Genomic DNA, 72,089 nt, shown 5'->3' with positions numbered 1-72,089 from the left:
ACACAAGTTATTGATCTGACATAAGCTTTGGGACTTGGAATAGAAGTCTTTTAACATCCTTAAGAAGTGAGAAAAGATTACTTGGCAAGGCAGAGAAAGTATCTCACTGTCGATCAGGAGGATCTGCCTTTTCTTCGTAGGCCTACTCTTGGTAGCTTTGTGTAATGCCGCGATACTGGCATTGGCATGATACTGTTACTATGGATTACTTGGGGAGTTAGGAATCCAGATTTACAACTCAAGTGAATGGCAGATGCCTATAGGTAGCTCAAAATGAATCTTGAAGTGTGGCATTCTCCAAAATGCCAACGTCTTAGGAACAGTAACAATTGCACACTCAGTTAGTCTTCGTGAATTATACAGAAACATTGAATTGATGCAATATCAAGATCACGATTGGATCATATGTGTCAACTTTGAAATATTATGTTTTCTTAGTGGTCAGACAACAAGGATGCACATGTAACCCTGATACACATGTGGCACGCCATATGTTTATGTCGGACAGGAGACATTTAAAAAAGGCTAAAATATCTACATAATTTACCTGAAAACCATGACATAGTCAGCGATAGGCAAAGAGAAAATGTCCCCCAGCATCTGAAGATGATGGGAGTGAGGTATCAGAGTAGATTGGAGCTTACATATGTTATCTGACTATTGCTCGAGTATCAAACTAGACAACCTATAGAATTATTGGTTATTAGCATAAATTTGGACCCTGAAACTCGCACTTTATTTGTCCTGTAGAATCAATATCATATATTTAAATCAACCATATGTAGTGCGAATGCTTATTTGAAGTCTATTGATTTACTTACGGCTGCTCGTGGTTTTTGAAACGTTTTATACAATAAACACAAAATATTAAAAGTAGCGTTATTATGTGGGTCATGAGTCAATGTGTTGGGTGCCTAACTCAAGAACTTGACGCGATGAAGAAAAACTGAAGTCATCTTTGAATGCAGCGTCCAAAAATTAGTCAAAATCAATTGTCGGATCAAAGTCAGCAAAAATTGTGTTGACCAGTGTAATATAACAGGACTTGAACAAAAGCATAATCCATAATTAACATGATTGCACCAATATCGAAACTCTACAAACCCGCCGGATATAGGTTTTGCGATTATTTGCACAATGATTACGGTCGTAAATTGCCGATCAGAACTAAAATAAAATGGTTATTCCGCTCACAACATCACACCGATATAGGTCGATATATCTTGTTGTGAGATGACATCAAATATTAATAATATCTAGACACCGCTTTAGTATGGCACCAGGTACTGCATTTCAGAACATCGCCCGGTGTATAAAGAACTATGATTCGCAGATGTAGTCAGTAACGAACTACTCGTCTGCTTTTCTGGAGTACTCTTGTAATTACTACTTATTTGACTCACTGACTCAAGTAGTTATACTTTAGACTACTTCTACTAAACAGTTTTTAAGGTAAAACTACTGACTTCCTATATACTTACAGTTTTTAAAGTGCAAACATGTTTTGGGGTTTATCAGCATACCATTTATGAGTGAAATCGCAATAGTAATTGGCGGAAATAGCCTCCGTATCACGATAACTGATTTTTTCGGAAATTGACATATTTGTATTGCCATCAGTCACTTTGTGTTATTCTCGAAGAACCATATCGCAATTTACAACGTGGCCAACTCCGATATGTGCTAAAAGTAAGAGACACCTCGACCAAATTTACTTTTTGAAACTACGTATCCTTGAGTAGTTCTCATACCTTCATTTTGCTAGTTCCACTAGACCAGTGGTCCTTAACTGGTGTTCCACTGCATACTAGGGGTGTCATGAGCCAGTCTCCGGGGTTCCGTGAAGGTCAAGACTATGGATGGCGTGAACGTGAGGTTGGCGTTCGCGTTATGTGTGTGAACCTCATACATTTAGAGGTTCACGTTGACAAACAAACCTTGGAAGATTCTGCAGTGTGAACCTTTTTTTAGGTATTGCAATTATCAACGTCTGCACTAGGCGTTGTTTTGACATGGCATGGCCATTATTATATTTCCGCTCGTGCTCGAACAGAAATCCATGATGTTACCACCAATTGAATACTGCGCCAATGCTGATTACTTTAACCATCTCTGATTGATTACCACTTCCAATATAATATTCCGAGCCGATATCTCTCACTTTAACCTACCCGCCGTGGAGATTGTTTGCGACAAAGTCGGTAGAGCGGCGGACGTGCCTCGAGTCGCGAGCCCCGTGGTATTCAAAAACGTCGTCTCAAGTACGTCGTTCCCGCATATCGTAGTCATATTTGCCATGTTTATTAATCTCGATAATGTGATAATATCTGTTGGAAAAGAATATCGAGTTCCATTGATGTCCTATAGTTTTATCGGCCCTATGTCAGGCTGTTTCTAACCCTTTTAGACCGCCGATTCGGCTCAGCCGTGGATGTATGGAAGTCAATATAACAGATATAGCCCATACGTATCATACATATGTACTGTACTGCCTGTGGTAACCTCGCTGCAGACTAGATCACCAGCTAATCGATACCTAACTTAATGAAATATTTCCACAACACGAAAGTATATTCTGCAATACTGTCACGGCGCGACAAGGGCTAACAGCAGCGACTGGCGTTTTCATGCAACAGAAACATGAATGAATACAGTGCATTGCAAAGTCGATTCACAAGCATCCCGTATGCAAGTTTTGAGTCTCTCAATCCATTGACTAAAATACGCGGCAGTCGGAATCACGAAGGAAATGTCCGTCGAAGTTCAGAAACAGGTCAATAAGAAGTATTTACAACAAGGATATCTAGTTCTACATATTTCCTTGAGCTTGACTAATAAATGTACAATTTGTACATCAGTTGACGGAGCCTGATAATTCCACGAGCATAAACATAATATGATAGGCTTACCATACGTCCTCTTTTAAGAGGATTTGTCCTCTTTTTTGACTTATTTGAAAGTGTCCTCGCAGGACGCCCTTTTGTCCTCCTTTTTGAAAATTTAGGTCAGATTTAGAGGAAATCCCAAGTGATATGCCGTAAATTAGCGCAGAAGTGAAGCTCCGGCGGGTATTTCGGAGGGAAAAGTGGTGATTTAAGCCCTGAACGAAAAGAAGACATTTTTTTTTTTTTTTTTTTTTTTTTTTTAGTCAACCGATCACGAAGTGGGAAAAATTTACCGGTTTTTGAGAATTCTTCTCCAGTTTTGCATGTCTGAAATTTCTGAAAAAGTGTCCTCTTTTTACATTTCCAAAATATGGTAAGCCTATAATATGAATCGTGAATAATAAGTCCATTAGTTTGATCCGAATATTCGTAGTTAACAGGGCTATTCTTATAGTAATTAGTAGGGCAAGTTTTTGCAACTTTTGCAACTTTTTTTACAGCTTCCGGCAGCTTCCAAAATACTCGTAAGATATGTAGAATGTTGTTTTAAGCTGTTTGAAGGAATTTTATAGTGCAACTTTTTGCAACTTTTGTCCATTTTTTTCATGCAACTTTTTGCAACATTTTGCGACTTTCTCGATTTTCCATGAAAGTATTTTCGATTTTGGTGAAATACACGGCCAAATTCGACTAAAACACCGCAATTCAGCACCGAAGTAATGCTTTTACGGGTATTTCGGGAGCTGACCCGGAAAATTGACCTTTTCTTTTTTTTTAGTCAATCTCGGAAATTGACCTTTTTTTTAGTCAACCGAGCAAAATGTGGTCAAAATGCAACTTCTGCAACTTTTTTCAAAAATAAATGCAACTTTCCACGGATTTAACTGCTACAAAAACTTGCCCTAGTAATTAGCAGTTGGTATGAGCACTACTTGCTGCTGAATTGCCGTTACTCAGCGCAATCCACTAATGAAATCACGACGCCCTAATTCTCACTTAACTTGAATCACGGCTTCCGCTATCTCAGCATGGATGGATCGCTGGTAGGCGTCTCACGCCAGTCGTAATATACGACCGGAACATTTGCATCATTAGTCCAGCGGTAACTGCGGAGCAATTAAGGCGAGTGCGCTTAACAGACTACCTAATCATGCTTGAGAGAGCTGCTACAGTCCAGCGCGCCAATGCCTGTGACATGATACTTATTGTATTTACGTGGTTCCGGATTATGACATCGTGAACGATATAAAGACTACATTACCTAGCATAGTTTCATAAACCCGTCGAGAATTATCTACTTCAGGTTTATACGCGAGCGCGAGACCGATCAAGTGTCGGTATCGACTTGGTATTAGTGGCCATGGCGATGCTACTCCATTGAGAACTCCAATCAACCCCACCTTTCACACCTGGTGCGTGGAAACACATACATTGCGATCATCCGGTGTATTTGAAGCGTAGACTGTCAACATCGCCTGCTTACTAGAGATGTACAGAGTTACAACTTGGGATCCTAACCGGACAGGTATCCGGCATGATTTTCTCACGCGAGATCGGATCCGGATTATCCAAGTTGTCCTATTGCCGTATCCGGATGGAGCAGGATTCTAAATTTCTAGTGCATGAAAGTTACTTTCTGTTTATGAACTTGGACTCATCTGGTATCAGCATTGCACCACAATTTAGAAAAATCTAAATAGAGTTCGCGAAGTGATGACATCGAATGTCAGCTACCGAGTTGTTTATACAGCTCAGTGTTGGAACCGGGTTCGATTCCGCCTTGGGTGTTAATCTGGGTTCCCCTTCCCTATCAGCAAATAGGCCAGAAAACGACCCGATGAAGAATGTACTCAAAAAAATCGAATAGAAAGAGCAAGAAAAAGCGTCTACAAAAGGACCGCCGAATAAAGATTAAAATTGAATATACTGTGACATCGGGCACTAGGCAAAAAGGGAATGCCACATTAAGTGACCGCAACTGGTTTGTTTCGGCATCCGTCTATCTGTTCATTGCATTGCATTATATCTTTAGATTATGTGTGTCTCGATCAGATCACAGTATATTCCGAGGATTATTGATTATAATCAATGCAATGGCGACGTGTAATTAAAAAAATATCGACGACAACAGATGCTCAATCTAGTTCAGGATATTTTGGATCCGATTTTAACATTTACAACGTAAGCAGGATTCGGACCGTATCAGGATTCCACATAATTCAGTGGTTCTTAACCTTTTTTCCTCCAGCGCCCCCTTTCAAAAATTATCGTGCTCCAGCGCCCCCCAGCCTCATATTGTCAGGAATGTAATAAAGATAATGAGTAAAGGGGAGGGCCGTAACAGCACTTCGTCAACCCCTCTAAAAACGATTGCCTTGCGCACCCATAGCGTGATAAACCAAACTTCTGAGGGCTTCGCCCCCAAGAACCCCGTAGCGTGATTTCGATGGTCAGTAAAGTTTGTGTGGCCTGGTCGCCCTAGGTGCCAAAATTTTCTATAATGCATGAATGAAGAGGTGGTAATTACATAAATAAGTCGCTATAAACTTTTTATCCTCTCAGCCCACGTAATCAGATTTACCAGTAGCGCTGAGTGAGCTGTTGTATAGGAAAATAAAGGGCACGTAATTACTAATGAAACATATTCGGGCGTGCCCGTAGGTACAATTAATTCGTTACCAGGGCCGTATCAGCACTTCGTCAGCCCCCCCCCCCCCCCAAAAAAAAAAACGTTGGTCTTGGGCCCTCCATCGGGTGATAAACCAAACTTCCGGGGGGCTTCGCCCCCAGACCCCCCTTCGGCTATCTTCTATTTGCTGATACTACTCATCTACATTGGGTGTCCATTTACTGAGCCAGTTATTCTCGCCTAGACGCGCGAAGCGCGAAAATTTTTAGTAATTAATGATTGAATTGGTCAATATGATCGGGTATTGCATGTATATTGATATCAATTTTTATCCCCCCTCTGCTCACGTAAATTTACCGGTAGAACTGAGTGATGTGTGATTGAAAAAGTAGGACCCCGCAATAATAATTATACATCTTCGGGCGTATACCCGTTGGCAGGTAAGAAACGGCACTTCATCAGGCCCCCCGAAAAAAACTTGGGTCTTGGGCTCGCATAGGGAGATAAACCGACCGCCCCCATCGCATTGTTCGCTTTTTCCACGAAATCAGCTGTACTGTTTAGCTAACCAGTGCGAAGCGCGAAAACTTTCGATAATTCATGATAAAATCGGTCAGTAGGATCGGGAATTGCATATATATTGCTATCAATTTCTTGTCCTCTCTGCTCACGTTACCAGATTTACCGGTAGAGCTGAATGAGGTGCAATGTTCCCTCTAAGCTGCGCACGTGCTCAGTGCTGACACGGTCTCTGCGCACAGAAAATCTACGTTGCCCACAACGAATCCGAAGTCATGACCTTTTTTTAGTCGATACGGACTGTTGTCCAAGGGTCTGCGCAGTGAGTTGTTGAGTGTGCGCAGACTCGTCAAAACGTAGAGCGAACATTGTGAGGTGTCTTGGAAACTGTAGGGCCCGTAACTACTAATATTTAAACATATTCCGGCGGGCGAACCCGTTTGTATGACTTCATTGCATGCTGTTATTTCGTGACCTCCTGTCTGCTATATCAAAAAATATAGAATCGCCCAACAAGGATATCGCCCAACAGGAATATCTAGTTTTAGATATCCCTGTCGCCCAATCTTACTAAACTAAAAGACGCATACGATTTCAAATTGGTATTTCTTCACTGGCATGTAATTTTTCCCTGCCAGATGGAATTCGTCTTCTCAGGTTCAGATTGCCAAGACAGGAACATTCGGGGCCAATCATTTAGGCGCCCATGGACAATTAAACCTATGTCTTTTGTAGGCTATATATAACGAAGTTTTCGGTGTTAGTTTGCTCTAAATACTCATTAAGGATATGTCCTACCGGCACATCATCTACTGCGAAGCCATTTTTCTCCAGCGCCCCCTACCGCCCCCTTGAGCCCCCTAAGCGTTCCCGCCCCCTTCAAAATCGCCAGCGCCCCTTGGGGGGCGCTGGAGGCAAGGTTAAGAACCACGGACCTAATTGAACAGAATCGCATCCAGATCCCGAAAAACCATCCTTAACCCGCACTATACGTTTCAAATTCACTTCAATGAGGGTTACTGAATCTTATCTAAATTAGTCCCAATGTAGTTTTCTTCGATATGTAAAATATGTTGAGTGAGTTCCTTTCCGAACTCCTTTTTTCCCGACATAGTCTTGATTGTTAGTGTTAGAGTTTAGTCAGTTCACTGACGAAGCCCGAATCTGTTTACATCAGTGGTGTCGAACTCAACGTGGGTCGAGGGCCCGGATTCGAACATTTTGATCGCTCGCGGACCGCACCAGTCAAATGATCCCAAAATGTTACCTTCAAATCCATACCCTTATAATTCATTGGAATGCTCTAGTATCAAAGCAATGCATAGTAGTACTATAGCTAGAATCTGAAAAGAGGACACATTTTCAACACTTTCAGACTTACAATACCGGAGTAAAATCAATTCCAAAAATTTAAAAAAAAGAGAGGAAAAATCCTCTTAAAAGAGGACTTATGGTAACCCTAACTATAGTATAACTTATATTACAGATCATAAATAAGGCTCGTGCTATCAATGACGTTATTCACAAACAGCGGAGTGGATAAAAACACTGTTATTGGCCGATTGAATACGGCTATAAACCACTATAACAGTATAGCTCTTAACCATGATACAAGTTGGCATGTTTCTGCTCCTCCCTTTGTTTTAGTCGTGATACGGCGTTGACCGTGTATTTTCGTTGTGAGGAATCCAATAAATTTTACTGTAAATGCGGGCGTTGGAATTTATTTAATTGTTTTAAATACACGATTAGGATTTCTCTGGATAACGGGGCTTGGGCATTTTGGGTCAGAATACGTTATACAGCGTTGCGACCAAATAGAATATATTTGAAATGTATTCTTCGAATAACTATTGCATGTTCCGTGTACCTTACATACAACGGCTTCGTATTGGCGCTTTCGCCTCTGTGATTAATGTTTATCGACTTGTTCATGGTGCCTCGAGTGAAACCACAACACCGCTGTCGGATGGTTAGGGCCCTATAATGTGGCATACGAACAATGAACATGTTCGACAATTGCTGTATTGGGGGATTATTTCCTGGTAGTGTTTGTTATTTAAAATCTCGACTTTTGTTAGAAATGTGCTGCGGATGCAAGTTTCTTTTGCATTTGCTCAAAATTGTTTCGCGGGCCGGATAAAATCGTCAGTCGGGTAGTATGTTTGAGACCCCTGGTTTACATAGAAGTTACTCCAGCATAAGTATAACATACACAAACCAACTTGAAAACTTCAAAGAAGTAAAAGTATAGACATGGCCACCAACATGACGAGACACTCCAGGGCCTGGGGTCATATTCTGTCTGGCCTGGTTATAACCCAATATGACGGAGAGAAAGGATGCTATCAGGAGCTCGTCATGAGTTCTCTAAATCATACCCTAATATCACCAACCGCGGTATGTATTGAGTGAGCGTTGATGTCGGTTTATAAACGTAATGAAATACTATTCCAGTACTAATTGAAGAAAACTGAACTCACTAAGATTGGCGTACTTTCATAACGTAAAATAACATCAGCAGCTCACGTATAGAACTTGTCACCCACATCCATCGGGTTGCAATCAGCGTCAGCAGCGCCGGATTCCATACCGCGTCGGAGGTTTATCTGGACTCCTCTACCCCCACGTGGTCGTTCTTACAGCAACATAAAAAGCCCAGAAAAAGACCATATGACGAACGTACTGAAAAAAGAAGCGAACGAAAAAAACACTGTGACATCGGGCACTAGGCAAAAGGTGGATGCCGGATTAAGAGACCGCAACTGGTCGTTTTCGTTTAGGCATCCTCCTATCTGTTCATTACATCGCATTGTGTCTTGCGTATCGCATAGTGCATTCTTCGTCTTGATCGAATAAAAAATATAATCCGACAATTATGTGCCAGTTGGCAGTACTGGTCGATTACTAGCTGTTATATCAGCACTTCTACACGGAGATTTCATCACGTCATGAATTTATTCCGATGTAGCGAACACATAATTACAGATAAACAAATTCTGGAATGAGGGAACAATTTTCGCGACCCTCATACTGAAATCGAAGATGTAATTCATGACATTTGAGTAGCGAGTTGTATAAACAAGAGCCAACCGTCTGTGTTTTAAATGTATTTTCATTTTAAATGCAACGCTGGTGATCGCGGACTTACTTTCACTGCAAATTTGTGGCCCCGCTATTAACGAGGCCTTGGTCACTTGTGACACCTTGTGGCGTGAATTGAAATCCATAAACCAGCGGTTCAGTCATGCCTTTTGAATCGTAAGTTTCCACCCCCGAACCACAACCACCATTGTAGTGACGACTTCGCAGTTTCGAATTTGAGGATAACGTCTTGGCCCAGAATAATGTTCATTTCATGTCTAGGACGTGATTGGAAATGCATTCAACTTTACTTCTATTCTGCTGCTTGTGAAATGTAGATCTGCCCCACTAATTCCTGTTTGAATTGGGCACGTTGCCAGGTAATCGTTGAACATGAACAATACAGCAGATGCAAGTCGATAAAGTACAATGCAGTGTTACTGCACAATACTCAATTCGTACTGAAGTAGGGCTACTATATTTTGGAATCGAGAAAGGAGAACATGCAGTTATTACAAATCATGAAAGTCATGTTACCGGACTAGAATACTACTGATTATAAAATTTGTACTGGAAATCTTGTTGCATTGACTGAAAAATAGAAAAAGAGTCATATTTTCAGCTCGACTACCGCATTACCCACGTTTTAACGACACTGCTCTAGTGTTGACTGAAAAAGGGTAATTTTCACGTCGTAATTAGAAATTTCGTGTCATTTGTGGCGTTTTGTAGTTCAACCTGTCCATTACCCTGGCTGTCAAAAGCTATAAAGGAGGATAAATATCTCAAAAGGAGGACATTTGGGCGTCCTCGGAGGACATTTTCGATTCGTTTTCAACCTGGTGACCGACACCTCAGCCGCGGCCATTTGTCTTTTCCAGGGGTTGTGAAGGAGCTGACCCACTATTATTTTAGTAATCAACTTGGAAAATGGGCCGTGAGTAGGCGTTACAGGATTGCAGAACATTTCCAGATCAGAAACTGGGTCGCGACCATAAAAAGTTGCAAACCACTGGGTAAGCTGATGACTAAAATACCATCATAATGAGGTCGTGATATTAAGGGTGCGCATAAGGTGACGACCTTTTTAGTCACCACGATCAGCATCTATGGCTGGACACTGAACGGTCGTATGACTTATAGCTATAAATAAGTATTGGTTGATGACCTTTGCTTGAAGTGTGTCGAAGTGCTAGGGTGAATCTAACTATTTTTCAATTTCAGAGGGTGCCAGAGTGTCCAGAGGCCAAAAATGTTGATGACCACTGCTTTAGCCCTTTTAATGGGGGGGTCACTGGTGACCCAAGTTCAAGTTCATCCCGCAATTTCTCCAGAGATATATGTCGTAGCGGACTGCTTTTGGTTTCTATGAAAAGCCTGCTATCTTCTGATTAATATGATACCTAATTTGAAGGTACAGGGCATGAAAATTTTCGAATACCGACGATCTTACATGAAGAGTTCGGCTGAAAATACCCATACCTAAAATTTCCAGATATTTTCCGAGTGGAAAATATAGTCAGAAATTCTGCCAGAACATAGGAAGTCGACTTGTACGGTATTCTGTGTGATTTATCACCGTTTGGAACATCAAACCTTGTTCTGGGGCGTTTTCTGAGGGGGTTTGGTAATTGTGGTCACGCTTCGGTGATTTTCAAGAACATAGCCAAGTTCAAGACGGAAAATGAGTCATAAACTGGTTTACTATGCCTGCAAATAGTGGGATATGACAAGAGAAAGTATACCACGTTGTTTTATGCCATTAACCGGGTGGTAGGGGTCCGATTCGGTATTGATCTTGAACTTGACCATTATGACCACTCACTGACCACGCCCATATGTAAATTTTTCATGTAATATTGATTTTTCGATGTCTGGCGAGCCGCGCGGTTTACGGTCATGGTTGACGGCTTGTTTGAAACCAGGCAACGGTGGCTACGCACTGAGGCATCATTTTTGACTCTCTGACGCCATCCTGGGGGCCAGAGGGGAGAAATGAGAGAGAGAAAGAGATTTTTCAGAGAAAAAGTTTGTATATTTAGTCGTATAAAGAACCCTAGACATGGCATGGGGTGTCGATCGAGGGTGGAAACGGTAGACGGCTATACTCCGGCCACTTTTAAACTGGAATAACTCAGATTAAGGTCTTGGTGAGGTCACGGTATGAATTTGAAAAGTGATGGTCAGTTCTGCAAAATCGGACCCCCCATTAAAAGGGTTAGGGTATTGCTTCCAGTAACTTTACATATCAGACCGTTCGAGCATATTGCTAGGATATTGAGGTGTGAAATACATTGTGCTGTATTATCACAATTTACAACGGTTTACGCAAAAATCCAGACAATTCTTTGTCGTCTGTCAATGTTGGATATCAGTATGTGTCAGCAGAATTTTGCTAGATCACGTCATATTTCTTTTCCCACACAGCTTCGTTGCCTTTAGAGAAAGCGCAACCGTTCGGTCCTATGGGCTTCGCCACTCTGAAGAACTGTAGTGAGAAACTGCCTCCGAAAATCAAATATTGGCTTCAACCTAAATGATATTCAAAACAATCGTACATATGTTTTTCAACCACTGACGACATAGTTTTGCCTTATGTCAAAGATTTCATTAATTCAATCAACGGAAACGCGTGGAAACGTCGGGGCATTGTTTCGTTGTGCGTTGAGTACAGGATTGAAAATAATACACATGCATAAACAATACGCATGTATAGCGACACGGGAATAGTTGGTATGCATCGTATAGGTAAGTACTAAGTACTGTGCGGAGTGCAATTGATTTTATAACCTTTTAGGCTGTTTTTCGTCTTATGGCAGATTACCAATTAAAAAAATTAATACTTCACTCCTTACGTTGTCGAAAAAGATCGCCACATCAGCGCTGTTGCTTAAAACGCAGTGCATCCTGGCGTTGCGTTAGTCCGTAGACCACGCACGATGTAGTAGGGTGGCTTGTAATCGGTATAGTTACGATGCAATCACAAATTCTGGTTTAGTGCGGTGAGCAGATTGGATATTAGGAGTATAGAGCATAGCGAATTCAAGTACCTGAGTGTGAAGCTGCGAGTCGAGTAATACTATGATTTGGAAACTTCAAAAAATATATCCTAATTATGTGACCACAAAGAAGATAATGCCTTTTATGCACTACAATTAAATGTAATTTGCTGTATCTTCCAACATACCTATTTAATTTTGCTTTTTGGCGATGCTGCGGGTTGATGACTACTTCAAAAATGTCGTTTTCACCAACATGCATACTGCATAGCTTTCAGCTACATGTTTTGGATACTCTGATCTGATACGATCAGTAGATGCTTAATAATGACCTCTGAAAATTCTAGTTGATTATATTACCATTAGTGGAAAAGGGGCATATAGTTTCAGTATTCCAAACGAACCGCATCTCAAAACTCGACTCGAATCATAAAAAAATACATCGAATCGAATTCGAATCACCGTGCCCACCCCTGGTCAATTGTGATTTTTCCGAGAAACATATGCCGTGGTACCACAAAGGTTGAGATCAAGTTGTATTAGCTGTTCCCGCTTTTTCGCAAGTGCGCGTGCCATGAAAAGAGGCGAATGTTGATTGGCAGATAAACTATATATCCCTTGGTACTGAACTGATGTTGGAAAAACAAGGAAATGCTGTCGAGACGGGACATCAACCGGAATGAGTGAGCAAATGAACGACAGAGTCGAGTTGAAGAGACGCTTTAATTATAAAAATGCCAGTAAATCCTGTGAAATGTCCGCCGTAAGGATATGAATTTAGATTATGTCACAAAAATGATCGTATTCGTCCAAACTATTCAGGGAAGTGAATTCCCAGGAACTTTGACGCAAAACGAAACCTTTTCATTCTTCCAGATGTCCTGGTTAGCTGGTGATATTCGATAAATCTTTCTGCGGTTAACGATGCGACACCCTCCTTATGATGCTTACCTTTCATTTTTTTTTAATTATTCGGCGACTTTTTCATTTTGAACCAGTGACTATTTACTTATAAGTGAGCGATACTGCAGAGAATCCCGATTGACGACACATGTAGTTAGGGCAATGGCTTGTACCCAAATCGATTAGGACTTCCAAGGCACTTCCATGTTTCCTATGTGAAAATGATTCCTTACTCCATTAGTATATTATAAGGTGAATGTAGGGAATTTCTTGTCACGACTTCGGGAAGTTACTGCATCAACCAGTTGAGCGATATATTTGCAGTTTCAGTTAGTGTACATATAAACAGGAAGTCGAGTGTCGATCGTGTGGAATAATTATTCGCAGCTCAAGTTTGCAGACATTGTTTAGGACATTACCGAATTACTACGTTATGACAATTTAATAGCTTATTTACATTCTCGTTAGATTTATTGTTCGGGGTGGGTTTATATCTAATGAACAAAACAGATTTGCGTGTCTTCGCCACTTTGGAAGCCGTACCGACTGGGAGTTTACGTCATCGTTTTTCGAAGTACGAATTCCCAAGCTTGACAGTTTCGGTTGACATCAATAAGACATTATAATGTTTTGGATTGAGACGTCATAATTGTTCTTGTCGTTATGGAATCGCAGAGCCATGATTCACGCGAAATACGGCTTTGAAATGGTGATTTACAATCGTCCATTTAGCCTGGAGTACTTAAATTCGGATTAATACGACAATTTGCGGCGAATACTGAAGTGTAATCTTACTGTGCCTTCACAGGGACAGTGGATTAGGCGAAAGTAGGAAAATACAATGGTCTTTGATTCAGATGCTGATATCTAGCTAGATGCTTTCGTAGTACGGAAAGCGTTCTGGCGGGAATAGTGAGAAAAGTTTTTGAAAGCCTTGGGAATTACTGTCTGCATTGCAATTAGGAATTTCGGTGCGAAATATGCGACTCCAGACAGAACATGAACTGAACGAGCTTCGCGCCGCAATCGAGTTACCGAGTTTCCACTGGCGTGCGCTATACTTGGCTTACCGGTAAAGGATTCTTACCCCTTTTCACTGCTCTCTCATCACGACTGTAGCGTGCTGTACGCGTCATTGCAATATGAATCATTTCCGAAGTATCAGTAACGCGTTTGGGCGAACGCCGTCGTAGCTTCAGCGAAATATTAAGATTTGTTGTAGTAAGCCGGTAACTCTCCTGGAGTACCCGATTCAACCATAAGCATGAAGGATGGCCAGCTAATGATGAGTCTAAGTTGGATGTATGACGAAAGTTGGGACACGCAGTTTCGATACCAAGAATCAATTTGTATTTCTCATGTCACACCTCAACAGCCCTACCTAGTCATTTCGAGATGATTTCTATTCCAAATTACATGGCGATTGAGCGCCAGTTCCAATTCATATATTTACTGCCAGTTGACGTAAGCGGTGTTGTTTTTAAATTCAATCGGCAAGACTTCCAAAGGAGTCAGTTGACAAGCCTTGGTGAATGTATTTTGCACAAGAGCACTGTAAGCATAGGCGATTGACATAAGCAGTACTCGGGATTTACCCAGAATTATTAGTATATTAGTCTGCGTTCGGATACAATTCTTCGGCCACCCGACGGCGAAAGATGGTAAAATGTAAAGTAAACAATAGATTGATCGCGCTTCTATTAAGTATGCGTGTGAGCAGCCAATTGGAAGCTTTTAATTTTGTGACGTCGTGTATTCTGTGATGTCACAAACAAGCAGCAACTAAAGAACTGTTCACCAATCTCTGGCCAATGGTGCCACTCCTAGAGTTTTTACACCAGATTTAGTGTATTTTGGCTTGACCTATTGTGTTCTAGAATATTTTTTCACAATTCTGAAAATCTAGTGTTTTTCTTGAAAAAAATATTTTTAAACGAGGATGCTATTTTGATGTGCATCGCATAACTTATACTTGAAGAGGTAGCAATCAATATTCGTATATACTTGCTCATTTAGCACAAGAAGCAACCCAATAGGACACTGTATTGCTTGCCGCACATTTCTGTCAGTCGCAGACTCTTCAATATCCTGAGATTCCTGAGCCCTTGACAGTGGAAAAATTCAGAGATTTTGAGTGTACGATGTTCCACCGACTTTCATATCCCACGCGCATTTTTACTTTTGAGCTGAAGTAAAATTTCGTTATGGAGAAATAAAATACCCGGCAAAATTGTCAGATTGCTGAAAACGTAATGATTTTGTCACTTACTGAGCATTCTCGTCACGTTATTGTTGTTAATAAGTTCATTTCCCTTATATTTCATGATTTACTAGAGAGTTTTGGCCTAAATTTCGAAACTTGTATGTTGTTTGTCGATCTAGTGTTATTTAGTTGGCAAATCTAGTGTTTTTCACGAACCTCTCCTTGCAACACTGTCCCTGACAATGACTGGGACTTCTTCGTGCAAGTCACACCTTGTCAGCGTGAAAATCCGGATCCAGCCCCGTCCTCATATTCAGTCATAGCAAGGCATATGCAATCCGCCCGGGTTGCGACTAACATGACAAACCACCATAGTGGATCCGTGCTTTACATATATCAAACTGGGGAGTTCGGCAGTCTGTTGAAACTTCCGTGACAATCGACTTCGCTTGATCAATATCGTCTCGACCTACCTATAGTATTCTGTCTTTTCTTTCGACATGGGATAATTGATCATCATTTAGCAGAGGCCCGTCATCGACCGAAATTTCTCAGTTCCGCGACCGCGCGAGCATCCGTGAAAATATGTCAGTCACGACAACGTCATAAACGTGAGCAAGCATAATAATGAGAAGTCTGTGACGTTAAAAATACTGTGAAGTTCCCATGGTCGCAGACACAGTACGGCACTTACCACTTATGTCATGCATCAGGGCAGTCCTAATCGAGTGGCCATTACTCATTGGCCCTAACCGTGTTGTCTCAATATCAAATGAAATTCCATACAGGCTATATAGGAAACTGAATCAGCACTAATAATGGAATATCCAGCAAGGCAACAGTGACTACGTAGGCTATTTCAACGTCAGGGTATCTATTCCTTGAGAGATTTTTTTGGTCGTCTCGTGACTTCGTGTTGTATTGAGGTATGATCTCAAAATATTTTGGATATTGAAAACTGTGTTGTTGAAAGAAATCTTTTCGGAATTGTTCCTATCCTAGATGTAGCACTGGGCAGACGGAAGCTTTTGGCGCTATATCTTAAGGAACATTGCTCGCGCACAGTTTATATTTCTATTACTTGGATTGTAGAAATTACGTGAAAAGCGAAAATATGTTTAAGCTCTTTGTGGGATCTCACGCTGAGTATAGAGAGAGTGCGGACAATAGTCTCTGACGAGGTCAAACTATCTTGCCTCGCGAGAGCTTGAAGTAGCCGTGGTAAATGGCCTGCTACTGACGTAGTGATTTTCGCTACTCCGACATATTGTGAAATATTGGCCTGCCATCAGAAATCCGGCACTGAAATATATAGAATTTCAGACATAGGCGCAGTTGATGTCAACCCTAGATCACATGATCGATCTTCTAATGACATGATTGCCGCACGCGTCCAGTCAGCAACGCACATTGTTCTGCCACAGTTATAGCAGGCAGACGATGTGAATTCCGATGGCGAAACGAAGGAAAAGTGTCACTGGTTGAGGCGGACGTGTCATTGCCAACTCGCAACAATATGAAGGGTGGGCTGATACGTAAAAGTGCATTTTTAGTTTTCCTCCCGGCTTAATTGGACTTATGTTCATTGTTCACCCACAACGTATAGGTGAGGCTGAGGTAAACAAGCTTGTAAATCATACGTTGTGTAAGGAACTTTGCAGTTGGACATGGACAGGACATACCTGTGTCAGGTAAGACTTTTAGAAGTGATATTGATAAAAGTGCAGCGCCAACTTGGAAGTTTTATTTTACAGCATACAAAATGAGCAGGGTTAATGTAGCCTTCTTAAAAGTTATGCTCAATTCAAATCAATTATTCCCTACATAAACAACACTACAAAGACAGGAAGCTTGGTATTTTGTGAATCGTATATTTCGGCGCGTAGGTGCACCGTGTCGTGCGGGCGATACATCAGTAAATACAAAGATTGCTGATTGTGCGCATCTTACACAGAGAAAACATGTGTGTGACTATATTAATTGGCCCTAGACACCGGATTTGCCGCGGGTGGCGAGTTAATTACTGCAGTGTGGTGTGAAATACGAGTGGGCTATTAGCAGGCATTTATGAAATTAAGCCATACCTAACCACACCTAATTACACACCTCAAGAGTGAATTAGATCCATGGTCATTGGTCATGGTCATATTGGTCATTCACGAGCTCTACAGCCGCCACAGGAGTCTGCATAAAATACGCTACCGATATATATTCTGGTTTTCGTTTTCATGTGAACTTTATTTGGTGTCATTGACTGCAATTGAAGTGAGGGCGTCTGTTTATTGGTTGCTAAATATAGCACCAGTCGTTTCTATTGCTTGTAGTAATTCTGTATTGGACGGTGATTTCCGATAGTCCAGACGGAGCGTGCTACATCTAGAATGTTTTGCACTACATGTATCGTGACTTTTCAGCAACAGTTCCTAGTATATTATAACTGCGATGTCAGACCGACGGGAAGCGAAGGCGTCATCAAATGTTTCATCAACAACTATCTCGAGTGTGGATATACAAAGTAGTTTGCTGCAGGCTAACGCAGATCGAATCTACCAAGCTTGGCTTGTCTGCGAAGTAGTCACCATAATCATGACTGTGATACTGGGATACACGATCGTGTGCCTGTGTATTTTTCAATTTCGTCACGGCAAGCAAAAGGAGCGTTCGCGCAGCGACAGAAACATATGCGGCAGGAGGCACAGCAACGAAAGAGTGCTGTACGCGTTAACAATGTGCGCTGCCGTCTTTGCGTTTCTGCGGTGCTTCGCGGACATCGACCTCATCTTCGGAAGGTACTCCGAGTTGAGTTGCAGATACTGGAAAAAGCCGAAGATTTTCATAGCGTTCGTGTCGCTATTATTTGGGATACTCAGCTACTGGATGCGACAGCGAATAATCTACGCCAACAAGCAATTGAAACACATCGTCAATAAATTCACGAGATTCGTGAGCATTTGGATCATAGGCGGGCTTGGAATCTTGTACTTAGCAGGGTTATTGTACTTCATGATCCAGGACATAGGTTATAGGCCTTTGCCGCCTTACGGGTGCTCGGAATCGAACGCTGTAGCCCCGTTTGCGATAGTAGGCTCCACTATTTTCCTATCCCAGATAACATTAGCTCTGTTGTTGGTGTATCCCATATTTAAAAAGAACGAATTGTCTTCCAGCATTCGGGCGCGATCCAGCGTAAAAACGAGGCACGGCAGCACTTCGCAGGCCACGCGCCACAAGAAATTGATACAAATAGTGCGAAAGACTTTCGCCACGGCTTTGGTGGCTGTCGTGTCCAACGCGATAGGCTTGGTGTTGGAAGTTGTGATAGTCACGCACGTGGACAACATCGGGATGGCGATAGTCGACGTGAATTTAACTGTTCTTGTACTGTGCGCCGTGGTTTCCAGCGTAGACGCAAAGCGAAGACTATTTCCGTTTTACCGCCATCACACAACTAAGCCAGAGTTCACCACCAGTATACCCCAGACGTCGACCTCACACTCAAAATCGTTTCACGCCAGTCCCGGATTGACGCGTAGCGCCGACAATCTCCATAAGGATGGGCGGGTTTCGCATGATAAGTCAGATAAAGTTAGTGAGTGATAATATGCGTTTATCGCCGGGTTATTCACATCCTGCTAACGAGGTCGTGATGCGAGAATGCGCTTATTGAGTGGCGTGGGAAAAGGCATGATTGCCGCCAGACTGTGAAGGTACGATCTAATCAACCCAAACAAGCGGAGAGTACCACAGTCTTTTGTAAGGTTACGATTTGCATGGTACAGTCACATCGTCGATTCTTGTCGTACATAATTGACGGAGCCTACAAAGCCAAATCACTGATTCCTCATCTTCACGTTTATCCCCTTTCTATACGTTATATGGTTTCAAAACTACATGATTTTAAGTTAGATTTAATCCCTCAACAACCTGAAAATCAGGGCGAATTGTCGCTTGTAATGCTGCTGCACGGGAGGTTTTAGTATTGCGACCGCTAGATGTCAATATGAGATAACATTGGCGCGTCTGAGTAGTCTCTCAGTGTGGGTACCTGTACGGTACGGGTCGTAAAATGCCTGATCGTTTAATGTTCCGTTGGCCATCATCAACATTGATAGCAGAAACGATGCACTACAATATGCGAAAAATATTTCAAGCAGCCCATGACTATACCATTTTTCAAATTTTGCAACAACGCGCTGTTTTATGTGGGTCATTTATGATCGAATATATACAAAAGTTTTGTCGAACGCCTGGTGCGTTCGGGATCTAGTAACCTTGACGGTGTTAGACGCGATCGTTATACTGCAAGCTTTTTTCCGCTTATATATGGTGAACATTGGGTCCTTGTTTGTATGTTTGTTGACTTACTCTGCTGTGTCGAATTCCGAATTTTTTCTGACAATTTTATACTCGTGCATTTTGGAAGAACCCAGTCTTTGTTCTTGTAATAGAGTATTTCAAAATGGCTGAAATCATTATTTTTGTTGGTACTGCGGTTTCAACTTAGGTACAGCCTAACGCGCTTAAACCACAGGTGAACTCCGTAGTGTGTAGCAGGTACTTTGTATTATGCTTCAGTAACCCGTGGAAAGACCCAACAAGTAGTTGAGGGGTATGTAGTGATGATATGATATTCCCATATATCAGAGGAAAGTGCAATGCGCGCAAAGGTCAGTTCATAAGTTGCACAAAAATATCCATATTTAACACAATATCCCCACAAGCCATCTGATCCAAACGATAACGCATCCCCACATCGTTATGTAGTGTATTAATGACAGTAAACTAGAGACTAACTGACAACAGCAGGAAGGGCAGGTGATTAACGAAAGGGCCTGGTTATGCGTCAATGGGTGGTCATACAATGCATGTATGCAAACGCGGTATACACGGTGCGATGCTTTTGTACGCGTAATCCCAGAGTAAATAAATGGATGGTAGAGGCGACGGGAGTCATTCTCGATGACAGCATAATTTTAATTTAGTCGCGGACGAATGAAGCGCAAGCAGGACCATCTGTTTTGATTGAGAAAACGCGAATTCACGAATCGGTGGTGGTTTCGCACAGCGTACATACAGCATACCGAGATTACGTAGTGGCAACGCAGACAGGTATGGTGTCGTGCTACGTAAAATATCACAGGCATTTGCATATTTTTTTTGCGGTACATCCACTTTCCATCGCATCTAAGCATAATACGTAAGCGTAACATCATACCCTGCGACTTATACTACAGGTTGAATTTGTAGCCATCGAAAATGTCTATAGGCCCGTGATCGAGATCAAGCCAACGGCTAATTACAGCGGTACGTCTTTTTCAATTGTCGGGTGGGCTGGATTAGCAGCGCAGTGATATTATTGTGTAAAGATGCAAGGTAAACGGATGATTACAGCGATGCCTCAATTAAAGTACTGAAATTCCCAACACGCAAATAAGCCATCACCGTTATTTTAATTTCCTGGTATATGAGAAGCTAAACTCAACCTGGTCTGATAAATTACCCGGAATGTCAAAGCTGTGCACAACTGCACTTGCACATGTATTGTTACCACCACATCGCCACAAATCAATGCTTCGCAGCGAGCGAGATAGTGTAATGGTTGTGCGTCCGGCTTCTCGATCGGTACGTCGTGGGTTCGATCCCCGGCCGGGTCAGACCAAAGACTCGAAAACTGGTATACGCGGCTATCCTGCTAGGCGCTCAGCAATCACGGATAGCATAGAGGAGAAAAAAACCGGGGGTGCAGACAAGATGACCTTACTATAAAGGCCGTATCGCATCTCCGTCGTCAAAGCATCTCGATGGTGCAGGCGAAAAAGAATACCATCTCTCTCTCTCTCTCTCTCTCGCACCCAGAATCCCACATTCGAGCTCTCTGAAACTGTACACACAATACATTCATTTTGGGGTATACACTAATGATCTATCACGGTTATTGCGTTGCGTATACAATATTAAATGTAACATCACTTCGTGAGAGGGCAGGTGCTTTATTAAATCATTGCTCAATCACGGAAATGACGTAACCGATTGGTGTGGTATAAACGAATCGGTATCAAGATTAATTAATTCGGTAAATCACCGCCTGAAAGCAGATTGCAGGGTAGCTTGTATCAGACCGCAAAGGTATAATGGGGTGACTATATTGCCTTGATGGGGTGTGTGTCCTTATCAATGCCTACTAGTGTTTGTTAAAGGGTGGATGCTGTCGTTGATATGGTCAGTATAGCAAATAACGTGGAAATACAGATCACTTCAAATTATCTCTGAGGCAGCCAATTAGTGCAATTTAGATGTTGGTATTTGGTACTGGTTAAATGGAAACAACCAAAAACGTGCTGTCATGTGTTCCAGAAATGATGGTATACTGAAAACTTTCTTGAGGCGATTCACTCAATAGTATAGCAGAAATAGTGACGGAACACTGATATTTATTGCCGAAATTTGAGTAGGTCAGCATAGGGAAAGGCGTTTTTACGTAGTGTGTTCTCAGTGTTTTCAGCTGGATAATGATAAAGCTATAGGCTACTGATCAACCTGCGAATATTCTAATGATATTTCGGACAAATCCTCAGTCGCCACGCAGACCAGCCTCGCATAAGCCTGGAGCAGAATTCTGGCAGACTTGTATAGTTTATAGTTACAGGCAAATGGCAAAAATTTGCTGGCATAAACTCTGACGAGATATATGCTGTTTCGCCCTTAGTCCAGCCATATCCCTGAAATATTCACAGAATTTTACGTACGGCGCTCCGTTCGCACAAAGGGCTGCGAATATGTGCGGTTGAGTCACGCAGAAAGTTCAAGAACGCGTTTACGAACTAAACATCCTTCAACACAGATGACGACATCACCTACAACAGAAGACCTGCAGATGGTCATAATGGAATTGGACGTTTTGTACGACGAGCTGTCCCAAAACGAGAAGTAAATAACCGCTTGACCCGAAGTAAGCTCTGCAGACTACAACAACTATTCAATTTTCAGTGACGTTACAAACACAAAACCGGAGAAAATAGTTTTCCACTCGCCAAGCGGGCAGCCTTCGGGTGAAAGAAATTTTAGCTTTGAACCAGACGAGGAAGATTATGATATTCCGAGACCCGCACAAGGCGTCTTCAATTCTGTGAGATATCCTACTGAACTAATTATTCTGCTCATTATGATATGCAATTCGGGTCAAAACGTATTATTTAAAGAGGCTATATTATAATCTATTAAGACGACAAAAAGAATAATGCTGCACAGACATTATCTCAGAATATACCAGGTTAGAGGCTACAACTGTCCTCGTCGCAACTAACCGCTCGAAATAGCAAAATAAAGGCACCAAACTGATAGCTACCTTTCCTAGACATACCTTAATTCGAATTACAAGGTAGCAAAGCTGGCCGATGTACCAAGGCATGTCCTCACTGCTCCATCCAATTACGTTATTTGCATTCAATTGCAGGAGGACATGATACCGGTGAGGGACACGCTGCTACAGCATATCGAACCTCAAAAAGACCCAACAAAGCTACCTACCCCGAACGCGAGGTAAAGACCGGCATACTAAACTAACACACGAGCAAAACCTGTGGTATTAATGCATATGTGTGCATCGTCAGGAGCAACACAAATTATGACGATGACAACGGCGATTACTCTGTATTGCCATCTCCGAAAGCGTGCTCTCCGGCTTCGTCTCCTAAAAGCAAACGTTCATTTACTGGGGACATCTATGCACTGCCAGTTCGACGGTAAATTGTAAAATAATGATACCCCATCTTACTTGAAGCTTTGAAGGCGGGTTTTGGTCAGTCAACAGGGAATTAAAGTCGATCATTATGAGACCTTTTCATCACTGGGATACCGTTGTATGACCCGCGCCATCGGTTTACCATAGGCTGCACCCCCAAACATGCAACGACATCGCTTATTCCGGCAAAAAATCCCAAACATTACATATTTCTGGTATCGCGTGCTGGTATAGATTTGTGGATCTTAATTTGTATATTTGTGTTGTAGGCTTGTAGAGCGGCATGACAGTTGTGTGATGATTGCGGTATTCATAGTGTCTTTAGAATACAATGGTCACTAACACCAGGCCGATATCCTTTATTTTGATTCATTTTCTGCCGACTTGTACTGTACTCCCACTTCTAGGCTTTTTATAAGACACCGCTTGCGTGGATCCGATGGCGAAGAGGAGCCTAGATCCATGCAAGTTCTAGCTTATAGGGTTCAATAGCCTCTCTTTCGGGTAAATAATTGGGTAGGATTTGGGTATTTGTTCATGGTACACCCAACCCTCACTTATCCCCTACAACGCAGTGTCCTATACTGACTATAGGTATATTCTCTCAATTGCAGAACAGACAACAGAAACTCACTGCCTCCACCACCACCTCCGCCTCAACCAAGGAAGCCTTCATCCTCATCAGACGCCGATTACGACGAGGTGGCTTCGAATCACAGCGGCGACGAGCAAGTCCCCGATTATCCCCACCCGCAGGCAAGGAGTGATCCAAAAGTCGTATTTGCCGTTGCTTGTTCGCGAAATGAAATCCATCTCCGCAAATGATTTATTACGATTACCAATCGTAGCCTATCTAGCCTGTGTGTGACTGCGCCATTTAGGTCAATGATCGCGTGTGTCTACTGTGGCTTGGTGTAGATCTGTATCAGAGGCAGACTTGGACACTGGACAGCTAGATAATTCTACTTGCCTAATTGGACCAATTAGAGCGAAATGTCTGTAGTCTAATTCTAATAGCATTTGGGATTCATTGCTCTTATTCTAACTCAAATCCGATTTGCGAAATATGTTGTTGCTCTAATTTTAATTCTAATCTAATCTCAGGTTTTCCTTAAAACGCTACAGGAGAACTGTATCGTGCGTAACGAGCCAAACACGCTGTAGAGACATCAGCAGTTCTCATGCTTATGAGGATGAGCTCTGATTTGATACGAGCAGAGGTGGCCAAAGTAGTCAATAAAGCTACTCAAGTAGAAGTAGAAATAGCGACGAAAAAATCTACTCAAGTACAAGTAGAAGTACTTCTTGAATAAGCAACCTAAAACTACTTGAAGTAGAAGTAGAATTTGCTGACTTCAAATCTACTCAAGTAAATAAGTAGTTTTGAAAACGGCCCTAATACGTTTGCATGGACTTTCAAAAACTGCAAATTGAGCTATGCGGAAGGTGCAGAGAGCTTCATGCACAATGCATATTCATGCATCCCAGAAGGTATAAATTTCCGACAGCGCGAGCATTCGACTGCATCATGAGATTCAAAAGATAGTTTTTCTTTGGAAATGACGAGATACTAATTTTTTGTTTACTCGAACATCCCATTTTAGAAAATGTCATGACATGTTCCCTAGGGCTCTTCAAAAATGACTTTTTTTCTCAAATCGTACTGGCTACTTGATAAAATTGTTAGGTTACCTAATTTAAGCCTACACACAAAATTTGGTTCAATTCCAGCCAGTAACCGCTTTGCTACAGAAGAATAAAGTTTCTATTTATTATATAAAACTAAATAATAATTTTTTAAAAAATTTCCTGATCACCCCATGAAAGTGTTAGGCTGTCTATAGAAACGATCCTCACCAAAGTTGGTTCAATTCCAACCAGTGGAAGCGGAGTTATTGCCGTCGAAAAATTTTGATTTGAATAAAATAGTATTTACGGTGAGCACAACTATAATAAATAAACAAAGAATCGGTCACCGTAAATACTATTTTATTCAAATCCAAATTTTTCGACGGCAATAACTCCGCTTCCACTGGTTGGAATTGAACCAAATTTGGTGAGCATCGTTTCTATAGACAGCCTAACACTTTCATGGGGTGAACAGAAAATTTTCAAATTTTTTAATATTTAGTTTTATATATTAAATAGAAACTTTATTCTCCTGTAGCAAAGCGGTTACTGGCTGGAAGTGAACCAAATTTTGTGTGTAGGCTTAAATTAGGTAACCTAACAATTTTATCAAGTAGCCAGTACGATTTGAGAAAAAAAGTCATTTTTGAAAAGCCCTAATGTTCCCTCACGCAGGCCTTTAGTTCAGTCGAAGAGCAATGCGGAGAAGTTGTATGGATACAATGTTAGCACTTTGCGCGATTCGTATACGATAATAAAAAATATGGCGTAACGTAAAAACGCCATATAGTGTAATTGTATTTTAGGAAAATAGACGGCGATGCTATACACTTGCTTTTAAACTTAAACATGTATCTTCGCCAGACAAAAGAACTGAAACTAATTAGAACTCTAAGCAATGATACTGCGAATTGAACGAGAAATACCAATACTACACCAGAAAGACGGAAAATGTATTTTATTTCTTTTGTCGAGACATTTTTAATGGTGGTCTGCTAAAACAGATCTAACGCTCAAAAAGTCAGAGCCCTCTCCTGCAGATTAGAACGCGCCATGGGCTTCTATAGATCACGATATAATGGGTGAATGCTAGATTGCAAAACGGTGGTTTCAAACGTTATGATGGGCCATATTTACTGTGATGAAATATGTTATATGGGTGGCAATGCGGTGCAATGGAACCTAAATAATATTCACTTTCGTGAAAACATATTTGTAACTCTATATCTACTTGATGTGAAGCGCGACGGAAATTCTGGGTTTGACTTGAATTTTCTTAAAATGGAAAGTTAGAACTCCGTGAAAACAGCCCGAGAATTCCCCAATTTCTTTTTCTAACTGGGGGTGACACTACTTCTACTTGACAAACTGAAAATAGCGAAAAGTAAGTAAGTAGATCAAAAAATATAATGAAGTAGAAATAGAAGTAGCGAAGATTTTATCTACTTGAGTAAGCACCAGAAGTAGAGGAAAACTACTTGAGTACTTCGAAAAAGTAGAAGTACTTCGTTACTGACCACCTCCGGATATGAATTGAGCTTGAATTCAATTTCAAGGTTTTCAGCGAATTCAGTAGGCCTACTAATTCTAATCTAATTTGAACAATCTCAAATTTTTCTAGTTTCTCAACTCTGATCTGAGGTGATCAGTAACGAAGTACTTTTCGGGTTGCTCTGCCAAGTTGCACCACTTACTCAAGTGAATATGTTTTTGGCCTATAAATACCCTTCTACTTAATTGTTTTGAAGCAAAACTACTTACTTTGTAAAGTTACGTAAAGTAGTTTGGTTTAAGTTGCATCACTTTTACGTGTGGAATTTTCATCGCAATGAGCGGAATAGCCCCTATGTGTCACGAGACTGAATATTTATTCAAAACGCACACCTTTTGCGTTGTCGTGTGTCATTTTGCGTTATCTGCGGTGATGCATCGTTCAATTTCGGAAGTATACTACGCTACTATGACTATATATAGCAGTCGTTCTCAACCTTTTCGACCTCGCGGCACCCTCTCAAAGGGATAAAATAGTTCGCGACACACTTTTGTGCACGGATCAGCCCTTGGTTTTGAAGGGCTGACCAGAAAACAGGCCAACACCATCGGGTAAACCTCAACATGGAATTGTCCGAGTGGTGACCTTCTATTATGCGTGGGCGAGTTGGCATTCCACTTCTATTGTCGGGGTTGCCCTTCCCTGCGTCGCTGCGTCGTTGAAAAAAACACAGAAAAATACGCGATCACGGAAGAATTCAAAGAAAAGAATGAAGGAGAGCGAGAAATTCGAAAGAAATAGATACAAAGATCGAGCAGCATGCTACATTGGACAATAGGCTGAGGGGCATGTCTGATTGAGAGACCGCACTTGGTCGTTTCGAAATTCTCCTGTATTTTCATTACATTTCAATTTAATGTTAACAATTTCGCAATTTCAATACACCACAAGACTGCGATACAATGAAAAGATAGGAAGGTGTCGGAACGACTTGGACCTCTCGAAACGACTCGCATCGCACATTGTGTGTCCTAAGCGGGAAAACAATAAGACCACCAATTGTGCCACAGTACTAATTTGGATTCCCTAATGTTTTTTTCTACGTTGACCTCATTTACCTCATTTTCAAGCGGTACCCCTAAGCAGTCCAATTGGCACATACTAGTTTGCCGCGGCACCACGGCTGAGAACCACTGATATCGAATACCACAGATCGAATACTAAAAGTATATGCAACGTCTCGGACTAAATTTACGTTTTGAAATCACTTGGAGTACTTTTGACACCATTATCTGTACTCTCACTCGAATCAGTTTTGGCATATCTTCGAAATCGCTACAGTTCTACAGGTAATTGAATAGAGCTATGCGATATTACTTCTACTCCAGTATAGCATCGATGACTGTACTTTGACTAACTATACTATATGCATTGCATACCTACTTCGCATTTCAATTTATCCAAATCGAATCGTACTTGTATACAATATTGTCAATATTCTGTCGAACATTATTGTCAATTTAGAGTTCCAGAAGCACCGCATCTTCTATCCCAACTGTGCAGCAGGTTCGGCGATACGCACGGAGCACTCACGAAGATCCGGATTATGACGAAGTGTGCTCGAATAAAAGCCTGACCATAAACACTGATGTCCGCGTCATAAGTAAGCCAAGGAGTCCGGCGAAGAAACAGCCCATCGCAGTACATGGTTAGTATATAAAAATTATTCCTCCATGCTACAACGTACGTAAAGAGCCTCAAATGCAAATCTACAGATGCGACTGTGAAACCGCCGGAGTCGCCGGTAACGAAAAAGACACCGCGTGTACCATCTACTCGCCACGCCAGAGGAGGTGACCGCGCGCGCTGGTTTTTCAGAAGAACATACTGGTTTTGATGTATTTTTGCATGCTTTATCCGGTTTTCACTCAAGTGACATTTTACTGTCGACATCGACAGTGAGCTAAAGAAATCACGATCGCCGCTTTGTCTCGATTTGCATGGTGTTCCTTGAACGAAGAAGATAAAGGATTGTATATTTCGTTTTTCTATGACGAAATCGACAACACGAAATCAATTGCTGCGATATTTACGATAAATTTGCATGCCTTAACGGGTTTCTGTGGTGTGGTTGTGAATTTCATTTTGATATATACGTATTCGCAAATCGCATTTTTTTATATAACCACGGATAGTGCTGCTATATAATACATTAGCATGATTTAACAAATTTACTAAACAACTTGCTGTCAATCGTGCAATATGATTTGAAGGGTTGCTTGGTGTCAGTATTATTTTTATGTTGCCAGGAATGGTTTCGATAAAGCTTTGTGATCACAGCATATATGCTGCCTTCATTGGAGTTAGACCGAATTATTTTCGAGACTAATCAGAACATTTTAGAACAGATGAGAACGTGGACTTCACTTCCTCATTATATTTAAACAATGACCAAAGTAGGTATGAAACTATCCATAATACTTCCGTAATACGTTAACAGTCATATTAATTATTATTTTCCTCCCTCTATTGGTCAATTCCCCGACCCAGTTCGACAGGAATTGAGTCACCATTGCCCCGCCATCGAATAAACAGGCGCGAGGTCGAGTCGGTTGCAGGTATCAGTATAACCAACAAGCTTCCACGCCATCGCCGTATATCGTTATTTGAAAAACGCATCCAATACGAAGTAGTGAGGTGCATATTTCGGAATACGGACTCTCAAGTCTCCATTGTCTGTATTATGAGGTTAACAGATGCACCAACTCAACAAGGCAATATCGTCTATGCATCACAAATATTTAGCCACAATCAAACAGAAAATCACATTCGATAGTTGAGGTATTTAATGAAGCTATAAGCTCTATTTTGTATGTATGGAGGGGACATACATTTGAAATTGAAACAGTACAGATATTTCGTCGTTCCCCAGCAATGGATATGCGTCAGGAAATTACTTCGGATAAATTCCCATATAAAACACAACTACCAACATTCCAATTCACGGTGTCTGTATGTTTCATTATGCTATGAATCTTACGGTTGAGTATAGTACGGAGAAACAAGCTTGTGCAGCTGTAGACGGAACTTCGCAATTCACGGAAATCAATGGCTCCCATTGACAACGTCCCGTAAACCAGACCTCATTCCAGGTGTTGAGGATGACGCAACTCAAATTACATTCGTCGATTGCAACCTCGACGAGCGACGTCCCGATTCTACTATCAGCTCAGACTTAAGCGAAGGACATGAGAATTCTAGGGAAGTCCTATATTTGAGTGGGTAAGTGTATTTACTGCAATTGACATCTTACAGCATACAAGATAGATATAATCACACCCGAAGCATGAGCCTGATTCGTTACGGATGAAACGGTCTCTACCGATGAATAGAGTGATCGCGAATCATACTGATGACTCTCAATTTGAGCTGGTGACGATGAGTCTTTTCCGTGCAGTGTGACGCATTCACTCACAAAATAAAAATAGCACCCCCGTCGTACAGTCGGTGACTCTTTCTCGTGCGTTAGTACCGTGCGTTATGTGACGGTACGCGTCGTGATTACGGTTGGGGTGCGTTGGTAGAATTGCCATTTAATGTGTCAAAGCATTCAATCGAGCGATGATACCGCGCTGCATTGCAGACTAGATGGGCCACTGTTGAAGAGTAATTCGTGTGATTTTTAGATCAGGATTGTCTTCTGCATCAAGCGACATGACCGATTCCGAAGGCCGGAAAAGTAATGAAAGCGGTAAGGACAATGCAAACTTGGGGTACCTGCCCGTTACATTACAGGGATACTTCGTCTTCAAGTATATTTTACATAATTTGGATGCAATTTGCAGGCTGTTCATGCGGTCGATACATGGTGCCTTTCATGACATTCGCTGTAATTCTATGCGTTGCAATGTTACTCTTCGCCGTGATTGCTTACGTTTACATCGGTGAGTAGCTGACGATTACCCATGCCTAGTGTTAGCTTTATAAAACTCCAAGTTCATCAAAGTGATATGCAATATGTCGCGGACAAGGTATCTGCTTATTTGAGTGCACCTAAGATCCCTGGGACGCCTGACAGTAAAAATAAACAATCGATTTTTACTGCACCATAAAACATCTTGTATCCAATCTGAGTATCCCGCAAAATTCGTCGAAAGCTTTATTGCACGTCATGCTGCTCATACTAAACGTGTCTGTGACCCAAATACTGGTTATCCGGAATTCAAAATGAGTATTTGTGAACAACACGCCATAAAATTAGTGACACATACAGTCCAGTGAACTGGTAACCGTAATCGTGGTGTTAAGTGTCCGAACATATGTATATTGTGCGAAAAATTATAGAGACGACAGATTTCGCGTCGTCGGAAGGGGCCGTTCGCACTTCCATTTGTGTGCCCTGGTGTCGACTTTTATAAGAATACACCAGTCAAATCTGTGTCAACAAAAAGAGTTTGTGTACCATCTAAAAATAGTACATTGAACGCTCTCGTATTCGACATGTCATGCTGGTGACGTAATATTTTGTGATACGATTGTTGATATACGATGTTCGTTTGAATTCTCTACTAGTTGCTGACGATTACCCCTGACGAGTGTCAGCCGAAAATATTCAGGTTAATTTCAATATGAATACACTATTCAATATGTATAATACCTACTGAATGAATTTTTTCAAGTGCGTCAGTTCCCCACCAGATACCTATGATTACCCCACAAGTGGAGAAAAAATGTACTGCATCGTGTCGTTGTTGGCAAAAATTTTCAAAAGTATATTCTTTCAAGGTCTTCAACTGAACAAACTATCTATAAGCGATACTGGCGATGCAGACGATGTACCTCCGAGCGGTAACGGCTAGGGATGTTTGGAACTCGACAAAACACATTTGCTACAGCCTCGAAGAAACAACGGAGCTTATTACTGCCGTCATTATCCCGAATACATATTGCAATACCGTTTTCGAGACGAGAAATACTTAACATCGTACAGTCGAACTAATCATTATCGTTGTAACGACAAAAACTAGCCTTCACGTCTTATACGAGTACACTACGTACCACTGTGACGTACTCGGTATCCACCCCTGACACCGCAAGAAAAATGCTTCGGTAAAGCTGGTAACCATGTTAAAATGACTTCATTTTACGTCTCTGCGAACCTAGAACAGCTACCTACGAATACATGCGGATTTATTGCACCAAATCCATGTGTAGAGTATATATATATTTACAATTTTCGCACGCATTACATTGCCCGACTTCTATATCGCTTTGCTCGCAAGTATAGCCCAGATAATTTTTGCGCAGGTCATCAGAGTTCAATCAGAATCCGACGAAAGTAGACTTTCATCGTCGTCGACTTCATCGTCCTTCCGCTGTGCGATTAGTTCATTCTCGTGTCGCAACACCTGTCAATATGCTTGGCTCACAGCAATTCACAATAGAGCAGGGGTTCTCAACCTGGGGGGCGCGGGAGGCTCTCAGGGGAGGGGGGTGCGAGAAATTGACAAAGTCTGTATAAATTGTGACCAAACATCTGTTTCACAACCATTCTGAAAAGACGATTGTTGAAGATTAAACTTATTTCGTATTCTAGAAAGCTTGCCAAATTCAAACTCCAGCAGTCGCGCTCAACGGAGTATAGGCTGACTTCAACTTCCTTGGAGCAAATTTTTGATATTCTTGAAAGATTTAGAGCAATTCCTGCGTGCAAGTCATTAATTACCTTATAGCTATGGCAGTAGCCAAAATCTCGGTCCGCTAGGTGGCTGTTGTTAATAGCTGCCGAATTGCGCTGCCCTCAATTAGGCTATAAATCAACTCAATTTAATTCATTTTCAAAACTGATAAAATTTAGCAGGGCAGGACAGAACGACGCCGTGCTAGTCACTTCCAACATCAGGATTAGTCTCAGTGCAACCTACCTTGAAATTAATTGATGTCCTGTTCAATGTTTTTTATTATTTTCAAACAAGTTTTGGGAAATTTGTCAGCAATGTAAAAGATTCAACAGCTGGAATGCAGATTCAAAATTGGCGTAAGATATACCTTATGTATACTATTAGATCAGGGGTGGGCAACCTGCGCCCGTACAGCCGCATGCGGCCGTAGAAGGGAATTTGTGCGGCCGTCGACGCCTAATTCAATTAGTATGTGTTGGCGGCCGTAGACATGCAAATTGCAATTACGAATTCACTCCCGAATTTTCGAGAGATTTTTTTTATCTTGAAATTTTCTTCGCGCTCCGCGACAACAAGAGTTCATTTTTCGATTAAATGCAGTAGCGCCCTTCTTAATCTGAGCTGGAATGGGAATCGTCAAGAAATAACAATTCATTTGCGGCTCTGAAAAATTTTCGCGACAATATGCACTTCCAGCAACTATTCCAAACATTGCCACTCGTGATTTCGGTGCGTACAATAGGCCGCTGTGAAAAGTAGAATAGTTCGGAGTTCACCGGGAATGGATATGGACAGTTTGCCGTAGGTATTTTGCGTCCAGATCGTTCATTGCGGCTATGCCCTGGAATGCGGCCTTAGGCTACATAAGTAATCGAAATGCGGCCATGATTAGCCAGAAGGTTGCCCACCTCTGTATTAGATGATGTGCTGTTTTTGAGATGACGATAAATGCAAGGGGGGTCAGGGGGCACGATTTTTTGACCATCGCCAAGGGGGGCGCGTGTCAAAAAAGGTTGAGAACCGCTGCAATAGAGTGAAGCTGATTTTGACGCCTTAAACGAAAATCGTGCATGTCGGTCATTTCCACCGTAGCTCAGAGTGCAGATAAGGTTGCCGATACTTTATGAAACATAATTCTGCTTTCAAAACAATTTAAACGGGCGAAAAGGTGTCTCATATACCAACTCTGACGGATATATATCCCAGGGGTGGGTTCTGTATTCGTGTACGACCCATTGCACATAAAGGTGGTACCATTGCACCCCTGGCATATATCTCCCTAAGGATTGGTGCAATTGAATCGTTTCACCCAATAGAATGTGTCTGAAAGCGGCATCTTGCACCAGGAAGTGCCTGTCAATGACCTGATTTGTACCCATGCCTACACAGTGCAACTTGGCCCTTGTCGTTGGGAGGGAACAAATCAATGACATCAGGTAGATATTGGACTTGACCATACTCAATTTTGAAAGTCGTTGAAACCTTTCATAGTACATGTGTCTGGTGCATAATCTAGGGTTACCATATTTGGAAATCTGAAAAAATGGTCAGTTTTTCCCACATCGTGGTCGGTTGACTAAAACAAGGTCAACTTTCTCGCTCAGCGCCCAAAATACAGTTTTTTCGTTCACATTATCAGATGGTTGACTGAACAAAAAAAAACTTTCCTGTTCAGCTCCCGAAATACCCGCCAGAGCGTAACTTCGGTGCTCATTTACGGTATTTCAGTCGAGTTTGGCCGTAAATTTGACCAAAATTCTCAAAAAAGAGGACATTTGGGCGTCCTCCGAGGACACTTTCAAAAAAGTCAAAGAAGAGAACAAATCCTGACACGAATTTCGCTTAAGGCAAAAACTATGTGTGTCAGTTAGAAATATACGTTATATTCAACGCGGCGTTTTCAGCCGATGGGCCAAATGGGCGTTTTGATGTAGAGGCGAAGGTTGTGAAAAGTTTCTTATCGTTTCCCATAGTTCCGTGGATCGCAGGACCGCAGATCCTAGCTTTACGGCCGACTGTTATCAGGTACGAAATCCACTGAACGGACAACGTACTTATGGCGATTGACAAGGCGTGGAAGTGCGTATGGTGATCCATAGTCAACATGAATAAAATCGAATTCGATTATAATAAATAAAATCTAACACAACGTTACTGAAATATTCCAGGGGTCATATGCGGTCCTTGTCAGAAACAAGATATAATCTCTCTCATATTTAGATCAGAACTTGATAAGTTAGCTGCGGATACTGTCATAATAAATACAGGCTAGTGGCCTGTACAATTACCAAAAGGTTAAAAATTCTGACTGGGCGGGGCGACTATAGTAATTATCATTACTAGCATTGTGGAACCGGGAATTTTGTCTACAAAACCAGAATGTCTTAGATCCTCACTGTAACTAGATCTTCGTCATCATCGGACGAATCGACTGCTACGTCAGACAGGACTTTATCAGCAGCTTCTTCGACCTTCTTTACCTCCGACATCTTCTCACGGACTTCCACGCTTTTAGCAAAGATGTCATCGAAAACTAAAAAATCCACACATGATACACTTGAATTGCGAGCACGTAACTTCGGCCGTGGGACACGCGATTTTGAAAGTGACATAACACACGGGAACGCATGCAATGCTGGAGTGGTGGCACCTATACACGGACCTTTTCCTGTTATGTCGATGCTCATTTCAGCCGAGCTGTTCGGTGATTTGATCCTACACGTGTAAGTTCCCAAATCGTCAGCGGTGGGCTCCTGCAAGCGTAAGAGAAGTTATAACACAAACGAAAGGTTTCGTGCGACAGAGCCAGGAAAGGGTATACAGGGTATATGGGGTAAATCCGTGGTTCTCAACCTTTTTGTCTTCGCGGACCTCTTTTGGCCGTCAGGCACCACCGCGGACCCCCTGAAGTTTTCGTTCAAATTTAGCTCAATTATCGTGCGACCGTGATATGACTTGTGCAAAATTCAACTGTATGATACTGATAAACAGCAACAAAATGACTATCTTATAAATAGCATCATGCATTATGTAGAAATTACATCGATTTTTATTATTTCAAAGCGAATTTTGCAGGTGAATTTATTGAAATAAGTGGTCGTATCTTCGAAACCCCACTTTTGATCTGATATGAACGAGTGATGAAAATCCATTTGCACAAAGATAGGTGGTCACCCTGATTGACCTTAGTACTAAAACTTTTCAATTTTTTCACAAACTCCGACAAAACATCTTGAAATAGTAACATATGTTTGTATCATTAGGCTGCTGTCAATTTATCAATTAAAAGGAGTTTGCACAGTGGGATATTTCATTTCCGACGGCCATTTTTGTGATATGGGTCGATGATATGATATACCACTTATGAAGCGAATCGGTCTCGTGATTTACCTAATTGAAAAAATACAAATTAGGCTATCAATCATTTTGCCAATGTGGAGGTCTCGCGGACAATGTTCCCTCTAATTTTTGACGAGTCTGCGCACACTCACCAACTCACTGCGCAGACCCTTGGAAAACAGTGCGTAACGACTAAAAAAAGGTCATCACTTCGGATTTTTTGTGCGCAACTTAGATTTTCTGTGCGCAGAGACCGTGCCAGCACTGCGCATTTGCGTACGTGCGCAGCTTAGAGGGAACATTGCTCGCGGACCCCCTGAAAATGCTCCGTGGACCCCCGGCTGAGAACCACTGGGGTAAATGGTATATAGGTTCGAAGTTACGCTGCGAATTTTAATAGATGAGGTTAAGAAAACCATAGGAAGATGGCGTTCGTCCGGTGCATCAGAGGAAAGTAGTGATTTCCAAAACCTGTAAACACTACTTCTAGTGGGAGTAGGAAATGGAGGTCTGGAAAGTATTCAACTAATTAGTTTCTATATGGTATGTTTGGTGGAGGGGTCATATACAGTTAGAAGTTAATCGGAGGTGGTTGTTCTTGGAAAGAAGGGCGCATAAGAACTTGAGTCAGTTGGGCAAGCAGGGAAAACTTGCTTTAGTGCTCCGAAAAAGTAGAAGTACTTAGTTACGGTCTAACTCAGGATATGAGTATGTAATAGCGCGCCGAGCGCCATTAAGATGAAGGTCAGCCCCAGTGTTGCCCCACCGAATTAGAATATTACAACAGGATTGAACTACTGAAAGTAACGCAGGTGTTCCCGTTATTTACAATCCACAAAGCAGCAAAATAATTGGATGCTATAGCCACATCCCTGTTTCGAACACGTATTTCGTATTTCGCAATTTAAATGTTTAAATTGGTCTTAAAATCGCTAAACGATACGGCTTTTGTCAGTCAAAACAACATATCGATACCGTGATGGTCAATTCCACTGTGTCGTCGACAGCCGAAGTAAGGTAGCGGACGCCTTCCAGCTTGCTGCCATTTTTCGTCCATGAAACGTCGGCATTTCCACTCATACCAGACACCTGAACAAATGATCCGAGTAAGCGGTGTTCTTAAAAAGCCTATAAGTGGGCCGTGCCACAAGTCGGCAGGTACGGAATCGAAAATAAGGAAGATTGGACTGGTGTAAATGACCATTGTAGTCGACAAACACCATGAATACCACAAACAACAACAACCAGACACCTGAACAAACGTATTGATTTGTCTTTTTCTGTTTATATAGCGCTTAAAATGTCATAAATGTGTATAACATTAGAGCAATTGAAGCATTTACATGTTTTGTGTACCAGAGTCGGCCAAATCGAATCCCAATTTATGATATAGGATTCGTCACAAAGCCGGTCCCAGAAACAGCTTTACACGATCAAGTCCGGTCAAAATCATCAGCTCCCGAACCAGGTATATATCAGGCCTGGTTAAGCCTCTGTTGTTATGCTTAGGAAATTCATTTTTCGCGGAGCACTGGTAAGCACTAGGGCTGGGAAAGATTCAGGTACTCGAAACAGAATGAAGTAGTAAGAGGCAATCTTTTCGAATAACGAAATTATACGCAATATTTACCAGAGAGAAATATTTTATCAACGAGAAGAATCGCCGTTTCGATATTTTCTCCTCACCCCGTAGTGCCTTGATCATAGCAGAGTTGTAACCAAATCACAAGGTTCCGAGTCACAAGTCAATCTAACTTTTATAGTTTTGACTCAAGCCAAGTCGAGTCATTTTCAATTCACCACCGAATCAAGTCCAAGTCCAAGTCAGTGAGTAGAGGGTCGAGTCCGAGTCATAGTCTTGTGATTCGAGTACAAGTCCAAGTCATTGTGTTCACTGTTCAGTTTTGAGTTCAATCCGGTTCAACCCACCTTTTTCAACTCTGCTCGATTGATATAGAATGGCTTACATTCATATAATCGTAATTTTTCTCAGTCCTGACGCAGTTTCTGGCCTTATTTTCCAAGTATCAGGACTGATAGACGAAATAAAATTCTTGAAAGTTACAATAAAACATCTGTCGTGGCCGACCTATAGTCTCGAGTCATACGACTTGGTTCGAGTCATGCACACTGACTGGAGTACCAGTCGAATCAATACACAAATTGACTCTAGTCGAGTCGAGTCATTTGACGCATTTGAAACAATCACCCGAGTCACCAAAATAATCGTGACTCGAGCCGTTACAATCCTGGATCATAGCATTCGAAACATATAGCACAAGGCTGATGGACCAGAGCTAGACCACTAGAGAAAGCTCAGCTTTTTCGAATTATATTAGAATTAGAATTACTGAATTCGTAATAACTTGGAAATTGAGCTATTCCGAATTGCAATGAATTACAAAAAGTTCAGTTGATATCAAACCATAGTTCATTCTTATACGAAAAAGAATAACAACGGATGTATACGACAAGCTTGGCTCGTTTCGCACTGTCCAGTTCTACAGCAGCATTTTCAGGACCAGGAATAAGGTTATAATTAGATTACCGATATTTCGCTCTAATAGGTGTAATGAGACAATTAGAATTATCTAGCTGTCCAAGTCTGCAACAGACGTGATAGCATTCTCGCATTCTCGTCACGCAGTCCGGATACGCTTCCCAAATATCAGTTCCGAAAAACGTACGCGTGACGCGTCGTGACCTATCGAGCAACGGTCTGGACGAAGTCCATCTAAAAATTCCCAACGATGCCGGCGTCCAACAGATCCTTATCTCACCTGTGACGTAAGCACGATTTGGCCGGTCCTGTCGACGCCGTGCGCGATGCCGTCGCACGTCACTGCAACAAGGTGCGGCAACGTGTATACTGGAAGGTTTTCGAAGAATTTTAGACTAACTCTATACTTACATTCGTCCTGTTTACGCGCCTCGTTAACAGCAGTCTGAGAAAAATAACTTTGGGTCACGTTTCGATTGGTTTGGCAATAATCTATAATGACGACCAGACGTTTTTGTCTACGTGTTTTGCTTAGTATATAGTCTACGGCTGTCAATTTCAATATGGAACAGACGTGATATTGCCAGTGCTTTCCAAAATCATGATCCGACCAGCGGAAGCCAACTCAATCGAATATAGAGCTCGAATACACTAGCTGATTTTGTCCTGATAAATTTTCACCTCACATTTATCGTCATGATTGATGAGGTATGCTAATTTTCCGAGTTTTCAATATGACTGCGTGCCGTCATGTTTTCTTTTCTTCATTTGGAAACAACTGAACCATTGCTTCACAGCAGTGTCACACTGTACCCAATATAATCAGTCCGCCACCACAAAAAATGGCATAAACGTCACTGAGGATACTCCATTAGCATTATACATAGCGGTTGCATCGTGTCATAGTGAAAACATACACCTTTCCACACCCATTCCAACTGCTAAAAACCATTTAAACACACAAACCCTTATGGAGATATATCCCATGATGTGATGTGCTCAGTATGATATACATACACACGATCTGTGGCAAGAAAGGTGCAGAGACAGTCTTTTAAGGCTTTTTAAGTCTGGCAGCACCCCTCCGTGCTATCCCGGTAATGCTGAGCGCCAAGCTGGGAAGCCATGAATACCAGTGTTACTGTTCAGGTCTTTGGTCTGGCCGGGCGGGGGATCTAGCCCATGACCTACAGATCACGAAGCCGGACACTCCACCATTACGCTACATCCCCATAAGGATACAGGGTTTTTGCTTTCAGTGAAAACTATAATTATGAACATCGCCAAAAATTAAGTTAAAGGTATATATATAAAGGTATATATATAATATCCGAAGGACAAGCGTAGGTTACAGTTCAAGTGAAGCAAGCATGACATGAAGTATAGATCGAAAAAAACAGATCTCAAACTATAAGGTTATTTTACAAATCGCTGGACTTCGTTCCCGACCATTTCGACTATTCTCGCGTTGCGAAGTCTCACGCTCGGTTTACAAAAAGTGAGATGTACGCGTAAAGCCGATTTTGAAAATCATATTTATATACCGGTGTCGTTTTGCGTTTCCTCTTCTCTTCTTCTTCCCTCTTTTTTCTCAACTCCGCCCTCTTCCGCCTTCTGTCCTCCAGACGCTCTCGCCTTTCCTTGTCCTCCTGTTCTTGCAGCTTCTCCGCCTCCTTGGAAACTTTCTCGAATTCTGCCGTCGGAAAAGTATGGAAATAGTTACGTCTGCGTGCTCATCGAATCACCAGTATATTACTGAGTAAGTTTGACCCGACAATCGCGATATTTCAATGATGGCAGGGCAAAATAAAACTATTACGCTTGGAGTGAAAGCATCTATTTTCGTTACCTGAAAAAGTCGACTCGAATAATTGTAACTGATAATCGACACGGATTGGAGCGAATAAACCCGACAGCACCCCGCGTACAAAAAGAACATGCATTATGGGAAATATTGGAAGATGGAAGTTGTAGATAATGAGTTCCTAAAATCGATTGAAAGCGCAAAGTCATCAACGAAATACTCCATCAAAACCTTGATTAGTCGGGATTGAATTCGCTTTTGAGCAGTGTTGCATTGTTACTCATCAGTGACATCTACCGGATGGTCACGAAGTTTTAATCGATCGAATCCGAACGAAGGCCGAGAGAAATTTTACGTATCTCGCGATGATACCGATTAGTTCAGTTCATTATTAATTTTATCATTTCAAAACACCACTAGATTATGATATAACGAAAATGTTGGAAGGAGACCAAACGACTTGGAGCAGTCTCTCAATCAATCTCTCACGTTGGCTTAGTTAGATCATGTATTCATATTTATAAATAAGAGGCATGTATAGTCTGAACTCTGAAAGAAGTAGGGTTGTATTTATAACAAACGGCCTTTTTAAACAAATACCTTCAAAAATTGTGTTTTTTTTCAAGTTGTAAAATAATGACATAATTATGTAAATACTTTCCAAAAACATGTTGTATGAGCCTACGGACAATTACCACCCGATATAGCCGAAGTTTATCGATATGGGATGGTTGGAACCCTCAAAATACTCGGTTCTATAGCAACAGTACAGATATTTCGTCAAAGGAGCTATATTTACCCCATATTTTCAATTGTCAATGTCAATCCTTTATGACGTCACAATTGAACATTCCTGACGTCATGGTTTAAAAAAACATGTTTCAAACGAGGGCCTTGTTTTAAACATGTTTGTTTGAAATTGATTTTTGTTTAAAATGCAACCCTAGAAGGAAGAGTATTAGAAGATAAGATGAAAAGGGCATGCGATGAAAATGAACTGGCGTAGAAGTAGATGTCAGATAAGGTTATACAGTTATCTCGTGAGCAGACTAGTAATCAGTATTATATGCAGAGTACGAAAGACCGGAACTGCGCGCCAATCAGCACTAACACTTGATAGCTCAACTTACCGCCGGCGGCAAAAGTGAAGTTGACTTTCGTGTCAAAGATGGAATGACTCGTGATGAACTCGCAAGTGTAGGTCGCGGCCGCCATCTCCGCAGTAGGTTCCCGAAAGAGTAGAGACACGAGACCACTCTCGCGATCTATCAGACACTGCAACACAAAAAGCACACGGATGTTGCTACGCAGATGTGGTCAGTAACGAAGTACTTTTTCCGAGTACTCAATTAGGTTTCGCTTACTTGTACCGCTTACCAAAGTAGTGGTTACGTTTTAGATTACTTTCACCTCTACCGAATACCGAATACTTACTAATGTGATTTTGTAAAGTAGAAACTTAGTTTCCTGATATGTTTACTGGGGCTGTTCAAAAATACCTTTCTTTTATAAATATTACCGGCTACTTGATAAGATTGTTAGGTAACCTAAAAAAACGCTGCACACGAGTCTTGGATCAATTCCAACTTACAGTGGCAATGGTATACGAGAAAAAGTTTTGGATTTATTTAATAAAAATAAACATGAAATGTTTTCAAATTTTACTGGCTACCCCATTAAAATGTTGGATTGTGTGAAAAAATGATGCACAACAAATTTGATTCGATTCGAACCAGTAGAAACAAAGTTATTGATGATCAACTTTTCTCCATTTTTCATACCAATTTTTACTGCAACTTTTATCAAATATTGCGTCAAAACGTAAAGAAGTGATTTAAAAACATGCTATGAACTATTTCTATAATGGTTCTATTCTCTTTGATTTGCATAACAAAGAGCTATATGATGGATTAGGTGCATCTGTTATCTGTGACCAAATGCCTAGCAAGCAAGAACTTCAACTACCCGTTCCAAGTACGACCGTGTCCGAACATTACGTAAATATATTACTTTGTTAATTCTGTCGTTTGAATTTGAGATAGTTTCCCATTTGAATTTGAGATAGTTTCCGATTTCACGAAGGCCCAGGCGAGACTACCGAAAATTACATTTTCACTGGGTCACCTTATTCAGGTTATTGATTTTGTTAATGTCGTCAAGAATGAATTTTCCCGCAACGCCTTGGGTTAAGTTTGCAGACCTTAGGGGTTTGGCGTGAGTTATTTGACTTGTTTCAGGGGGAGAGGGTTATCGCTATGCTGTTTGGATTTTTTGGCGGAAATTATTCCAACATTTCGTAATTTTCTTGCTGCGAACCGGGGAAAATATCATTTTGGCGGTCTGGCCAGGATGTTCGTGAAATGGCAAAGTAACAAATATGACAGCTCTGCAGGAACTGGGTTATATAACAGAACCTTTAGATCGTCTCATACCCTACTAATTCAACAAAAATTATTAGTGCAACTTTCTCGCGATTTTAGTGCAACAAAAACTTGCCCTACTTATAATAAATAATTAAAGAATTTGCCACAGTAAATACTATTTTTTCCAAATACAAAATTTTGTACTCCAATAACTTTGCTTGTACGGGTTGGACTTGAGCCAAATATGATTTTCAACCTTATTTTCGGATAAGATAACAATTTCATGGGGAAGCCAGTGAAATTTTGATATCTATTTTAAATAAATAGACACAATGCAGCAATGCCTCTATCGGTTAGAATTGCACCAACACCTAACAATTTCATCAAGTAGCCAGGACAATTTGAATAAAAATGTCATTTTTTAACAGCCGTAATGCTAACACCACTTATATCAGTGTAATTGACATGACAACTGGCCAAATAGCCGGTGTATCACGGTAACTGACTTTATTTCGGAAATCGCACCTATTTGTATTACTGTGATTTGTCATCTTCAGGTCGCCGAGAAGGCGCACCCTGCAATTTCGTAATTGGCCACCTCCGATTAACTGCTAAAGATGCGACCCGTCGACCAAACATAATTGAGTACAGATTTTATTTCCAACCTCCACTTGGAGTTCCTTGGACACATCTTTGAATTGCTACTTCTACACTTGGAATAAAGTATAAATTCACGGCGTGACTTCTGTTTCTACCCGAGTACCAACGCTGACTGCGTTGACCAGCTTTGTTATTAATATATTCGTCCGCAAACGGATAATTGCAACATTGAAAATCCGCGGGTACAACTTGACTTTTACCCAAAAGGCGGCAAACAACGCGTCGTCTTACCTTCCACTCTTTCCCGTTCACGTCAAGCTCGACGTCGTCCTTGTACCAAATGATCTTCACGTCCTCGCGTAACTTCTCCAACACGCAGTACAAGCGCATGCTGCCGGTGAGCGCTTCCGACCGCAGACCTTGCACGAAGTTGATCGCTGCCAATATATTGTCAGTAAGTGTACTGCGTCGTTATTTTTAGTTTCCATCGTTACTTTGTTGTTTTCGGTTGATTATACTCGCTCGCCTTATACAGAGCAGTCGGTACGTACTCTGTCTATTTAAGATGTTGGGTGTTGCGTTCTCGTGTTCAACTACTTACCGTGTATTTCACAGAGGTCGTCTCGTCAGTGACGAAGTGTAGGGCCTACATCAACTTTGCCGCAGTACTGAAATAGGTTTTGCCTCTGCTTGGGCTACTTCGTCTGAGTATGATTTTAGACTAATTCTACTTCAGCTCTGAGTTCTAAACCTAAAATACATATATCTTAATTACTGTAAAATCGGAACTTCTATACTTGCACTTGAGAATAAATTTACGCTACTGCTACTTGAATTTCAGTTATACTTTGTCGCATAGTAAGTTTAATAAACTTCATCTCTGTGCCAGAACAATTTACCAAACTCGTACTTAACACAGGAATATATTCCTGTAATGTCATTAAGTTACAAATAGTTGATAAAGTTGAGAGAATATATGTAACAACCGGTAAAGATCCTCACCGGCATCTTCCTGGTGCAACTCCGGTAGCTTCGGGGGAGGTGGCGGAGGTCCTGCAAGAGATAAGGCGCGCTGCAGATGGCTTGAATTACGACATGTGATTTGGGTTCACGCGTATCTTAGATATCAATTAGTGATGAATGGTGATAATTATAGTATGATCTGGGCGGAATGTTTTGAGTACTTAAACCTGATTCGAGTCGAGTAATACAGTCAATATTGCAGTAACGTAAATCGTGGTATACGAGGAACTAATAATTCACTTTTGAGATCCTATGTTGCGCAATGACGATAACAGAGGTCGCTAATTTCAGGCGCCACTTACTTTCAACTTCGATCTCGCATCTCTTCTCGTCCCCGCCACATCTGCATACGATTTCGCCGCTGTCTTCGTGATTCAAATTCAAGATCTTCAAAAAAAGACTAACGTTACAGCCTGACAAAAAGCGTGCGGTACCCTTATCGGAAGTGCAACAAACCGAGCGCTATAACAATAGTTTCTGCTGGTGATAATCTGTCATTTTACCGTACCCTGCAAACCTTAATATCATTTCATCACCTTCAGAACTCTTCGGTTTCCTTCGATAATTATCTCGTATTTCTCGTCTCCCGCTTCCAGTCGGTCTCCGTTGTGATACCTGAAAATCGTTTATACAACGCTTGTGCGCGTCACGACATGCGGACAAATTGCTCACAACGAGAACGAACATATACATAGTACACTTATACAGGTACGAACGACCTAATAGAAAATAACGCAACTTACTATTTCTTAGATTAAACCTACAAGATTTGTAGTGATGACGCTTGTAATGCACGGTAGTCTTGAACAAATAAATCGCCGCTCGATACTATGACACAAGCTTAAGCCAAGGCTTATCATCGGGTTTACTATATTTAATAACAAGTTAAAAGCTAATTGTTTTGATTTCAATCCGCGGCAAATAGAACAGATATAAGCAATAGTATAGTGTATTAAAGTAAAATGCTTATACCCAACGATGGATTGTCAGTAGACCGAGTGTTCCTTGAATAAAAATGAATAAGTTTGACCAGAAAATTGAAAATTTACATTTTTCACTTGTAAAAAATCTTTCATTTGCACAAAAAGGTAAAATTTTAGTAATTTCCAATAATTTTTGGTTACAACTGTCTAAGTAGATTGGCGACAATTGAGAAAAAGCGTTCAAATGGAGCAGTCGTTGGCTTGCAGCACTATATAGAGAGCTTTAGGCCTGATAGCCTATTGACTTGAACAGTCTCACGAACGTGGCAGCCCTTTCATAGTCACCATTCTAAAAAGGTTTGGCGCGGCTCAATTCACGTACCCGCCAAGTCAGAACTTCCATTCGAACGCGACATTATTTTTCCGAAAGAACACCACAAATCCTACCAAATACATTCGGGCTGTTCCCCGTCCCCGTACAGATCCGAAGGAACGACGGAGCATTCAATTTCAGCCACGCCCTCGTCGTGGGCGTACTCCCCTCCGTGTATCGAGTTCGAGAAATAGGCGGGACGAACTGAAACCGTTGATAGGAGTTATGCATGATGTAATTTATAAGAGTTCTTTACTGTGACTAATGCGGAATATCGAGTACCAGAGTGATTCCAGTGTAGTAGGCTCAGAGTCGAGTCGAGAGTATGAATGATGTGAACTGTTCAAATACGTACCTTCATGTGAACACAAAGAATATAAAGCCAGTTCTACTCTACGGAAAGATAAATAGTATTATTTCAACCATGCCTATTTCATTAAACTTTGTGAGGGTCAATGCTGTCGGTATAGATCAGAAATTTCATTTCCAATAACGTAAGATTGTGGTTGTAGCTGTTTACTATATCTTTGGGATGTCGCGATAGGACCAACAGAGGTTTCAAGGATTCCGCTGGGGAAATAAAAGTGCCGAAACTATGTTGTTAATTGATAATATCATTCTCGTGGCAATGAGCACCTGATGATGGCGACGTATTACCCGAAAAAATGTCACTATATAGGCCTGTTATACTATCCTATACTGGACTGGAATAATTGCAGTTTATACCAGGGTTGTAACCAGGTCACAAGGTTCCGAGTCACTTTTATAGTTTAGACTCGAGTCAAGTCTAGTCATTTTGAATTCACAACCGAGTCAAGTCCAAGTCCAAGTCAGCTAGTAGAGGGTCTAGTCCGAGTCGTAGCGGTTTGGCTCAAGTCCGATTCCAAGTCATCATGGTCACTGTTCAGTTTTTCAGTTCCATCCGGTTCAACCCACTTTTTTAACTCTACTCGGGTGATATAGAATGGCTTGCATTCATAATATGGTAATTTTCCTCAGTCTTAACAGTTTCAGGCCCTATTTTCCAAGTATCAGGCCTGATAGACGAAATACCAATGATGTGGAGACTTTACTATTTTTAGGAGTTGCAACGAAATGTCTATCTTGGTTGTCCTCAGTCTCCAGTCATATGACTTGGTTCGAGTCATGCACAATGACTCGAGTACAAGTTGAGTCAACGCACAAATTGACTCGAGTCGAGTTGAGTCGAGTGATTTTACGCATTTGAAAAAATTACTCTAGTCAAGTAGAGTCACTAAAAATCGTGACTCGAGTAATCCAAGCACTGCTATATACCAGCTTCGGATTAGAGCACTCGAATCTTGGTGCGCAAACCTAGTGGCTACAAACCTCCGTCCACAACTAAATGGGATTTGTCGCTGCCACCGTAACCGCTGATCGTGTACACCGCCGAATCTGCGACAGTGGAGTCTTTGACAGCAAGCGACCGCTTGCCCCCCTCCGCGACTATTTCGAATCGAGAGTCGTCCGCGTCGATTTCCACGCCGTTTTTATACCAAGTCACCTGTGGAGCATAGGAATCACTGAGAGACGGACACGAGAAACTATACTTAGTCGGTTTGAACACGCTCCATGATGACGGCCGACTTTCACAAACAATACAGACATCGGTTTATCACCGCCGCATTGGCGCCGCAAAACACTTCTAAACGTCAGCAGACACCGAGATTATTTGCCCAATGAAGAATTGCCTATTTCAAACCGTGTGCGTCTTGTAGTTTAGTACGTTTAGGCGATATCATTATGCCCCCCCCCCCCAGCCAGTAGTTTGGACCTATTCGACAGTGTTTGAGCGCCCAAATTTTTGGCAACAGCTCTTTTCATTCCTCCCATGACCGCAACAACTCGGATGAACGTCGAAGAGTTTATATTGTCATCATGGTGTGGGTGCACAATACATTTTATGTCAACATTACGTGAGTTCGTGGCGTAACTTTATTGGTAATACACCTCACCACCGTTTCGCGAATTCATGTCATATGGAAAGAACTACAAGCTAACCTTGGCGTCTTCTTTTTCGAGAGTATACTGAAAAACGACAGTCGCTCCGGAATCGACGTAAATATCGTCTGCTCGCTCCACGAACACCACCGGCACAACTAAGGTGAAGAAATAAAAATACATAAAGTCAAAATGGTTCAATTACACACGAAGATAATATCAGGCGTTTTCAGTAACGAAAGTCTTCTACTTTGTCGGAATACTCAAGGTTTTGTGTGCTTGCACTATTTACTCAAGGGCTTATGTTTCTACACTACTTCCCCTTCTACTTGGACTGTTTTTAGGAAACACTAATTACTTTATACAATTTGGATTTTTAAAACAAGAAAACTGTTTCGAAATATTATCACTATCATCACTGAAATAGTCATAAGAACCGCATGAATTAACTCCTCTATCGGGGTAACTGAATCTATTTGCAAAGATTCAACTGCTGAAACTATATGCAACCCCTCGACCCACTTCTTTGAACTAAATATTCGGGAACTTTTCGGGCCTTTCATTTTCTACATCCCCTTGAAGTAATTTCAGCACGTACTAGAAAACGCGACTCTTACCTATAATTGAGTAGAAATCTACGTCTACTACTGGAGTACCAAACCCTGACCACAATAACCACCTCTGTACAACGTGGAGTCGCAAATTCCATCTCGCATTTTGCCCACTCAACGAAAATAAACAACTCAGCTGCGTAACCATATTCTCAAGGGTCAATCAGATGTATAGGTACCTCCGTCCACAATGCAACATGCCGACGTTGTACAGTCGTTGTACAGAGCGATGCAGTGTACCAGTTGAATATCTTCATATTGGCAGTTCGTTATGATCAGCGATCTCTTATTTCCAACGTGAACAATGTCGTATTTGCTAACCGGTTGAAGATCAATCTAAAGGTAGTATAGTATGTCAGGGTCGCAGAACAATGTTATCAGGGTGCTGAAACTTCAAGTCATGAATGACGCGCATATTTTAGTGTGAAACTAAAGTTTTACTAAAGTGGCCCGATACCATGTCAACTTTCCTGTCGGTATTTTACAGGTAACGACTTCAATTGCAAAATATAAAAAGTGGGGCGCTTTTCCATTAATTTGAGAAGTAAAACATCATTATTTAGAGCTTTTGAACCTTGTCTTCCCGTACCGTGCCGTGGTATATGGTCTACTTTGGACTTAGCAGAGCATTCAATCTGATTTAATTGAAATTTCTAATATTTGTTTTCGAATTGCATATATTTCCAATTCTCTACTAGTTACTAACGATTACCCCTGACGAGTGCCATCCGAAAATATTCGGGTTTATTTCAATATGAATATACTATTCAATTGTGTATTGAAGTTCTGTACCTCCAACAAGCTCTTCAAATTGCATATATGTCTTATAATTACATCCTCGGCTAATGTTGATTCTTGAAAGTTCACCGTAAAATTAGAATTTTGCCGACATTCAACCGACAAAAGTTGTGAACTAAACGTGTGGCTACCGGGTGTCTATAAATTAAACTTCAAAACTGCCTCTGCCGAAGCTCCGGGCCGCGCGATTACTGTCATAATTCTCACCTCTTTATCGTTACCCAGACACCATTTCACATCTGTAGTGGGGTCCTTCACTACAGCTTCGAAATAAGCCCTACCACCCAGATCCACTGCGCAGTCCACGATGCCATCCAGGAATGCTGTTAAGCCCAAATGAGGAAAAGATAAACACTTGGCACAACTAAATAAACCAGCGATATGGAACCTTCGCGTCTCTCCTGCTCCTCCAACGCTCTTTTAATGGCTAGCTCCGCATCCAATTTTCTCCTCTTGCTATCCAACATAGCGTTCTGGCGTTCCTCCACACTCGCTGCGATAAAGTCATAACCAAATATTAAACAATCATATTTCCAGCAAATTCTAACCATACCCCAATCCTCGCCAGGCGTCGCGAAACATGACGAAGAAGACGGCTCGCCTTCTCCGACGCGGTTTACTGCTCTCACGCGAAAGAAATACGTTTGTCCTTCAACAAAACATCCATGGTCAACCAATGCGATTTTTGCCAGCGATAAACTATAGCCCGTTACCGGTGATCAGACCGTCTACTTTGTACTTGCAGTGTTGCGCGTCTTCGGGTAATTTGTTGCACGGTATCCAGATGTCGCTACCCTCCTTACATCTGTGAGATGTATTATATCATGAATATATTGCTGCCAAAAATGTTTGGCGATGCGCTTCCATCGGCGCAGGTCAGTATTCTAGACTTCTTAACTAACTGTCAGGTGGAAGTGAGGGTAGTCTAAGTAAGTAAGTGAGTACAGTGCAAATATGAAAAACCTCGGCAGGTTCTTAGCAGGTCGCAATTTCAATACAATCTGCAGAGATGTAATCACATCGTACGGATAACATTCCGAGACAAATGCCGCCGAATATTATTCGAAATGGGAATTCGTACCTTTCCACGATATACCCCACCATATCTGCGTCTCCCTTGAATTTCGGGGATTTCCATCTCAAACACACATACTCGTCATGAAGCTCAGTCAGCAGCACGTCAGTCGGAGGGTTGGGTGGCTCTGTGAAAATTCCAAAGGCTCAAGATTTCAACCGAGCATCAATATCAACCACATTCCAGTTTAGATAAGCAAACTTGATTAAGGGGTAGTCAGCGGCTACGCAAATAGCACCAACTAGCACTACAAATAGGTATGCATTTATGCAACCTTCCAAAATACATTCGGTTACCGCAACACACTGCCTATATGACAAGATTTGATGACAATTTCCCTCATAAATGTAACGCATACTTATCACAAAGCAACTTTGGGTTTAAAATCCAAATTATAAAATTTTAGTTTTGATTTAAAAACTGTCTAAGCGAAAGTGGAAACAGTCTAGTAACAAAACCACTCGAGTAAGTGTAAGTAAGCGAAGCGTACCTGACCATTCCGAAAAAGCAGATGCACTTCGTTACCGCCACTTCATGATAACTAAGCCCTATAGAAGCACGAGTATATAATACTAACCCGGATCTTTGGCCATCACCCTTTTCGGCAGCACCTTCCAATCCCCGCTGCCGACGATGTTGCAAGCCCGGATCCTGAATTCATACTCTACCTCCGACTCGAGGCCGTCCACGGTAAAGTGTCGCTGATTAAGTGGCTTGTTGTTCACCGGCTTGAACTTCCCGCCGGCCGGGCGACTACAGTTGAATGCAAGGATTCATAGACTTATGCGATACTGGCAAAAGTACTGTCGAAATACATAGACATGGTCAAAATAGTCATCGTTGGTACTGAACTAGTTATTATGAGGAGAGATGGAAAAGTAGCCACCGTTGTCGCTGAAGGAAAAGTAATGTCGTAGATTTTTACTCAAACACAAGTACAAGTATCCATTTAGACCAGTGGTTCCCAACCTTTTTCGGCTCAACGCCCCCTTTCCGAGCTCCACACCGATCATCGCCCAGAAATTTTGTGAACCGAGCAACGAGCATACAAACTGTAATTACCGGTTGGTTGACTAAAAAAAATGTCGAACTTTTACAATTTTGCAGCTAAATTTTCGTGGGTTGACTAAAAAATGGTCATTTCTCCGAATTGGCTCCAATTAAGCCGTTTTAACGCGCCATCGCCCTCCTATCGCCCCCTTCGGTATTTTCGCCCCCTTTGTCCATTTTCGCCCTCCTATCACCCCCTTGGTCATCTTCGCCCCCCTAGACCGCCAAATCGCCTACGTTGGGAACCTCTGATTTAGACCTTGTTTTGCCTAAAATATGGAAATTGTTAATTAGAAGTAGTCTAAAATGTTAAGTACTTGAGTAAGTAAGAAGTGGTAGTAGGCAAAACATATTAGAGTGCTCTCACTAGGTGAGACCTCGGCAGCACCCCACTATTAATCGCGATATTACATCATTACCATTTCATCATTAACGCCAGATTTGAACATGTGTACGCAGCAGAATGCTAAGGGGCGGGTTCGAATCCTAGTCGAATATTTGATGAAACGATTCGTGACGGGTCATGATTCTCGAATCTTTGAATTCTTCCAAGTCACTTTATTACATCCCTTTCAACTTGAATTCATTTGACAGCGATAATTGAATTACATACCTAGCATGACTGTCTTTTCGTTGTCAAACGGTTTGAAATTCGGCTACAAACTGTTATCGCCAAATACAACATTCCACTGATAAATGGAGCATAGTTACCATTCCAAATAGTATCCGGTGACAGGAGATCCACCGTCGGTGGATGGCGGGTCCCAGCAAACCTTGATCGAGTCCCTCGTGACCGACGGCTTCCCGTCTTCGTCTGCCACTCTGAATATGCCCTGAACTCCGCCCCACCAGTTAGGAGGTTCTGAAAGTGAGGAATATCAGCAAACTACGAAAAATTACGACCGCTGTCGGCAGATTCGTCGATGGGACCATTTACATTGCGGTTTGGGCTTGGCTCTCTCGTTTTCGACGAAAAGAGAAAGAAATATCTCTCGTTTTCGACGACGAGAAAAAGGGTGGGGGATATGGGCGCTTTGGCTCCCTCTGTGGCAACGCAACTGAACCCGGAGATGCTAGTCTTGAGTCTCGGGAAGCGTTATATTATATTTACATGGTAAGGTACGGAAACCCTGCCCAGCGCTCTGAATGCCAAAGTGAAGAAATTCAAACTGACTCGAGTAGACGGAAGGAAGACAGCGGGGGACGGAATGCAGCCCTTCGCATTAATCAGTACCCAATACGTAGCTCTTGCCATCAAAAAGGTTGGTGACCGTTGGAATAGATAAACCATAAGCAAACATACTTCTTTTCACTTAAATAGTCTACTTACTTATGCCGTCACTCGCAACGATCGGTTCGCTGGGCACAGAAAACGAACTGGTACCGTGCTCAGTCACGGCCCGCACGCGGAAACGATACGAACATCCGAGTTTCAGACCCACAACCGGGTAATGAGTCAATCTAAGAAAGAATTCGAACACAACAGGCTCTCGACCGCTTTATGACAGCAAGTTACCCAATCGGCGACTGGTTACATATCATCCATTCACTGGTGCCAATTTCGCTCATTTCCACGTAATACGCGGGATCGAGTCCGAACGTTTTAAAGGGGGGTGTCCATCCGATCATGATGAATTCTCTCGTCGCCTACACACAGGCGTTACGGTTTGACATGTGATAGGAAAATAGTTTCAAGATGTGTCTGCGATATCTATAAATATACCTTCATTTCGACGACATCGACAGGAGCAGAAGGAACTTTAGATAATATGCCTTTCTGTACTTTTTCGTCCTTTATTTCTATCTTCGCAGGTAAGCAATCCTCACCAACATCTTTCTAAAACGTAAAGATTATTTTCCTAAGATGCGAGATTAGAAAACGTGACACAGACGCATTACTTTTTCAACAGTATCTTCCTCCGAACTCTTCTCTATTTGTTGGTTCACGCCGAGTTCTGAAACGATTACTCCATATAATCGAAAGTATGCCAATCGTGCTGAATTGAACAGAGACCACCAAACGATGTCTCTACCGCGTTTCATTGAGAAGATATTTATTCCAGAAACATTTTCCTGTGGTGAATTGCGACGTGCACTATTTATTACTGATATTGTGATTTTTTATACGGGTGGTGATCAATCTGCTTGACGATACTTATGGTCACATCGGTCTATAAGCATTCAGATGGATCGTATTGTTTGTGACACTGCAGCCTATTCACTTATACCTATAGCTCCCCAAAATCAGTCACAGTTGCATTTAACTGCGCTTAAGACAGTGATTCTTATCCGGGTTTATACAAACTCCAGCGGTTCATTGAGTCAGTCTGTGAGGTTCGGCGGAGTTCCAGACACATACTCGACTCCTACTGCAGAACTCATCCTGGTTTGCAGTAAATATTCAATATAGTCTATATATATCTATAGATTATAAACTTGTTATGTGCAGAAATCATGTTTTAGCGGTTTTGCACTTATAACACTATCCTGGATGTACAATTCATTTTGAATAGTATATTCATATTGAAATAAACCCGAATATTTTCGGCTTTCACTCGTCAGGGGTAATCGTCAGCAACTAGTAGAGAATTGTAAAGAACATCGTATATCAACAATCGTATCACAAAATATGACGTCACCAGCATGAAATTACAAACGAGAGAGCGTCCAATGTACTATTTTCAGGTGGTACACGAACTCCTTTTGTTGACAGAGTTTGGGTTGGTGTATTTTGATAAAAGTCGACTGCAAGGCACACAAATGGAAGTGTGAACGGCCCCTCCCAACGACGCGGCATCTGTCGTCAAAGCGTCTGCAGGAACGTATAAGCCAGCATGTCCCCAGATTTATCAGAACACGCTCACCAGGCTCGGTGAGAAGCTCACCCTTAACTCATCCTTTAAGCTTGATGCTGACAGATCAAAGACCATTAATTCTGCCATCGGCAAACATCTATTAGATAATCCGATTTGTGTGAATAATTATCGAGATGACAGATTTCGCGTCATTGGGAGTGGTCGTTCACACTTCCATTTGTGTGCCTTGGAGTCGACTTTTATCAAAATACACCAACCCAAACTCTGTCAACAAAAGGAGTTCGTATACCACCTGAAAAAAGTACATTGAACGCTCTCTCGTTTGAAATTTCATGCTGGTGACGTCATATTTTTTGATACGATTGTTGATATACGATGTTCTTTCCAATTCTCTACTAGTTGCTGACGATTACCCCTGACGAGTGTCAGCCGAAAATATTCGGGTTTATTTCAATATGAATATACTATTCAATTGTATATTGAAGTTCTGTACCTCCAAGAAGCTCTACAATTCATTTTGTGCATCAGTATTCTGTAGTAATGATGCGACTCAAGCCAAAATTTGGGCTACGCCGAAAGTTTGCAGATTATAGCGTAAGGGTTTGCCAGATTAGCAAAGGTTAAGAACCAGTGACTTTAAGACATATATATTTTCCTGTCATCTTGGCCTCGAAGCAATCGCTTTATAGCAGTGGTTCTCAACCTTTTTCCAGACACGCCCCCCTTTATGATAGTGAAAAATTTTGCACCCCCCTTATCGTCATATCACAAAATCCAACCGGGATGCTAGCATCCCCAACAGATTGTTAGATGGCATGGAAGGTTATGACTGTTGATGAGAGAATTCAAAAATATGAAAATCGGTCTATATATAGAGTAACACGCGTGAATTGGACATAAATCGCGCAGAGCGCGAATTTTTTTTTAGCTGACCGCTTCTTCGCGCCCCCCCCTCAGATGCTTTCACGCCCCCCCCCCCAGGTTGAGAACCACTGCTTTATAGCCATTGACAAATCTTAAACCTTGGTCACCATCCGCATCATCTACCGCCATCTGCTGCACGGCGTCCAAATCTGATATGTCCTGTTCTTCTGTATTGGTTTACAAGAAAGATTAGACACGAATCTGATAGTTGCAGCACAAATCGAATGTCGCTTACGATTCATTTGCTCGTCGATTCTCGATTCCTTCCCCTTCATGGTCACAGAATAAGCGCACTCCAACGGGGGACTACAGCCGGCGGAGTTCACTGCGAATACCCGGAATCTGTCGTGTTGAGAGTGCATTGAATGCATTGCATCGCTGCCATGGTATGCTTATCATCAGAGGTGATCAGTAGCTAAGTACTTCTACATTGTCAGAATATACTCAGGCAGGTTTGGTCTTTGCACGTCTCCTTCGAGTGGCAATGAATTCACTTTACTTTGTATCCACTTCTACTCAGCTATTATTGGCAAAACCACTTACCGTATACTCTTTGGATTGTGCAAGTAGAAAGAAGTTATGAGAGATGTCTGACTTTATATCAGTTTTGTGAGTGGAACTGACGTGACAACTGGGGAAGGGGCTCGCGTAGCACGGCCACTGAATGGATGTATTCTCGAAAATATCATTATACTGTTATTATAGTCGTGTGTTAGTCGCAAAGATGCAACATGGAATTTCCAAAGTAGCCATGCTAAAAGTATGCGAACCATCAACCAAATCTACTTTCTAAGACTACTTCCTTCAGTAATATTTATCCCATTATTTTCTACATCCATCTGACGTACCTTTAACATGTCTCGGAAACCGCTTCTTCTAATTAATATTTAGAAAAATGGACGGCGTTCCTTCTAAGTCTACGTCAGTAGCAGGCCTGATCATGCACCTTAACAACATGTGTTTATTATACTAACCGATAAGTCTTTCCCGGTTCGAGCCCCGCTACTGGATAAGGATCCGTTACTTTCAGAGGCAGACTCGTTTCGGTTTTCCAATCGACGGCACCTTCTTCCTTCGATTCTATCAGATACCCATCCGCTACAGAAGAGACATCTATTTCAAACCGATGCATAAATGCTGGAACGCCCTTCCAAGGTACCGGTTAAGAATAAAATATCTAAATTTCGGAATATTATCAAAATACGACAACAGAAATCCCCGTTCGATTGTGAACCATGGTTCGGACGATGTAGACGTATTTAAAACAACGCGCGCCGCCAAAGGTTGGATATACATGACATACCTATGCTGTCCGTGTCAGATCCTTTCCATGTAATTACGATTCCACTCCCGGATTTATTGGGAGTGACGTTGATTGCAGAGGGTGCCACTGAAGACAAAAAACCTCTTTTGAAGAACCCTTCCTTATGTGTACTCGAATCTTAATACTCGATTCAGCCCTGTTAATCAGTCGTTAGATACATCCATCAACGTATCGTACAAACCCGGGAGTTCTTTTGTTTCCTCCTGACCCTCGACCTCAGGCTCTTCCTCGATGACAGGCGGAATCAAAGTAGAAGGATCGGCAAATTCTACGAAAAACAGTACAATTTAAATTGACTAATTAGAATGCCGACGTAAGGTCTTTAAAACGAATCGTTTTCACCATGGATAGCACACCCACCTTCGGGCAGTCTTGGGGTGCCTGCGTCGCGCAATGCCACTGCCGCGCTGGGCAATGATGGGGGACTGACGCCCCATTTGTTCAGCGATTTCACCCGGAAAAAATACACCTTCCCTTTTTCTAACCCAGTGACCGGAGACCTCATCAATTTCACAGGCTGTCTGTTCCACGGCCTCCAGACACAGGAACCGGCTTCGCAGCTGCAGACGAGTAAGCAAATATAGTATTGATTCGCCGAGATGGTTTAAGTAATAACAAATTCTACTCAATTAGAAGTCGAAGTAATGACATGACTTGCTACTCAAATGCAAGCATCAGTATATATATATCCAAGACAAGCCAAAGACATACTTCACGCAGCAGTAAAATGATTAGTTTGAAAAGATTTCAAGTGAATAGTTTTTGAGTCATTTATTTAGGTCGGAGGTGTCGCATATGATCTTAGTAGTGATTTTTTTTTTTTTTTTGGGGGGGGGGTTACTGCCGACATTGCTAGACATACCTTCGCGGCAACGCACAATGACTGACGATACTACAAATAGAGCAATTTTCGAAAATATGTTTGCTCGGGCTATTTCGGGAACAAAAAAGTGATGCCAACCAATCCCGAATCTGCATTATTTCTACTTCACAAATATAACCACTTCACTAATCAGTGCAAGTGGGCACTGACCATTGCTCTCGATTGCGACAAAGTCACACGAGTCTTACGTCTCTATGTAGTATCCTTCAACCGCGGCGCCGCCGAAATGTCCAACATATCCGGGACATTTCCAGCTCAGTGTGACGTAATCGCGCGTCGATTCGACGGCCTCTACGCAGCAAGGCGCGGAAGGAGGACTTTCGGTCCCTACAACTCGCAGATAGCAGCGAGAGGTTGCCGCGCCGCACGAGTTGAATGCCCGGCAGCAGTATTCTCCTGAAGAATTCACGCATGCGGATGTGAGGTCCGTTTTCTTGGTAGTGTAGTTGTCAAATTTACCTTCATCATCAGTGAATACTTTGAGTAGAATCAACGTTGCCTGTTTGCCGTCGAAAGTCTGCTTGATGTGTGATGATTTTTCGTCGATTGCTCGCCCTATAGGAATGCGGATTTTATTGAAGGATTGTAATCAATAACCGTAATATTATATCTTCATCTGATCAAGACACACACAATGTACTATGCGATAAGACACAATGCGATGTAATGAACATATAGGCAGTGGTCGGGAACCTTTTTCGTCTGAAGAGCCATGTTAGCCCTATATTTTCCATTTTGACGCCCAAATAGCCATACATGTCAATCAATTGTTACGTCACCATTGAATTCGTGACGTCATGGTAGTAGTAATTCGAAGTCACTGCATGGGATTCGTCGTGGGCGCCATATTTTCCCTGTAAAAACTCGTATAGGCTACCAATCAGCCCTTGATAGCGCAATTCATCGTAAATAGCTCAGAATTTATAATAACTGATATAAATCTAATATAACTATAGCGATTATTCCGAAAATAAATATTGACCGACTTCTCAATTCGGTGGTAACATAAACGTTGCACTACTCGCCTACAATCTAACCGCATCACTACTTATCAATTTGGACGTGGATAGCGAAGTGTTGTTTGTAATTTGTATTTGTAATTGGAATGTCATTTCCAAGCAGTTCATTTCTCGGCGTAGATAAGGAAGACAATGTCTATTTGAAAACTAGATTGTCATATAGGCCTTCCCATGCTAATTCAAAAATATGTCTTTCAACGAATTTAAATATCATTATAAAAAGCAGCTCTTGCAATCATAACCAAATTGCTATTGTTTAGTTCCTTCATTCTCATACCATTGGTAGTTCGGTACCGTTTGTTATTTGTTATTTTACCAACTGTTTACTTACTTGTTTTTGCATATAGCTAGATCAGGGGTGGGCAAACTACGGCCCGCGGGCCGCATGCGGCCCGTAACACCTTTCTGTGCGGCCCGCGAGAGTCTAAAGAAACTTATTAAAAATATTGATAAAATGCGTACTAAAAATCGAATTAATGCAGGGACTTGACTAAACCTTGTCTTAGTATATTTCACCATGATAATTCTAAGACAGTGGGTCTCAACCTGGGGGACGCGTGCCCCTTGGAGTCATGAGAGCTTCTGAAGGGGAGCGCGAAGCTGAGCTCGACTGAAAATTTTTTTCGCGCTTCGCGCGATTTCCTTCCAATTCATAATTATTGCTCTGTATTTAGTATGAATTTCATATTTAAAAATCTTTCATCAACAGTCGTAACCTCCCATGCCACCAAACTATCCGTTAGGTTTGCTATAACATCCTGGTTGCGTTTTGTGATATGACGATAAGGGAGCGCGAAATCTACACATATGGTAGAAGCGTGTTTGAAGCTAACATGGTTATGATGCTGTCAGCATTGTGTGTCCTGGAACTGAACCCAAAGCGGAATTAGTAAATCTATGAACAGATCACTGCTCACAGATTTAAATTTCAATCCTGTTCTAAGAATCGGGACAACAGACTTTCATCTCTATAGTTTTGACAAATTGGTTATTGAGGTCGACCAGCCTATGAAATCTCGCCATTGTTTCTGGCGCGTGTACGATATCATCACTGCAATGTTTGGTTTGTTTCAAATAAGCATATATATTATCTCCATGTCCACACTATATAATCAAATACCAGCAATATTGCGTTTTGGTTTATGATCCCAATTTTATATAGTGCGGCCCGCGAATGGATTCAGATGTTGAATGCGGCCCGCGAGCTCAAAAGTTTGCCCACCCCTGAGCTAGATTGACAGCAGTGATATGCCAAATCATTAATCATTATAGATCTACATATATGGGATATATGTAATTGGTGTTGCATATAGGCCTATATATGACTGTCTGTATAATGTATAAGGTGACCAGCTGACTTAATGACCTGATGGTCGTATCGCTGGCCACCATTTCACCATAATACTTTCTTGCATTTGAAAATAAACTTCTGTATGTCTGTCTGTCTGTCTGTCCATGTCTGCTATTCTCTTGATCAACCAAAGTATGGTGCAATCCAAGATCACGCAGCGCGCGATGCCGGGTACTTCGAATTCGCGAGGGATATTGGTCGCTAGCGTTACAGCAATTTAAATTTTAGGATTTTGAAAATGGGTCAAAGCCCTTAACCCTGGATACGCCATTGACTTGATCTCTCAACAACATGTTGATGCTGCCACGAGAATAATTATTCTGGCCGTTAAGAAAAGTTACTGACAACTTGCTGCAATATCGATAAAATTAGGTTTAAAATTAAAAATATGTGAAAGAGCCATATCTTATACCCAAAAGAGCCATATATGACTCGCGAGCCATAGGTTTTCGACCACTGATATAGGAGGATGCCGAACGACTTGTTGCGGTCTCCTAAACTGTCACCCACCGGATTTAGTCCATAAGGTGTCGATACACAACTATAATACCGGTCAAAATTGAGTATACCTCAATGATTCGATTCTGAGTCTAGTATCAAGTATCGAGACAGGCATAGGCTACAACTATACCAGTCATTGTTATTCCATGTATATAGTAAGAGAAAATGCATTCGCGTATATTGCAAGACTTGCTGAAATGCTAATTTTAAATTAGTAGGCTAATTTATGCAACGTGTCCTTCAATTCAGGTTGGTATTCTGTAGCCGGCGTAGCGCATAACATCAATTATATTAATCAGATTATTATTTGCCTCAATAAGCATTATCCAGCTCAATTATAGTATGCTAAGCTTAGCACACAATGGTTCGATATACTTACCGCCCAAAGTCCAGAAAACATCCGGGGCCGGCGTTGCTTCGACTTCACAAGTGACAATAACTGCATCGCCTTCTTTGATGGTCTTCCCGAAAAGCGGTGTCACGAAGCGAGGGTAGCCTAAAACGACTCGAGAACTGAACCTCGATTCTTGAACCGTGAAAGCTGGTGTGGTCCGATAAGATTCAACAGATTTTATTATTTTGTTTTCGTACTGAATCTTGGACCGACTTCTTTCACTTTCAGCATAGACAAGGCCGCAAACGCAGCATTGTGGCAATCAAATACTGTCACTACTTTATCGCGTAGTCGCCTATACGCATAATAACGTACGAAATAGCGTCGCAACGTAGATTCTAAGACGCATCGCTTTGACGTCCAATGTGAGATGGCGATTAACAGCGAGCTCGGCACCAATCGCTGAGCTCACAGGCTACCGGGATAGCGACTGTGTGAGTCAGGTAAGAGAGACCAGTTACAGATTTACTCCTGAATTTTCGAACGGTAACGATTTGAATTCGTCGCTTCCCGAATCGTTCTGTGGATCCTGGAGTCTACTTGAAGTTTCACTTCTTCATTCGCATGAATCATCAAACTATATAGCTTACATAGGTCAGAGGTTGTCAAAGTGGTCAGCGTTGCCACTCAGTAGTATTTAAGTCGAAGTAGCAATTTATAAGACAAAACTGCCTCGAGTGGAAGCGGAAAACGAAAGGTTTGGAAAGTAGGTTTGGTCTTGAGGTCAAAGAAGATTCGATGAGGCTACTTTACCATGGCAAGATGTGAGTGGTAGGCTACTTGATCTATTTGAGTACGTAGCTCAGGCGGGCAAAACCGACTCGAGTACTTCAAAAAGTAAAAGTAGAAATACTCCGTTACTGACCGCCTCTCGCATATAGGTAGTCTCAATTCAACCGCTTTTTATATCATACCATTTAACTGGCTCGTGCAAGGGAATTTGATAGCAGATTCAGCAAAGCACAGCCCTAAATCAACAAATTACTAGGTCCCAGTCCAATCTTCGTATGTATAATTTTAGACGACTGCAGTAACAAAACAACTACGTTATTTTACATGGCTTTAATTGTTAGCACAAACGATTCCAACGATTCCTACCGCATCGACGAAAATCGATCAGGCTCGGGTCTTGTAAAGTCATACCCATAATCTCTGTATTCCCGTATAATAATAATCGAGTAAGAAGTATCGCAATATTCATCGCAAAATTCAAATTACCACCCACTGGTAGGTGCAGATGTGTTATCGGATAGCGCATGATATATTCGTCCACATGAAATGCACAATATTAATCACGAAGCGGACCAGACTTTATATACTATATTGGTTTGTCATGAAGACGCTTGATTGTGCATCGTTGGATGCAGTCATCATTATGTATTAAACCGTTGCTACATTATGGTATTTCATTCATATTCGGAGTCGTTAGTCAGATTTTTCGGCGACATTGTCGCTACCATTGGCACCAGTCGCCTGCTGCGCCTTTGATTCCACATCACCGTCCTTTATCTCCGCCACGGCTTTCTTGTCAGAGGATACGCGTTTTTCGAACGGCTCCAGGCTGTCTCGTCTATTCTCGTTAGTGACGCTGACTTCGATGGCCACCTTGAAGCGGTTTTTATGCGCAGAATGGTCCGAGTTGTCGGTGGACACGTCGCTCAGATAACCCTTTCCTCCGTCGCTGATACCAGAGCCTCGCCTTTCGCCGTCCGCGAAAGTCACCAAACCGCTGTAATTAAGCGACGGCTGGTGAGGTGCAGTACCGATACTCTTTCCGGAATCCGGTGAATCGGTGTCGATGGTTTGCGACCTCAAATCACCGGTTTTGCTCCCGATTTTGCTCAAATCCTTCTCGAATTTTGCTGCCTTCATCAGCCTGGATACGTCAAAATCCAGATTATCCAGTTGAGACTTGAAGCGCCTGGCCGCGTCCGTGTCCGGTAGTTCATCGTATTGATTTACTTCAATCCGACTGGTGTGAGGGGCTCTATCTGAAAAGCGAGTCGGACTTTCCCATCGGTGTCTGTGGCTCAGTAGAATCATGATGTTCGTACCGACGCTTTTCGATTGCTAGCGATGGTGCGTGCAGATGAAAATCCCAGCGCGTCTGTATCGGACGACGGTCGCGACGATGTTTTATGACGCGATAATGTACGGAATGCGGCGAGATGAATGACTTCCGCTCACGCGATGCGACAAATAGCCAAGGCAAGTCGTGTTGGTTATGACTGCGGATGAACCTAAATCTGGTGCGAACGTGTCGTAGGTGATCTTTACACGCGTGCGAGTGACGCCGACAATACATGGTTCGAAGCGGCGAGAATGAATCGTAGTCATTATGCGAGTGCAGCGTTGCCAATTGGCAATGGGGTACGATTAATTACAGTATGGGGGTAAGCTAGTAACTTCATTTTTCTGGTACTGTGACAATTTTCTGCCACAACGATTTCAACGTTTATGTGTCAAAACGAGAAAAAAGTTTAATTTGCTAAATGCAGCGTTTAATGCTTATACCACTATGCTTTTTCGTTGATGTTTGACGTAATAATCGTGCTTTTACATGCACCGACTATCATTGAGAAACCTATATCTGACGGACTAATTCTGCATTGCGCCAGACCAGGATCACCTTTGCCAAAATTAAAATATATGAGCCAGTGTTCTATTAGGAAATTCAATGCAAAAATTGTATCCCCATTCCCCATTAGTGCCTACGTATGCCGGAAATACTTTTAACCAAAGTTTATGTTGTTTGCAGTTAGACCTCGTTACGGCTTGCAACCTTTCAAATGAACTTGTACATTAGCGATGATACGTGCACAAACATATGACATCACACATGACAGATATTTCGACCGTACCAGGAACACTGAGACCTTCCACGTCCGGGTAATCGGTGGGCTTCCTCATGTTATATCCCGATCGCAAATCGACCACGCCCATTTTTCCGCCATCATACCGACGCACAAGTAGAGTAGCGTAACACGAGATCTCTCCCTTGCGATTTTGCAACGATACTCGGTATGTCCCGGAGTCTTCTATTGAAGCTCTGAGAAAACAACATAATTCAACTTCAGTTCATATCGAATCAGAGTTCATCCCCATAATTACGAGAATGGCACCTGTCTATATACAGCAAGCTTGGCTCGTTTCATTCTATACAATTCTCCTATAGCATTTTCAGGATAACCATAAAGTAGGTTAGAATTAAAATTAGAGCATAGAAATATTTCACGAATTATATTACCGGTAATTCGCTCTAATTTATCTAATGAGATAACTGCGACAAATTACCGGTTAATTTCCAGTGTGTGTAGTCCGAATAGCTTCGAAATCTTGTATTTCCCTGGATTGTGAAGCGACGGTTCCAGAGGTACCATGTTCTTGTACCACGTCACGGTCGGAGTGGGGGTTCCGCGTACCGTGCAGGTGAATTTTACGTTCATCTAAGCAACATTAATAGGAATGAATATATTGTAAAAAGAGACGTATTTGCGCTACATTTTAAATAGTGTTTCCCAAAAGAGCCATACAACCATGTCTATGTTTTATTTTGTTATTGTATTTCCGGGAGAGCGACCTGATATTTTTTTGAAACTTGAGGCAATCAACATGACCTTCTTAAAACAACACGTACAATTGTAGACAACAGTAAAAATGTGAATCTACTATCTTCAATAACACGCTTATTACAGTTTGGTGTTATTGTTCGAAAAATCATGTTGTGAAAATTTACAAAAACCCAACAGCAATATTGATAAGTAAGATGCGAAGTAAGTGCCAAATTAAACATTTATTAGAGATCCACATCACATCATCAAAAGTGGCATTTATTGCTCGCGAGTCATAGGTTCTCGACTATAGGGTTGTATACCGACGCCGACGTATGCAATATGGAATGGATAGAATCCTCGAAATAGTCGTTTCAACAGCTATAGTACGTAGATAATTCGACAAAGGAGCTATATTTACATTGTATTTTCAATTGTCAATGTCAATCGACTATGACGTCACAATTGGATATTCGTGACGTGATGGCTTGAAAAAACAATAAAAAATATGTTGTAAACAAGGGGTTTGTTGTAAACATGTTTGTTTTAAATATATTTTTGTTATAAATGCAACCCTATTCCCGAGCCATGCCTGTAAGTATCAAACGGGTTTCACATACGAATACCTTTTCCCATACGACATGAGACCGGATTTTCATTTCAAACATCGGCGCTCTGTCCAGTTTGCTCCTCTCCATGCTATCCTCCACATCCTTATCAGTTACTAGAGGTCTGTCCATACCATGCATTCTGTATCTGAAAATGCAGCAAATCATTCCATTCAATCTAAAAAATACCAACACGATGATTGATCAATGATTACGATTATGAGTGTCGATAGACAGTTTGCAAGATTACCGATCATTCTCTAGTTTAAGCACACATTGTCGTTAGTCCATGCATTAATTGAGTTCACGGAAAGATTCAACGCTACACACTCAACTTTCATCATTGTCGCACAACTTCAATGTAAACGAAAATCGTGTGTTAGCTGGTTTCCATGGTGAAAATCCGGCAACTGCAGAATTGCAAATTCTAGTACAACATAGACAACTGCTGTCATACCCCTTCAAACTGGTGAAAATAATGACAACAAGTAATATACGACAATGACAAATACCTCAGGGTTGGAGGAAGAAATTGTAAAAAGCAGTTGCACGTGAACAGATCTAAGTACATGCACCCTTATGGGATATAACTCCATGAGGATTGGTGAATTTAACTCGTATTCATCCGTACGAATGAGTTTGGCACCATCAAATTCGGCACCAGAAATTTACGATGACATCATTTTCACCCTATACCACTTTTGAACTCTGTGGTAAACGTACATATCTTTCACCCATGTACTGTATTTACAGAGACTCACTGATAATTCGGATTTCGGTAGTACTGCATGTCATTGTCGTTCTCCACAGCGAATTGCCGTCTCTTTGCGACGTATCCGGTGACTGCGCCGTAGCTATCGTCGACATCTTGCAGAGACGGGTCGGCACGCCTGCATCAAATGAATATCAAAGTTGTAAAATGCGTTGCTATTTGCTATATATACTTTTCACGCCGATAACACGGGTCAACCACCAATTTCGTCAAGACTACTATGTTTTTGCAGTACTCAAAAAAAGTTTGCTTACTAGTACTTATAGTTGTATTTAAAACAAATGGTGTTTTAAAACACTTCGTTAAAACCATATTTTACACAGTTTTTCAAAGAAATATATAAAGGTAATTCGTACGAAATCGGTGTTCTGATGCTGATGACTGCCGACCGTAAAAATGCCGCATAACGATGTAGTCCTGGTTAGAGATATTTTGGGCCTGTTTATGAAAGTGGTCGGAATCCCTTTACGCCGAAGGAACCACATTTACCCATATTTTCAATTGTCGATGACAGTCCACTGTGACGTCGCAAATAAGGATTCGTGACGCCATGTTTTAAACATGTTTGCAACCCTTATAGTACTGCTTACTCAAGTGTCTTTAGACGACTTCTCTTCTACTAAACGCTTCTTTTTGCAAGACTATTTACTAGACTTTGAAAACTATAAGTATAAAGTAGTTAACAGTAAAGTGAGCATCAGTTTATCGACTGAAATTTCCATGAGAGCCGAGTGAAATAGACCCTGTATCACGGCAACTGAATATATTTTTGAAGAACGCTCATTTTTGTATTGTTATCCATTTATTTTGCGTTAGTAGCGTTTGATGTCGCATCGTCGGAGATCGCCACGTCCGATTTACTGCAAAAAGTAGGAGACCTCTCGACCATGTTGACCTTTTGAAACTTCTTGAGAATTCTACTGGCCTATATCTTATAATTGAATCTATAGTACTTTTGACATGTTCGGAAATCACTACTTCTACTTGTAATTAAGTAAAAATTCCTACACAAGTAGCAACGCTGACTACGTTGATCTCCTCTGATAAAAAGTTCAAGTAAACCTACGTCATGTACCTTCTAATCGGTGGCACTTCATATCCGAAATCAGTATGCACCAGCGGTTCCTGCGGGCGCTTACGCCAGTTGAGAATCGATTGAAGTTCGTTATCTTGTTGCTGATGTCTGCGGTGGCGGTGGTGTTGCTGTGGTGGTTGCTGCGATCTTTCGTCGTATTCCTCCTCATCGTAGTACATCTCGTCTTCGTTGCGCGTGCGCCGTCTCTCGTCTCGTACGACTTGTCGGTCGTCGTACGTTCGGCGCTGAAGGATAGAATTTGAGGTAACATTTCTGTACAGCCGAATTTGGTAACCAAAGTATGCGTATAGCCAGAGATGGTCAGTTACGAAATGCTCCCTACTTTGTCGGGGAGCCAAAGTAGTCTTTGTTTACTTGAACTACTCATTCAAGTCGGTATGATTTCAGCCAACATCCACTTCTACTTGATCATTATTGTGGCAAGCAAAACTATATACTTCTTACGCTTTGAATTGTGCAATGTAAAAAATAGTTGAAGGATGCGTTATCATCAGGGCGATTTTTTGACTTGTCAAAATAGGCCAAAATTGAAGCATTAGATCAAAAAATTGTCAAAATTGTTTGCAAAGTCAAAAATGTTTTTACCCCTGCATTTCGTTTGTATCGTAGATTTTGCACGGTCGGTGAACTTATCATTTGATATTTTACAGATTGTGGCCTACTTTATAGGCCTACCATTGTAGACGGCCCATTGTCTGCTCATTGTGAATCATAAACGGTCAAATGAAAAAAATCGGTCGACATGGTGTTACGGTCAACGTACCGAAATATCTTAACGACTTAACCGAAGCAAGACTGCTTGGGCATTGCTTGGTTCTTATCTCAAGATGCGCACGATGAAAAATTGTGATGTGGACAACATTGTCAGAATGAAGCAAAAAGGTGTTTCACCAGCAGTGTACACACCACTTCAGTGTTGTCTGCCAACAACTGTTGTTGTTGAACCTTCTTTCTCTATTCTTGGCAAGTTACTTAACAAGGACATACACTTTCTACCCGAGAATGTAGGAAAATATCATTCGTTCTACTACAACAAATTTAAATTTTTTACCATAATAAGTGACGTACTGGAATTATCCATAGAGTCAGATTTCGTTTAAATAAAGTTTTTCCTTGTAAAAATTTGTCAGTCTTCAAGTCAAAAACGTTTTTGTCAGCGCAAACTACTTCTGTTCCAACCAGAAATGAAGATAAGTAGTTCAATTTTAACATTATGTGGGGAAAAAAAACCAATTTGCATACGTTAGGTCACCATTTGGTCAAAATTTAGTTTTTCAAGGTAAAATAATGTCAAGATTTTGATTTTTTTAGGTCAAAATCTTCCGTGTTTTAGGTCAAAAAATCGCCTATTATAATCAATTTTATGTGACAAATCGTCATAGGAATCGCGTGAAAAGCCATCGCGGTTACTCCCAAATGTATTTTCCGGACGACTGTAAATATTTTAGTGACACTGGAACAGTGCTTCTCAAACTTTTCCCATCGCGTACCACTAATTTGTTTTTCACTACACGGCGTACCACCCGAATTACTTATGTGACTTGAATGTACCGGTATTTAATGGTCATTCTTGTTAGCACTATACCGCAACACCAATTGAAAGCAAGAAAACACCATTTAATGAAATAGTTGCAACTGTTTCTTATGCAGAAGCTCGCCAATCTGAGGTATGACATTACTCACGGCACTCTTCTCGCGTACCACGTGAAAAGCTCCCGCTTATCCCTAGTGGTACGCGTACCACAGTTTGAGAACCACTGGCCTAGAGGATGCATCTTCCAATCTCGAGTGGAGACCTCTTATTAACTGTCAAAACTTATATTTGAAGTGGTTTTGGCATGTTTTGTAAATTGCTACTTCTACTTGTAGAAATTGAGTAAAACTTTACGCTCTGAGCTCAACTTATACTTGAACAGCAACGCTGAATACTTAGAACACTCTTAGCGTGGCCCATTGCGTGTGGTTACTATAAAGATCGTCGATCATATATATTTTCTCTGATGATCCATGTATAAATACAATCCTTAATTACGTGTACATACGCATTGGTACATCATGGCTACTAGATAACGCTGAAATCATTATATAATTTGAATATTTCTCAACTCACTTGGGACTGAATGATAGATTGGTAATGAAGAAAAATGAAGCGATGGTGTTAGAGCGTGAGTGAGGCGTCGTGATGGACGAATATGAGACTTGTGTAGGATACAGCTGGTTAAAGGGACATAAGATACGGATACTCCGTCAGATATTTACTTCACGCTAGTATTGAGCCGGTTCGGTATCCCATTTCATTCCATTCCCATTCCATATTTCTTACGGTGCCGAAATACGCTCGGTAGTTATAAGCAATATCGGACGAGGTTGCCATATACCTGATGCGTGTCCGGTTCCTGGTAATAATCCGCACCCCTTCCATCAGGAGACCGGTTACCGTGATGCCTCTCAGCGTAGAGCGCGTAATTTCTGCGAGGTTGATAAGTGGGCACTAACGGTTGCAGAGGGAAATCGTCGTAAACGTACGGGTAACCCCGTTCTCTGGTTGACAAAGGAAAAAACACTGAAATCGACCATATGCAAAACCAATTTATCTTCTACTTCCATAATACATTATCATACCAAGAAGCGGATGTTTTAGAATGTTTGTTCCGTTAGGCTGCTAACTTTTAATTGACGGAAAATACTCACTTCACTGTTGTATGCATGCTCCGTGGGCGTCCTTGGGGACGTCGCCTGACCTGATGGTCTTCCCAATCGTGATCTCTGTCGTCAACTTCATACTGTCGGTGAGGACTCTATAAAGCAAGACATGAATTACCCAAAGTGAGTCCAAGTAGTCAGCTTTCCTGTACTCAAGGAGAAGTAATGTAACAGTTTCCAAGTTGTGCCAAAACTATTTCCGGTGTACATGGGAAACGGAAGGCCAGACATGTACTCAAGTATATAGTTTAAAAAGTAGAGTCGGTTGATGAATCGCATACTTTTACGAGCATAAAAGACACACACATCGATAGTTTACAGGGATCAGCAACGTAGCGAGGCCTCGGGTATGCCTATCTAAGGTAAAACATATCAATTGATGTATTAGCATGACCAATGGCTGTATACTTTACCGGTTGTCCCCTGGCGGGGGAAACGCTCCGTCTACCGACTATTGGCACCTGAAGAGGATTGCTCACAAGCGACATTGTTCTGCTTTCTTCGCCACCATCTTCTTCCACAAACCTACAGCGGAAGACAGAATATTACGCCTGTCGTCAACGCAGTCTACGTATGAATCCGCTAAATACTAGAACTAGAATTATGACTTGGACCAGTTGTTTCCATAGTCCTGTCGAATACACGTCTGACTTACCCCCGCAGGATATTTGTCTTCTAACATTATATGCAGTGCATGATTCTATAGAATAACACCACATATTTAGCCTACCATTATCAACTAGATGAATATTATATAAAGGATACCGTCCGGGATATAAGGTATATCAATGTTATCACCTTCGAGACCTTGCAAAGTTCCTAGATCCGTGATCTCGAATGTAAAAGGAATAGTCGTCCCGGTCATGATGGTCTCCACTTGGCGCGTATCGGACTGGCATATCCCCTCGTCCGAGACTAGCGGCTCAGCTTTATCCAACTTATTTATAGCGACGCTGCAAATGTACCAAGCTTTTGTGTTCAACGAGTTTCCCGGTTCGCGGGCTACTATAAGCTAATAAGACTCGACCTCAAGCGACAGCGTTGGAGCTTGGCCTATGTCAGTTTTCTTAAAATAGCTCAAGTCCCTAGAGAGCACAATTAACTCTTTACGTGCTGACTATATGTCGACAATCTTTTCAAACTGAAAGTGCATTATTAATCATTCAATTATTAATAAAATACACGGACTACAGATAAACAGCTATTAAAATTTGCTATCACCGCTACATCGATTATTCCAGTTACGCTACCAATTCCTACATTGGGCTATCGCGTGATAATCCAGTACTTCTTACAGCTTTAGACCCAATCTGCTATTGCATTCTTGAGATACGTGAGCGATACACTATAGGAGTTGATTAGTCTTCATACACTGCAGAGTATACAGAACGCACATTCATCTTGAACTGCATATTACTATCGTAACTTGGTGACATTAAAATTGTGCGACAGCTTAGGAAAGTTGGGTACAAGGTCTGCATCAATCACACGGGGCTATCGAATCAACTAACATTTTGCGATCTTCCTCGGTATTACCTGATTGATAACGAGATATAGTTCTAGTGCGCCTCAGCTAAGTCTATTCCGTACTTCCTTTTCGTTGCAGTCACGAATTATCACCTTGCGATAACTGCTAAGCCTCAGTACGCTGTGCAATGGTATTTCTCAAGGAGATAACTTTGACAGTTGACACCTTCTAGCGTGGATGCGGAGACATGACATAACCCGCGTAGAGATGTGCTCAGCTCATGCTCAACTCAATTCGGAAATACCATACCACTAAGTAAAAGGGAATGGTACCGACATGACGGCGAATGCGCAGTACAGCTTACTAATCCCTTAATAATTTGCATGCAATTTACCATATAGTTACCGTAATACATAGCCACAATTCCGTTGATACGGATATTTGAATCGTAAGCGATTGCGAGGATAATATCAACAGGCACAGCTGTTGGTCAGAACTGACGTTTCGCGATACGATCGCAGCGTTGGGCTATTTAACCCGCGTACCGCAGCCGAGCAATTACTTGCGATATAGCTGGCTGAAGTTTCGCTGGTTCAAAGGAGTTGAGTTTCACACGTATCGTAATGGACTCCACCGCGGTTGTATATTGGACATGTGTATTGCGGTTAGTGGTGCGTGTATATCCCTCAACAGTTAATATTGTTGACACTATGGGAAACGATTAATACGGTAAGCAATACACAAAAGCTGCATTTATAATAATAATATGATAGCGCGATATTTGAAAGCACAAGTAACACAAGATATTTTGTAACCTTGCTTGGTTGCAAAGGACCCATTAATGTCCACATTGAGCAGGTGGACAGGAGCTAGATTCTCTCTTAATTAGGATGTTGATTCATTTCGGACCGCATTAATGTCTGAATAGCAGTTCTTGAATATCTTATGAAGACGCGTGGGCGTAGGGTTGCATTTAAAACAAAGATCAATTTCAAACAAACATGTATAAAACAAGGCCCTAATTTAAAACATGTTTTTATTGTTTTTCATGTTTTCTTTAAGCCGTGACGTCACGAATATTCAACTGTGACTTCAGAGTGGATTGATATCGAAAATTGAAAATATAGGGTAAATATAGCTCCTATGACAAAATATATTTACTATTATTGTTGCACCGACTATTTTGAAGTTTCCAACCATCCCATGTCGATACACGTACGCTATATTGGTTGGTAATTGTCCGTAGGCTCATACAACATGCTTTTTAGGAAATATTTACACAATTATGGCATAATTTTAAAACTAAAGAGAACACAATTTTGTTTTTTTAAAGCTTTTTTAAACACTGTTTAAAACATGCTTTGAACAAAGTGCTCTAAAACACCGTTGTTTTAAATGCAACCCCACGTGGACGACGTAGAAATTTTCATATATTGTCTGTAATGTCGGTAGGATTAAAGAGTTTGTGCAAAAAGTAAAGCCCCAAACACTGCCCCTTGGGGGAACCTGGGATAGGGTCGTTAGGTCAGATTAGGAATATGCTAACATAAGCTACGTGTGACATCATGATATAATTCACCGATAAAAGATATTTATTCATCGCTAAGCTTATTGGGTGACGACAGACCAAAACGACTTATCGGAATGTGCAATTTGCATCGGAAGAGATTGTCTCTTTCTTTGAATTCTATGTATACATAAAACAAAGATTACGTTTCTGACAAATGAAAGGCATATCACGACGTACCGTTATATCTATACCGGTGTGTCATCTATACATAATACCTAGGGCGTTTTATTTTTGACAAAATGTCAAAATTGGTCAAAATGTTGTCAAAATTGTAGCGTTAGGTCAAAATTTGTCAAAATTTTTCTTGAAGTCAAATTTTTTTTGACGTCTGCATTTCGTTTGTATCGTAGATTTTGCACTGTCGGTGAACTTATCATTTGTTATTTTACAGCTTGTAGCCTATTTTATAGGCCTACCGTTGTAAACGGCTAATTGTCTACTCATTGTGAATCATAAACGGTCAAATAAAACAAGTAGGTAAACATGGTGAACGTACCTCAATATCCTACCTGAAGAGAGACTTCTTGCGCATTGCATCATTCTTATATTAAGAAGTGCCTGATGAAAAATTGTGATGTAGACAACATTGTCAGAATGAAGCAACACGGTTTGTCACCAGCAGTGTACGCACAACTTAAGTGTTGTCAGCCAACAACTGCTGCTGTTGAACATCCTTGGCAAGCTTCTTAGTAAGGACATGCACCTTCTACCCAAGAATATAGGACAGTATCTTTCGTTGTACTACAAATATTTTTAATTATTTCTACCATAATACATATTGTAACCACTGGAATTCTTCATAGGGCCAGATTTCGTTAAAATATTGGTTTTTCGTGTAAAAAAGTTGCTTGTTTCTAAGCCAAAAACGCTTTTTCAGGCCATACTACTTCGTTAGGACAGTCAGTTCCAACCAGAAATGAAGA

The 72,089-nt window shown here is 41.5% G+C and overlaps 2 protein-coding genes across 3 annotated transcripts; one reads left to right on the top strand and one right to left on the bottom strand.

Annotated features, from left to right (window-relative positions):
- The first annotated feature begins 20,256 nt into the window (after positions 1-20,256).
- Positions 20,257-31,350, top strand: LOC145454599 (uncharacterized). The gene is made up of 13 exons (XM_080332593.1): positions 20,257-20,331; positions 20,489-20,526; positions 21,957-22,149; positions 22,210-22,348; positions 22,676-22,761; positions 22,833-22,964; positions 23,578-23,737; positions 27,609-27,792; positions 27,860-27,937; positions 29,237-29,366; positions 29,771-29,835; positions 29,930-30,028; positions 30,870-31,350. Exons 3-13 carry the CDS (start codon positions 22,064-22,066, stop codon positions 30,941-30,943), a joined length of 1,233 nt encoding a protein of 410 aa, XP_080188719.1. The 5' UTR covers positions 20,257-20,331; positions 20,489-20,526; positions 21,957-22,063; the 3' UTR covers positions 30,944-31,350.
- Positions 31,288-69,150, bottom strand: LOC145454595 (uncharacterized). 2 transcript variants are annotated; one of them, XM_080332587.1, is made up of 45 exons: positions 68,927-69,150; positions 68,542-68,653; positions 68,117-68,223; positions 67,804-67,966; positions 65,405-65,649; positions 64,319-64,447; positions 63,576-63,705; positions 62,693-62,844; positions 62,260-62,447; positions 59,384-59,500; positions 56,593-56,688; positions 56,322-56,529; positions 55,611-55,810; positions 55,432-55,518; positions 55,230-55,316; positions 54,901-55,024; positions 54,162-54,268; positions 54,025-54,093; positions 52,086-52,141; positions 51,910-52,023; positions 51,703-51,833; positions 51,517-51,647; positions 50,898-51,048; positions 49,714-49,889; positions 49,143-49,263; positions 48,775-48,866; positions 48,615-48,710; positions 48,450-48,554; positions 48,269-48,384; positions 47,443-47,599; positions 46,713-46,810; positions 46,041-46,215; positions 44,765-44,894; positions 43,931-44,009; positions 43,697-43,781; positions 43,374-43,424; positions 42,663-42,808; positions 40,539-40,683; positions 39,149-39,297; positions 38,016-38,049; positions 37,885-37,946; positions 36,080-36,193; positions 34,428-34,518; positions 34,162-34,298; positions 31,288-31,492 (listed from the first exon to the last, which is right to left on the bottom strand). In XM_080332587.1, the coding sequence occupies exons 1-45, from the start codon at positions 69,025-69,027 to the stop codon at positions 31,403-31,405; spliced, it is 5,454 nt and encodes a 1,817-aa protein (XP_080188713.1). In that variant the 5' UTR covers positions 69,028-69,150; the 3' UTR covers positions 31,288-31,402. The 2 variants fall into 2 exon arrangements, with proteins under 2 accessions (XP_080188713.1, XP_080188715.1); XM_080332589.1 differs by lacking the exon at positions 54,025-54,093.
- Between the last annotated feature and the right edge of the window lie 2,939 nt (positions 69,151-72,089).

This window comes from Botryllus schlosseri, chromosome 13 (assembly GCF_051294905.1).
Source record: "Botryllus schlosseri isolate E-star chromosome 13, Bs_hap1, whole genome shotgun sequence".
In the NCBI taxonomy this organism is placed as follows: domain Eukaryota; kingdom Metazoa; phylum Chordata; class Ascidiacea; order Stolidobranchia; family Styelidae; genus Botryllus; species Botryllus schlosseri.
Note: the sequence above shows the minus strand (reverse complement) of the source record. Positions and strands in the feature narration are given on the sequence as shown.

What these genes read in the sequence shown, in the direction of transcription:
- LOC145454595 (XM_080332587.1), bottom strand. Translation starts at nt 69,027, where the DNA reads ATGCCAGTCCGATACGCGCCAAGTGGAGACCATCATGACCGGGACGAC. An exon ending in GGAGCAGGAGAGACGCGAAG is followed by an intron (nt 48,385 to 48,449) that starts GTTCCATATCGC and finishes TGGGCTTAACAG; the next exon opens with CATTCCTGGATGGCATCGTG. An exon ending in TGAACGGGAAAGAGTGGAAG is followed by an intron (nt 40,684 to 42,662) that starts GTAAGACGACGC and finishes TTTGTGTTGCAG; the next exon opens with TGTCTGATAGATCGCGAGAG.
- LOC145454599 (XM_080332593.1), top strand. Translation starts at nt 22,064, where the DNA reads ATGACGACATCACCTACAACAGAAGACCTGCAGATGGTCATAATGGAA. An exon ending in GAGCTGTCCCAAAACGAGAA is followed by an intron (nt 22,150 to 22,209) that starts GTAAATAACCGC and finishes TTCAATTTTCAG; the next exon opens with TGACGTTACAAACACAAAAC. An exon ending in TATGCACTGCCAGTTCGACG is followed by an intron (nt 22,965 to 23,577) that starts GTAAATTGTAAA and finishes TCTCAATTGCAG; the next exon opens with AACAGACAACAGAAACTCAC.